Source organism: Pituophis catenifer, unplaced genomic scaffold (genome assembly GCF_029215685.1).
Source record: "Pituophis catenifer annectens isolate HBS135680 unplaced genomic scaffold, rPitCat1.0.hap2 SCAF_1, whole genome shotgun sequence".
In the NCBI taxonomy this organism is placed as follows: Eukaryota; Metazoa; Chordata; class Lepidosauria; order Squamata; family Colubridae; genus Pituophis; species Pituophis catenifer.
This window is the reverse complement of record NW_027256881.1, coordinates 226,039,312-226,100,259: the sequence shown is the minus strand read 5'-3', so window position 1 is coordinate 226,100,259 and position 60,948 is coordinate 226,039,312. Positions and strand designations below refer to the sequence as shown.

Sequence of the window (60,948 nt, the reverse complement as noted above, 5' to 3'; positions counted from 1 at the left end):
CACACATACAAAACCCAACAGGGCAAACTGATGCACAAATTGAAGCTGTACAAAGGATAAAGGCCCACCTAGGTATGACTTCTATCTGATTTTCCAGCAAAAGCCATAAATCCAGAACACTCAGATGGTGTGTCTGCTTTCTGCAGAGGAGTGCAAACCTGTCTAATGTCACAGATAAGCTTACTCTGGAATCTGGAGGCTTCTTAATCAAATCCACTCCGTTTTGCTATGATAATAAAGATAGGAAATAAATAAAATAAAATAAAATAGTCTATTTCTCCCCATTCAGATTCTAACAGCGTCTAGCACTGGTTCATAACTTTGATGAGATACCCTATTTAACCTAGATTGAAGATAAATAACTGGGTATCTTCAACACTCTCAATTCCCCATCTCTTGCAGAAATATAACACACACCACACCCATTTCATGTAGTTATTGTGTAAATGATAAGAATAACCCGGCAATGGAATTCCCAAAGTTTGGCCTTACCTGGTCCCATCCTTACCAATTAGAACTGCCCACTTAGAGAATCACTGAGATTCTCTACCATTCTCAAACCATCACTTATTGATCAGAAGGATACCAATATTATTAATGGGACTGAAGGCAGCTTAGATGTCCAGCAAGTTTAAGCAGCTCACATCCCCCCAAACCAGGTCCTACCACAAATCATCTGCAAAAGTGACCAATGTTTCCCCATGCTCAGACCTAAATCTTTACTAAAAAGAATCCATATAATCAACACTCTCCATAGCTGCTGGCCCATCACCTTCTCAACAACTTTTCTTAAAGAAGGAAAGTTGGAGACAGGCTAAGAGTTATCCAAAACAGCTAGTCAAGGAATGAATGCTTTAATCCCTTTTTGTACTCTTCAGGCAAAAGAAACCTTCTCCAAAGAGGCATTTACTACAACACATAAATGAGCTTAGTTTGCATACGTCCATGTGTTCTAGGGCAGGGCAGGGTGAGGAGAAAAGAAGGAAGGAAAGGAAGGAAGGAAGGAAGGAAGGAAGGAAGGAAGGAAGGAAGGAAGGAAGGAAGGAAGGAAGGAAGGAAAAAGAAAGAAAGAAAGAAAGAAAGAAAGATAGATAGATAGATAGATAGATAGATAGATAGATAGATAGATAGATAGATAGATGATAGATAGATAGATCGATCGATCTGGAATAGGTATTTATGCACTGGAAGTGGAGACTGGGTACAGGGGGAAGTAGTCACAAGGTAAACATCCAGTCAATGGGGTGGATATTCCATGTGGATTATTTGCCCTAGCTGAGCATCAGCCTAGAAATAAAATAATAAATAAAACAAAATTGGGATGACTTGTTCAAGGACAGGAATCTTTCCTTGTGCCCTGAAGGGATGGATGCCTGATCCCTTCAAGCCCTGTGGTCGGGCTTTCTGATATAAATGGTACAGGTTGCCTTTCTGGAAGTCATAACTCTGCAGATGCTTTGCTTCCCACCTACCTTTCAACATGCTAGAAGTACCAGTTTATATCCCAGCTGCATTCACCCTAGAAACTTTCCTATAAGTGGTTTGCTTTTGCCTCAGTGGGTCAAGTGATTCCAGCCTTCATGTTCATCTCCATCTTGAATAAAACCTCAATGGTGAATAGTGTCCAGGCTGCATCACTTCTTTCTGCTGACTGCATCTTTCTATCTTGCCTTCCCAAGAGTTAAAACTCTGCAGATGCTGAGTATACTCCTCACCCATGTTTCAATTCTTCTACCCATCCAGAAATATGTGAATCACTTTAAGTGTAATTGTGAAGCCCAGGAAATTGCAAGCCACAGTTTGAGAACTCAAGCATAATCAAATTTTCTGCTGATACAAGGATGGAGTGGATAGCATTAACTTAGTAATGGCAAAAGGTCTTTAGCCTTTGCTTTTTAGGACAAAGCTAGTGCCTCTATGGATTTAGGGTTGTTTTTTCTCCTTTTTCCTCTTCTCTGCAGTTTCCACAAAAATACCAATGTTAACACAGCAAAATCCCAGTTTTTCCATCAAATGCTTTTTTAATAAATACAAATAGGAGTCGTAGGTTCTTTCCACAATGTAATAATTCTTTTAGACATTCTAAAGCAGCTGAGGGGGAAAAGTGGATGGTTAATCTACAGTACTATAAAAGGGAAAAACTTCCCATTGCTCAAAAGCACTATCAGAGGAAGTTTGCTTAATCAATCAACCAACAGACTTTTAATGCTTCACAGAAGGGAAATGGTTGCAATTTCCTTTAAGATTTTCTAAAGGATGCCAACAGAATTATTCCCAAAGCCTGGCCAGGTTTTTTGACCTCTAAAAAAAAAATTCTAAAATGGTTACCCAAAATAAAACAACCTGTCATAAAGTATATCCCAGTATTTTGTTTTTCTTAACCAATAAACAGGAAATTCCAGAATATTCCACTGTATCTCTTTCCTGAGTCAGATTTCCCATACAGATCACTGTAACAAAATTATGTATTCTAAAACAAACACAGGATTTGCCAGTATAAATTCATCTCCACCTTGTATCAATAGTATATTTTCCTCCCTCAATTCTGCATTATTGGCTGGAGAAGTGTACATAGTAAGATCACCACATAAAACTGACCAATGCTATAGTCTCCTGACAGTCATAGTTCCAGCTAGTAATGGTACACATATGCCTGGGAACACCTTTTGGTCTTCATGACCATGTTGCCATGAATTGGCCTTCCTCTCGTCCTCAGTCCATGAATAAGAGAAGCTTCAATTGTCCTTGGTGTTCAAGTGGTGCCTCCCTCATTCTAACAGCAGTCAAGAATAGCCTTAATACTGCAAAATCTATTAGGTTTTATCACCTTACAGGGAAAGTGGTGTCTGGGAAAAGAGGTAGTAAAAGCAGCTAGTATAGTTTCCCATAATTCAAATCTGGGTGGAGAGCACTTTAATTCCAAGAAAGGCTCAGTGAGTCAAACAGCTGTATTTATATTTACTGAATCATTTCCAAAACTCAAGGCATGTTTGAATATATATTTGGGGGGGGAGGGGTGTTTCAGTATAATACAGGATTTTTTTCTTAGCACATCACAAAACCTGATTATTGCACCACAGATTGAAAGAGGACGTAATATATAAGTTTCCCTTTGCCAATCCTATCTAATAAAAATATCCATGTGGCAAGAGAACTAGAAGAGGTAGTTCTTCAGACCGAAAAGTCTCTCATCTCCTTTGTTTCTTCTTTCAGAGCTGTTCCCTTTTCCCTTGTCACGATTATTTTATTAATAATTATATTATTTCCCTACTCCATCTAGTAACCACTCTGTATTTGCAAATTACCAAAAAAGCAGATATAGTGTTTGGGAGGGGATAGCTCAAGTATGTTTTTTTGCTTCCTAATTGGTCAACTTCTGCTTGACTTCTGAAGGGTTCTCAGTGTTTCAAGGTCAGTGATGATGATGATGATGATGGACTGGATGTGTCAAAGCCTAAGTAATAACAAGGGAGTGGAGAACAGAGTTGGCTTTTGTTTAAGGTTCACTCATCTGACCTGAAAGTGCTCTCTGTGGTGCATGGGAGAACTCTGAAGAATTCACAAAAAGGCAGCAGCAAGGAGGCCAAAGATAAAAGCTGCTGAGTCAGAGTTTTGGGTAGTTATTGAAATCCAACACAAACAAAACATGAGTAGAGCAATTAGCATCTGCCTACAGGGCTCACACACAAAAAAAACCAATCAGGAGTTACTGAAAGGCAGGTGAAGGTCCTAGCAAAGTGGATGGGGGAAGGAATGAGAGATTTACAGGTATTTCTACTCTTATAATCAAGGTTGTAGGCTTTTTAAATGTAAGAAATCATTTAGAATGTAGGGAAAAGGGATATGAGGATGCCTATAGTAGATGCATTTCCCACTCTTTTCAGGCTTCTTTCTCTTGTTCTGGTTTTTTTTTTTTTAATTCGATCCAATTCAGAAAACCCTGTTTCTTTCTTCTTTAAACTTGTTTAATGCTCACTCCCCCCCTTTTTTTTTAAAGATACAACAGGATAGCCTCAAAAGCTTTGCTTTTATTAACTACAGTTTAAGAAGCCAGGTCTGAAGCCAGGATTTGATCTTGGCTAGTTCTTGCTATTTATAATTAAAGATGCCATGGTTGGAGTTGCAATGCCTTATAATTCATATAGTGTTATGGTTAACATAGAATCAAATAGTTAAGATTCTTTCCCCTTTTGAAATATGTATTGGGAACAGGTGAGCCTGGGGCATATTCTGGTTGTTTAGGATAGCATTGGAGCTGTTATTTCTGAAATCAGACCGATTGTAAAGGAAATAAGCTTCCACAGCATTTCAAAAGATGGACAGCATTCTAAATGATTTTGAGAGGTTTCCAAAGAGTACTTTTATTAACTCACTGCCTCATCTCAGGCTGGGTTCATACAACATGCCAAATCAAAGCCAAAAAACATGGTGTATCAACATGATGTGGGAACCCATTCATTGTGGTTTCTAAATGGTGGTTGAATAGTCAATTGTGATTTATATAATAAACCATGATTGAGGAACATGTATTTTAGCCCACACATAATTTCAGTCACTTAAATATCTAGAAAAGAATTTTTCCTTCTCTTCATTAGAAATCTGATATAAAATTTAATGAATTTCTCTCACATCTTTCTCCATTCTGGCAAGTTTTATCCTATCTAATTGCTGACAACTAAATATAATAAAAATAGAACTTTTAAAAAGTATGGGTAGTGTCCTTATCCTCATTCTTCTGCATTAATCATAATGTCCAATGATCTTTTGGACAAATAAATACTGCCAAGCCCACAAGCTCTCACACTTCAAATTTCAGTTAACAACTTGGTCAAGTCAAAACTGTCAGTCTAAATCTCTGACCCATCCATTTTCAAAGTGATTCATTTCATTTTTGGATACACGTGACCTTTTTTCTTTTTCAGCCAGAAAATGAATGCTGATGTGCTTGTCAAAAGGCATTAGCACATTAGAATGAAGCATAAGTAAAAGAGGTGAGGAAAAAAACGAATGAAAAATCTTGCTTGCTCAAATGAAGTGTGTTTGCTCAAATTATTCCAGTTTTTGAGCTGGCAATAATACATGGAATCATTAATGAATCAATTTGTGTTTGCACATGTTATGGCTATTTTTGCATGAAGACTATTTTAGCCTAAGAAAAATATTAACCACTTCTCAATAGTGAATAATCTCCAAGGATTGCTAGCATCCCAGAATTCCCTGCCCAAATACACAAAAGACAACCTGGCAAACAAGTGCATAGAACTGATCTGGCTTTGGAGGAGAGAAAATCTATTTAGTGCAATTTTAGTAACAAGTTACAGTTTTAAAAGAGAGCTGTATGTTTTCAATATTTTGTGGGCTGGGAATTTTGACAACATATGGGCATTCTCACAGAATAGCTGTCCCAAAGAGCACACTGAATCACTCATTTACCAGGATTCTTCTCTCACCAAAACAGCAGTTGTTTTACAACATGCTATTGCTCTGTTCATTTTAACCAAAGGGCTTTACAAGAAGAAATGAAAATCAAGTCGGTATGGAGCAAGCCAATCTGGTGTAGTGGTTAAGGCACCAGGATAGAAACTGGGACATTGTGAGTTCTAGTCCTTCTTTAGGCACAAAGTCATCTGGGCGACCTTGAGCCAGCCACTCCTGCTCAGCCCAAGGAAGTAGGCAAGAGCAAACCACTTCCAAACCATCTTCCAAGAAAACTGCAAGGACTATTCCAGGCAGTTGCCAGAAGTCCACACTGACTTGAAAGCACAATAATGAAAATGGAGATTGCCAGATGCCAAGAGAATTATTGGACATATTGATGCCCAGGACTGCTATAATGCAGACTTCAGGTTTAACAATAAGACATAAAAAGGAATCTATTCTACTATGGAGTTATCTTACTATTGCTGACATCTCAGCCAATGCACACTGATCTTGACTTTTACAAACTGATACAACTCATACTATTAATGTAATAATAATTTATTCAGTTATTTTGGTTCATAATGACACAATGAACTCAGAGGTGGGTTTCAGCAGGTTCTGACCAGTTCTGGAGAACGGTAGCTGAAATTTTGAGTAGTTTGGAGAACGGGTAGTAAAAATTCTGACTGGCCCCGCCCCCATCTATTCTCTGCCTCCAGAGTCCCAGCTGATCAGGAGCAAATGGGGATTTTGCAGTAACCTTCCCCTGGAGTGGGGAGGGAATGGAGATTTTACAGTATCCTTCCCCTGCCACGCCCACAAGGCACACCCACAGAACTGGTAGTAAAAAAAATTGAAATCCACCACTGAATGAACTACACACTAACTGCACAACATGCTGGATTAAAATATGGTTGGTTATTTAGTTTGGAATATCATCAAATGCTTTTATTTATGCAGAAATCTGAAAGCTTTCAATGGAATTTTTAATCTGATTAGTTAATTACAGCATTGCATTCTAATAAACTGTGGTTAATTTAACCATGTTTTACTAAGTAAACCATGTTTGGTTTCACATATACTAAATCACAAGCCACTGATCACAAGCCATAATGGCTGGTTTCACAGAGTATGCTATGCTACATCATTGTTTAATGCAATGTTTGCATTAAAGCAGTCAGCAGCACAACAAAGTTGCATTTCAGAATAGCAATAGCACTTATATACCGCTTCACAGTGTTTTTATAGCCTCTCTCTAAGCAGTTTAGGAGTCAGCCTATTGCCCCCAACAATCTGGGTCCTCATTTTACCAACCTGGGAAGGATGGAAGGCTGAGTCAACCTGGAATCATAGCTTTCAAGGCCTATTTTTATTAATTTCAAACCAAAATCCTGCAAATTGAGCAACATCACTGATTTGAAACTGGCCCTATATAGTAGAAACATCCACAAGGGAAGCATTATAGCCAGTGGTGGGATTCAAGTAATTTAACAACCGGTTCTCTGCCCTAATGATTTCTTCCAACAACCAGTTTGCCAAACTGCTCAGAAAGTTAACAACCGGTTCTCCCAAAGTGGTGCGAACTGGCTGAATCCCACCATTGATTGTAGCCCTAGAGCCTCTAAAAAAAATGCCCCATTAAGAAATCCTGTTAATTGAAAACTTGAATAAGACCATTACACACAGTATTTGCTAGTGCTTTACTATTGACATAATTAGCTGCTTAGCACTTCAGCTTCTAATGAAACCATAATTTCAAAACCACTGACAAGTTTCTACCAGCTACAACTGACTAAGACAGAAGAGCTGATGTGTTAATAGGTGTGACTGTGAATATGAATCACCAACTCACTCCTCAATATTAAAAAACAGCCTGGCTATGAAAGTTGAATAAATAAGGAAAACCCGTGTAATGAAAGTTTCCTATCAGCAGCAGCAGCAACGTTCCCCTTCGGCAGGCCAATCCAGTGGAAGAGAAATATAAAACGAGATAAAAGCACAGCTAAAGCAGCAGAAAAGGAAAACGTGCACAACTGAAACACAAGCAAAATAATCCATACTAACATTACCCTAAACCCAATTCAAAAGGCTATGACCAAAAAAAGCCTCTTGTCTCTTTGTAGAAACATGAAGGGAGCACGAACAATGCCGTTAAGCGTGTCACTAAGTTTAGCCACTGACTAGCCAAACCTTCCCAGCACTGACTGCCCTGAGTACATACACACCACCCTTATCTTCTTCCTAGACCTTGAAGACCATCCGTTCTATGTAATCCATTCTCTAGTACCGATAGGTCAACCAATCCTCTTTCTTCTACCTCCAATTGGACAAGAGTGGGTCACGTGCTTGCGACCAACCCCCCCTCCCCCCTTATCGTCGGTCGCGGCTGGCTCCTGGAAGTGTAAAAAAAAAAAAAACGCGCTCGGGAGTCGGGCGGGACTGAGCGTGAAGCCCAGAGAAAAGGGGCGGAGCGAATGCAAACAAACAAAGACGCTGCGTTTTGCTTTGACCCGCGCGACATCATTGAACGCGCCACGTCGGTAATTTAAAAAACTTGATGGAATTGTATGCTCGCAGAGGGGGAGCACGGGCGGGCGGGCGCGCGCGCACGGGCGGGCGGGCTTTCCTCCATCGGGGCGGTGACAAGCGCGTGCATGGGCGGGCGCGCGCGCGGCGGTGGCGCTGCTGCTGCTGCTACTACTAATATCCGCCTCCCTAAAAGCGAGGGTAGCGGCGCTAAGGGCGACCGGCCTCGGGCAGGGGAGAACCTCGGTTTGTTTTTTGCTCGGCAGCTTTTGAAGTCAACAAACACCCAGACCCCTACCGCGCCCACGGCAACGGGAAGGTAAATGCCGTGCTTCTCTTTCTTCGGGGAAGCCGAGAGCGAGGGAGACGGGCGAGAAAGAAGAGCGTCCCTTAGTTTCAAGCCTTTTTTTTTTTTTTTTTTTTTGTATTAAGGCGAGCGAGGCTGCAGCGGCCGCGGGAGCCAGCGTTGTTCGTGCCGCCGTGGAGAGGAGAGGAGAGCAGAGGAAGGAAAGGGGAAGCGAGTGCTTCGGGGTTGGGCATTTGTTTTCCATTTTGTGGCATTGCAGTTGGGAACGAACCCGGGGCTGGCGGGGTGGGGGTGAAAAAAATGCCCCCCCTCCCTTCCTCCGGCGGTGGACCTAATAAAAAAGCCCGCAGGCAACGAAAGTACTTTGTTGGTGTAACTAATCCCTTAAAGGAGGTGGGAAGGGGTGGGTGGGTGTATCGTTTCCCTTTCCATTCTTACTCCGTAATGGCGGCGGAACTTTAGGTGGTTCGGGTGCCTTTTCTTTTTATGGATACATTACAGAGGGTTTTTGGGTTGGGTCCTTTTTTGGGGGGTGGGGAAGGAGAAGGTGGGGGGGAAGCCTTTTGTTGTGTGAGGGGGGGACGGAGGTGTCTTTCATGGCAAGCCGCTTGTTCAGAGGGTTGGGTGGGGGGCTCCGAAGGTATCCGTAGGGCTACGCCACTGGCCATCCCTTTGCTTAATTAAAGGGATTTTTGGGAGGGGGGCAAAGACTGCGAGACACGGGTGTTGCATTGATCTGAGGGTAAGTGGAAATAGTGGGAGTAAAGTGTATTTACCCAAAATAAGAGTTTCAGTGGGAGGAGAAATGTCCTTTTAAATACCTGGGGTTTTTTGGGGGGAGGGTGGTAGTGGGGCAAGCAAAAAGCTTGATTATAGGGAACTAGTCCAGCATAAAAGTGGGAATTGGATTTTTAGCAGACCTCCCACGTCAAATCTCGTTTCCACTTTTAGTGAATTAGGACGTTGTAGCAAATCTGCCTCAGATTTCTTTTCTTTTTTCTTCCTTAAGTATGGACAATAATGCCATGTTACTGTTTTTTACCATTAGCACAGGGGAGATAATATGAACCCATGCAAGAACCTGAGGTGATGGGTAAATTCATTATGAAGTGTCAACAGATCATATATTTGTTGCTCTCCCTATTCCTTTCTGGATTTCATTGAAAAAATTTCCATATTAAACTGGCTTGATTTAAAGGCCCTGTTAGAATTTAAAAAAAACATGGTTATTTATGCTGGAATTGTCCAAATTATTTTTTATTAATATGTCATAGCTGCCTAGGTTCAAACACCTCTGATCTGGTAGAAAATATTTCTGATTTGTTAATTTGGTAGTGTCTAATTCTTGGAGATCAGATTTGGATAAATACAGTGCTTGAATTGGAAATCCTTGGTTGTGTTACTCTTATTTAAACAAAAAGTAGATCTCTTATCAATCTCAATACAGATTCCTAGGGAACTCCGTTGTTTGCATTCTTTCCTTTTTTGTTCTCTAATAGATAACAAATCTATATAATGCCATCTCTTATTTTATGACTAGTAAATTATACACTAAAGAATGTTGTCAAGGGATGCTGGACTTTTTTTTGGAAGTCAAATACAACATTGTATCAGATTATACCTATATATTTCAAGCATGGATATCTGCCATTTATCCTCGGCAGTGAAGACAGATACAAATTATTCCTGCATTTTCTCTGCAGTCTTATCCTTCTTTTGTAGTATTTGAATTCCCTGGTTTTCCAGAGGTTCAGCTGTCTTTCTGGCCAATTTCCTAATTCTGACATGTTTAAAGAATTTGCTTTTGCTGGTTTTAGGGCTATTAATATAGGCCTCAATATTTTTTAGTTCTTACTTTTTTTCCTGACATTCTTTTATGCCATGAGGTAACATTTTCTTTTATTTTGTGCAATTTCTGGTTGGGTCCTCCTCATTATAGACACCACAAAATACAGACTTTATCATTACTGCTTGTCTTTTGTATGTGTTGAGGCATGTTAGCTAGTGTTACACAGATGCTTAATGCTTCAGTAAGTTGAGAACACAAAACTGCTAGATAAACGAAAGACTAGGGACTCTGTCATTCAGAAAGAAAGAAGGGATCTACTAGATGAGGTTCTAATGTTTCACTGAAGAAAAATATGGAAATAGCCAGTAAATCTGAGATTTGGTATATTGACTTCAATCTTGTTTTGTCAAATGTTGTCTGTTTGGGAAAGCCAGGATATAACAAATTTGATTGAGCATGTAGAAGACTAATTAATATCTTGGTATATATACATTTTTGCAGTTATATATAACTATAGAATATATAATAATGTGATTTTTCCTTCAGAAATTATTGTTCGGAACTTCAGAGAATGACAGAATTTATATATATATATATATTTCATGTACTAGAGATTTGTAGTTGAGTGGATTGTTAGCTCAGCCAGTGAATGACAGACATTGCAACCATCATAAATAAGAGTCAGTTGCCAAATATCTAAATTTTGATCATGTGGCCATGAGGATGATGTTGCAACAGTCACAAGTGTGAAAAACAGTCATAAGTCACTTTTTTTCAGTACCGTTGTACATTTTGAATAGTCACTAAATGAACTGTCGTAAATTGAAGACTAACTGGATGTAACATTTTCTTTCATTTATTTTGAAAGAAAATACCACCCCTATCACCCCTATCTTATTCTAGTTGTTCATTCCAAGTGGGTTTATAAACCCATTAATATTGATCTGGTTCAGTGATAAGGTTAAACCAAAATATGGGTGGTTGTGGAATGGGATAATACATAAATACATCTGTAGAAATAAACTATTTTTTTCAGATCACTGAGAATGGGTTTGTACAGCATGCACAAACACAAATCACAGGAACATGGCAAGTTTCTACTTCTGGAACACTTCCCCAGATTTCCAAGTGTTTACCTGGCTAAGTGGCTCAGTGGCTAAGATGCTGAGCTTGTTGATCAGAAACGTTGGCAGTTTGGTGGTTCGAATCCCTAGTATAGTATATCCTGCGTGAGCAGGGGGTTGGACTAGATGACCTCCTTTCCAACTCTGTTACTGTTATTAGCATTATGGAAAACTATTTTTACTTACAATCTTTTTGCGTTTAGCTATAGTTCAGTTATAAGATGTAACAATAACTCATATTGTACTTCAAAATTATTATACTTATAGGGTAGATTAGTTTAAATGTAATATCCTATTTGAAATTCATGTTTCCTAAAGAATCCTGCATATTAGTTATTAGAAAATTTTATCATTATAAAATTAGATTGTTATAAAACAGTCCATATATAGACATTTTAAATTAGAACTTTCAGTTGCAATTATTTAGTTGCAATTATTGAAAATGATCCTCTTAGAAACAAGAAACAGACTGTTATTCATGTTCTCCTGCTCTAACTCCCCCAGCTGGGATATATTTCAGGCTTTTCTTGAGGCTCTCCTCAAGTGTTTTGAGGTTTTTGTTTGCTTAAAGTAATGAGAACAGCAAATCTCATTGCTGTTATCCTGTGAATCCAGGGTGATGAGATACTTTATTCAACATTTAGATTCATTATGTACAAAGTGCCAAGGTAGCCTCTCCCAACATGGTCACTTTCAGATGTTTTGGGACTATGATTCAATTCAGTTTGGGAATTTGGGGAGTTATTTTCCCAATGCATTTTGAGAACACCCAATTGAGGAAGGCAGACCCTTCCTTTCAAGGGACATCCTAAAGAAGTTAAGTCGATATACCTTAGCTTACAGTGTTTGTTGTTGGTGCCCTCAGTTTTATTTTTACTTGAATTAGCAATCCTTTTATATGATGCATAGTTCACTGTTAACACCATGTAGAAATAGACAAAATGCTTCAAGGTGAAAATATCTTGACCCCCCCCCCAAAAAAAAAATCTCAATGCAAGTTTCTAAGATAAAACTACTTCCATTGTGATTGGACCAAGTGATTCCAATTTTAGGACATTTCCAGTGAAGACAAAATATGACTTCTGGGATTCAGTACTAAGCTTCCTTAATCTTCCGAAGTTTTTCTGTAGATAAAAAGAACTTCAGGGAAATTGTCTAAAATATACAATAAAGTGCCTTTAGATACAAATCAATATATTATTTTAGATGGAATAGTAAGAAAATATTCACTAGGAACATGTTAAGAGTTTTTGCAATTTTCTTCCCAAAACTTGTTTTCTGTAAAACCTTTTCTTTATAAATTAAAAACGTCTTACTGTATAGAAGTTCATTTTTATGGTAGGACTAAGAGATTAATCTGCTTTTTCTATCATTGTGTTATCCTCTGAGTGACTTACTGGCATCTTCCTGTTTCTTCCCCATGTTTTAAAACTAGTAGACTCCACAGGAAATTTATTTTCTGTTATTTTAGTAGAGATAATGTTTGCCACCTCAGCATTCTTGTACAATTTTGTATTATAGTCTGGTGTTAAGGGAAAAGTGCTGAAATCTTACAGGATTACAATGAGAATTTAGTAATTTTAAATGTTATATGAGGATGGAAGGACAAGAGCATTTCGTTATCCAAGATTGCCAATCGCTAACAACCTATGATCTAAAATTCTGAGGAAGTCTCTAGATTTATATTACACCATTTCTAGATTGTATCCCAAACATGAAGATGTCAAGACTGAGTGATTGTTGGATGGAAACCTGAAAAAAAAATAGGAATAGAATTCTTTATTGGCCAAGTGTGATTGGACACGCAAAGAATTGTCTCCAGTGCATAAGCTCATAGTGTAAATATAAAGAACTAGTGAATAGGACATAATCATAGTTACAATCATTAATCATAAGTTCCAAACAACAACTGATAAATCATAAACCAATAGGAGAAAATAGTAGGAAAGATGAGAAATGAGACAGTGCTGTGGGAATTAAGTGTTCAGCAGAGTAATGGCACGGGCAAAAAATCCTACCTTTATATGTCTAGTTGTTTTGACACGCAATGCACTGTAGCGGTGTCCTGAAGGGAGAAGTTGAAACAGTTTATGTCCAGGATGTGAGGGGTCTGTAGATATTTTCTCAGCCCTTGTTCTGGTTAGTGCAGTATACAGATCCTCAATGGAAGGCTGATTGAGATTGGTTTTTTGTTTTGTTTTGTTTTGTTTGGCAGTCCTAACTATCCGTTGAAGTCTGTACCTGTCCTATTTGGTTGCTATGCCAAACCAGACAGTTATTGAGATACAAATGACAGATTCAGTAATTACTCTGTAGAACTGTATCCGCAGATCCTTGGGCAATCTGAGCTTTCTGAGTTGATGCAGGAAAAACATTCTTTGTTGTGCCTTTTTAATGATGATTCTAATGTTAGGTGTCCATTTCAAGTCCTTGGAGATAAAAGAACCTAGAAACCTGAAGGTTACATTAATCCAAAATATTGCATGACTATTTGAGCCTCGTTTTGTGGATGTCGTTTTTTAAGCTTTTGTAATGTTGATGGCGCTTAGCATATAAGCTTGTTTTTCCTCTTCAGTGTGCCAATTCTGATTACATCATTAATGAGTTGTGAGCGTGTATCTCGTTAAACTTTTAGGTTTGGACACTGAACAAGCTTGGCTGTTCATCCCATACACAAAAAGGCAGTACGTGTCTTCAGTTTTGCTGAATAGCATTATGGTTGTAAACACAGGGCAAAATGTAGCCATGGCAACATTTTTGAGTGGGTTTTTAAATGTGGAAGAATGCAGGTACTCTTGCTTATTGCTCATCATTTTTATCTCTCAAATGGAGAAATTTGCATTTAAAGCAACAAACTTTTGAGCAAGATGAAATATGTTCTTGTTTAAAAGATGCAGCAAAGTCAGGCAGAATTAGGATTTGGATTGTATAAAAAGGATTTATATTGAACAAAGTATTAAAGGAAGATATTTCTATAGTGTGATATACAAGAATAGAGTTGCCTTGATGTGTTTAATTTATTTCATGAATGCATTTCTGGTACATAAAATATTACTGTTATGTTGTTAATGTTCTGAGCTATTCAAGGTTAAGTGATATGGGAGAGAAGCAAAAATAGCTCTGCATATCTTATTTAGATATATTGAAGAGCACAAAATAAAAATTGAAAAATTGAAGTACCTCTTCCACAAAATTAAGTAACTAATCATTATATAAATAGCAATCACATGATTTAAATGTAATGGTTTGGGACTAACAGCATGACCTAAATTTTATACTCTTCTTCAGTTGGTTGACTTTAATAAATGCAACTATATATATGTTTGACTGTGAACTCTTGCTAAAGCAAATTATATTGCTTTGGAGATAATGGTCACAATAAACTGTTACCTGCATGCATAAATTTATATGTATTCTCTAATAAAGTAAGAATTAGTGTGTTGTGACCTACAGGTAGGAAAATTGTTAATTCATGCTTATGCAGGTAATCCTCGCTTATCCAACCACTTGTTCAATGACCACTCAAAGTTACAGTGGTGTTAAAAAAGGAGACTTATGGGTGGTCCTCAAAGTTGCAGCTGTGATAGCTTCCCCACAATCATGTAATTGCAATTTGAGCACTTGGAAACTGACACACATTTACAACAATTATAATGTCCCACAGTTACATTATCACCATTTGCAACCTTAGCAATCTGCTTCCAAAAAACAAAATCAATGGAAACTAGCATCAAGTCACAAATTGCAGTCAGTTGATGTGACACTTAACTTGGGGTGATTCGCTGAACAACCATAGCCAGAACTGATGATGTAAGTTGTGTACAGTCACATGACTTTTCACTCTACATTTGCATCATTTAGCAATGGAGTTTCCTGTCCCAGCTGTGCTATGTAAATGGGCAGAACCTGTAATATGCTTGGTCACTGATAAAACTAGAGCAATGTTAAGCTAGCTAGTTACCAAAATCTCTAGTACCTTCTTTGGATTGATTAACCAGCTGTTTTTGCTCATTTGCTGATTCTTACCCCTCCTCAGAACTCATGGTAGCCTGTTGTTCATATCTCCTCTTTGTTTTCAAATAATCTGCATAAACCAGAGAGTGCAAAAGTTGGTTTGAAACACTTCTTTTTTTAAAAAAACAAACAAACCTAAGATCATGGCATCCAGCCACTTCCTGGCAAATAGAAGGAAAAGAAATGGAAACAGTGACAGATTTAATTTTCTTGGGCTCCAAGATCACTGTAGATGGTGACTGCAGCCATGAAATTACAGGTAGTCCTCAATTTACAACAGCGCTGTTAGTGACCATTCAAAGTTACAGTGGCACTGAAAAAAAGTCTTATGACTGTTTTTCACATTTATGGCTGTTGCAGTATTGGTTACATGATCAAAATTCAGATGATTGGCAACTGACTCATATTTATGACGTTTGCAGTATCCTGGGGTCATGTGATCATCTTTTGTGGCCTTCTGACATAGTCAATAGAAAAGCCGGATTCACTTAACAACCAAGCTACTCACTTAAGTAGCGATTCACTTAACAACTGTGGCAAGAAAAGTCGCAAAATGGGGCAACATTCGCTTAACTCTCTTGCTTAGCAACAGAAATGTTGGGCTTGATTGTGTTAGTAAAGTTGAGAACTACCTGTAAAAGATCATTGCCCCTTGGGAGGAAAAATTTGGCAAACCTAGCCAATGTATTAAAAAGCAGAGACATCACTTTGCTGACAAAGCTCCATATAATCAGAGCTATGATTTCCTCAGTAGTAGTCTATGGCTGTGGGAATTGGACCATAAGGAAGATTGAGCACTGAAGGATTGACACTTTTGAATTGTGGTGCTGGAGAAGACTCTTGAGAGTCCTTTGGACTGTAAGAAGATCAAATCAGTCAATCCTAAAGTTAATCCTCCCTGACTGTTCTTTGGAAGAACACATGTCAAAGCTGACTCTCAAAATACTTTGGCCACTAAATGAAAAGAGAGGACTTATTGGAAAAGACCCTGATGTTGGGAAAGATTGAAAGCAAAAGGAGAAGGGGACAGCAGAGTGATGAGATGGTTAGTTAGTGTCATCAACGCAATGAACATGAAATTGAGCCAACTCTAGGAGGCAATGGAGGAGACTGGTGTGCTATGTAGTCCACGGGTCATGAAGAGTTGGACATGACGAGTTGGACATGACGTAGGGACTGAACAATGTTGAATATGAACTGAAACATCCCTGCTCTTTTCTGACTGCAATGAAAATTGAAAGGGAAGGAGCAAGGAGAGATTTATTATTCTTGTGCTAATAGGAAAGATTTTGATTTCCATAATCATGTCTTAAAATTTAATGTCTCGGTAGAATTGCTGAATATAAGATAAACTCTGAATCATTATGGTGCATATAATTGAGCCATCTAAAATATAATCCATTTGGCTTCATCCTTTTATCAGATATATAGTATGAGAAAATAGAATTCACATTTTAGTTTTGCAGTTTCTGATTTCATGTTAACAGTTAAATCCGTCTTAGAAATGGAGTACTAGAAGGCTTTTACAAAAGCATTCTGTCTCTATATAGATCAGTGGCCCAGACTCTGTTCTTAAAGAATGACCGCTTTCAATTGCAGTCTAGCTGGAGAAATTGTGGATTGCCAGCTGCATGGCAAGTGAAAGAAGAAAGATTGTATCTGCTTGCTTGATTAGAGTCAATGACAATAAAAGAAGAAATTTTAGGAAAGTTCTGAGCAAATCTGAGAAGGGAATCAAATTTGAAAGTAATTAAATATTTTATATCCATACATAAATCTTGTATGATATGAATTGAAAACTATATCGTGGCTATTTCATTATTTAATTAAACATAGAAGACACACTATTCCAGACAAGTCCATTCAATGTATACTTTTAAAAACAGGGTGGATAAAAATCAATGATTTTTTTTAAAAAAATTAAAAAAAAACAGATTTTTTTGATTTAAATCGGATTTTTTTGATTTTTATCGAATTTATTTTAATAAAAAACTTTTGGGGTAAAAATCTATCATAAGATACTTTTCTATTTAAGATACATAAATAATTTAGTTTATTCAGTATGAAATGGAGCTTAGTTATGTAGCATGAGGCTGTATATTCTGCAACACTGGGACTATCGGTGACTCAACAGTGGGTCAAAGGAGTAGCAGAGATGACAGTTGCTCTTTAAAAATTACGATTTAAATCGAGTTGATTTAAATCAAGCCTTTTTACTAGTGATTTAAATCATGATTTAAATTGTGATTTAAATCAACTCGATTTAAATCAAATCCAACCTGTTTAAAAATAAAGAAGAAAATTAAAAAGGAATTATGTTTGGGAAAAACTATCCACTACTACAAGGACTGGGAAAGCAGTTGGGTTTTAGAAGGGTTTTTGGAATATTGAGTAGGAGCTGTATAGATCCCTAGGGGAATACTCTTGTAGTGGACAGGCATCACAACTTTCTCTGTTGTGATACCTGACCATGCTCTATAAGTAGAAACTATTCATTATCCATTCTGAGCTCTACATGGCAATTCCTAAAAATCTAAGGTATCTCAGATTTCTATTAATTGAAATAGAATTAATTTCAGATTTGAAAATATTCAAATCTGAATAAATGTGGAGAAAATGATAAGAATTTCAAAAGTATGTTGTTATTCTTGAGTATCAAGTAGGCTTAAGAAGACTCGATAGTCTTGCAGTCTGTTATATAGTACTGTATGGCCAACTTTGGTGTTAACATTTTTTCCAATTTATGAGCCTCACAGAAAATAAATACATTACACAAGTAGTTGAGTTTAGAATTATACGCTTAAATCATGCCAGTCATTAAGTGTGTCACCATGCAACCATACCTGAGTTTACAATTTTTGTTGTGACTGTTGTTAAGTCTTAAGCAAATGCATTGTCCTCAGTGGGCATTTTGTTTTTGCCAGGAACTGGAAGTAAAGGCTAATTTCTGGCAAAATACATAATAAATTGCAGTCACATGACCAACAGCCATAAATACAGGCTGGTTGCCAAGCATCCAAAATGTGCCACTGGGGGTCATTAGAACTTCAAATCTGGGTCATATGTAGCCCTGCGGAATCTGTCATAACTTTAGCTTAATGACTGGTCATAAGTTGAGGACTATCCTTACACAGACAAGAACATCAAATTTCTAGTATAACCCCTCTTCTCTTCCTCTTATAATATATATTATGTTAAAGATTTGGTTGACAGGAACTTTCCAGCCTTTGGGGCACAATTCAGTGATAAATTTCCATGATAGATAATGTAGTTAGTTCTTCTCATGCATTGCCAGAAAATATTTTCACATCTTCCCAGCAATTCCTCCTATGCCTTCAAAAACTATTTTAGGAGAGTTCTCCAAACTTTAAAGTAGGTACCAAATGTTTAATGCAATATGAGCAAATTTAAAGATTTTATTTTTTCTTTTCTATTTCATCATATTTGTTTCTAATGTCAACTAAATTACAAAGTTGACATTTTAACAGAAATTAAAATTGCATGTACTTAATATTGACTTGTTTACACACTATAGTTGAAGCCAAACTCAATGCCTTTTCAAGTGAAATTATAAGTTTGCTATTTGAAAAGGGAAACAGGATTTTGCAAATACTTACTCAAAATTATACTAGAATTATAGGAAAGCCTAATAATTATTCATCATATTATATTCTTAAATTGATTCAATGGTTTATCCAGATGAAATTGCAATTAAAGCATCAATGCTTATTTAGTCCTTCTCAAAGATTATGACATATTTGAAATTTTGTCTAATTGCATCCGAGAATTCTGTCATTCTGGTGATTAAATACTTGATCTGAATAACAAAACATCTATTTTTTTGGCTTCTAGCTCATCAGTCTACTCAACTCATACCTGACAACTATATTAAAAATGGCTGCTAGTAAGGCAAAAAGTCAAAGCTCTCTTGCCCTTCACAAAGTAATCATGGTTGGTAGTGGAGGCGTGGGCAAATCAGCTCTTACACTTCAGTTTATGTATGATGAGGTAAGATATTTGTTCCTTTTCTATTTATAGGTATTAAAATGATGTGCTATAGGGTCTGCACAAAACTGCTTTTAATGTGCATTGTGGGACATCAATACAAGACCATAAATTTGTAGAACATTTTTCAGAAAGAGAAATAATTTTATTCTTTTTTTTTCCTGTTGGTAGTGTATATTAGATCTCATAGTTTTAAATATAAGAAGCATTCTAGAATAGTCAGCAAAATAACATCTCTTTATAACTTTTTATCCTTGAAACAATTTTTTTTTCTTTTCAAAACCAATATACCATTTCATACATTTATTTTTTTCTTTAAATTTCACAGTTCTGTAAGAATGTAATCATATATAAGAAAGTGGCAGAAATTCTTAAAGGAGCCATATTGCTACATTTTCGATGTATACCAGTAATTTCCTGAAGCATTACTATTTTCAACATTTTAACGGCCTGTTTTCACCAACATATACAGCATTCATTTCAATTCTAGCCTTAGACATGTAATTATTTATATAGAAAATTGTTCTGCATGGCCTTTGTCATTTTTTTCTTAAGCATTCCTTGCTCTCTTTGACTACATTCTTTCAAACTTTTGTTCTTGTCAACATACATTCTTTTTCTCTTTTACAGCAGTAATTCTTTGCTGTGTATGTTTCTTATCCATGTCTTCTTTCATTTAATGATTCTGCTGCAAATTTTTATACTTCAGGTTCTCACTACTATTTCATAATTGCATACACCTGGAGTAATTCCGTATATTCGCTCCAAGGGGTTTTTTCATTCTCTTTTCTTACATTCATTCATTTTATTAGGAAATTAATTTATCTTCTACATTTTTTCCACATAAAGCTCTTATTTCTCCCCTTCTACTTTCTCTCTAATAATTTTTATTTTTCTGGGTTTTTTTATGTCCATTTTCTGAAGATCTATTGTTGACACTGCCAGAAACAGTGGCTTTTTTTAAACTGAGAACTTCTAATCCTCTTTATTCCCTTTCCTGATGCCAGTAATCTTTAATCTACTAACAAATTATGAAAGTGGTCATACTTAATTATTCATTGTTTTTCTATGTATACATATGTATTGACTTAAACTATATACAGGTAATCCCCAGGTTATGAGCGTTCCCATAGCGAACATTCAAAGTTACACAATCAGCGCCCCCTAGTGTTTACGAATAAGTCCCGAAACTACGAATCTTGCAGCACCATGGCAGTTGTTCACCCTTACAGAGGCTCTGTAAGAGGCTCTGCAACATTTGTCCTGCACTTCACGGGCCAAAATGCTAGAATCTTATTTCTATTGTTTTATGCTTTCTAGTTTGTTGAAGACTATGAACCAACCAAGGCTGATAGTTACAGAAAAAAAGTTGTTCTAGATGGTGAAGAAGTCCAAATAGATATTCTGGATACAGCTGGGCAAGAAGATTATGCAGCTATTCGAGACAACTATTTCCGGAGTGGAGAAGGTTTTCTCTTAGTTTTCTCCATAACTGAGCATGAATCCTTTACAGCCACAGCAGAATTTAGGTAAATATGATCTCTAGATGCTTTCATTGGAGTTTGATTTTTGATTGAATCTACAATGTGTCCAAAAGAAAGATGTCAACTTTCCTTTTATTTCCAGAACACATTAAGCTTTGAATGGCTGCTAAACTGAACAGGAAAATACTTAATATTGGAAGACGCAAAGGCTACTGACTAAATGTGGCTGTGGGGGTTGAATTTCTGTAGAGGTTTTACTATTTAATTCTTTTTTAGAATAACAGAGTTGGAAGGGACCTTGGAGGTCATCTAGTCCAACCCCCTGCTTAGGCAGGAAACCCTACACCACTTCTCCTTCCGTTGATATGAATCTTTGCAATAGCTGTAACTCTACAAAACACAAATGCATTTTATATCGGTATATTAGTTTATGGAGCCAGTGTGGAATAATGGTTAAGTTGCTGGACTGAGAGACGTGAGTTTTGACCTTCCTTATGAATGGGCCACTTTGTCTCTCAGCCCTACACTGAGAAGTTAAAAGTCTCTACAGTGGGCTCACATAATAAATTTAAGGTTTGTAATTTGGCCTGCTGTTTATTGTTTTGGCATAACGGTAATAGTAATAGCTAATAATTTTTTGATCTGATTGTGCTAATACGGTGTTGTGCTTTGTTGATGGGGCGTGTGGTGCTTTCTGTATAATGTGTACACTTCGTACTTAATCTGTTTTCAATGGATGGATGGATGGATATAGATAAAATAATAGGTAAAATAGATTTCATCAGTTGCGGTAAAATATTATATTTTGAATGGAAACCGGAAGAAAGGCACATTATTTGGGTCTTGCCAGATGGAACTCTTTGGTAGTTGGGACCTGTAGCCTTCTATTCTGCTTGACCAGTAAGTGTAATATGCAATAGCATTGCAATTCCTTGGCATACCACACTTCTGACATGTATGCATTTTGCACCCTAGCAAGAAATAATGATTAAGGCCATATCTACCATTTTGCTTTTAATATGCTATACTAGAGAACAGATTCTCCGTGTAAAAGCTGAAGAGGATAAAATACCGTTACTAGTAGTGGGAAACAAATCAGACTTGGAGGACCGTCGACAAGTGCCTGTAGAAGCTGCTCGAAGTAAAGCAGACGAGTGGGGAGTGCAGTATGTAGAGACATCAGCAAAAACAAGAGCAAATGTAGATAAGGTAAAGTAAGAGTTTGTTTTCATTCAGTATTTCATAAATGAGATTGTCAGATCGCAGCTGACAGTTTTTTAAAATTGTACTTGTATTTTAAATGTAAGGCAAAAGAATTTGGCACTTTGTGAGATCACCACATCTTATGGAAGATCTGAGAGTAATCACTAAGAATTATTAACCACTTTGATTTAATGAAAGAACTTGAGCAAATGGTGACATAATAAACTGTAGCTACCTTTTGTAAGGGGACTTTTTGTAGGGGACGCGGTGGCTCAGTGGCTAAGACGCGAGCTTGTCGATCGAAAGGTCAGCAGTTCAGCGGCTTGAATCCCTAGTGCTGCATAACGGGGTGAGCTCTCAGCTTCTGCCAACCTAGCAGTTCGAAAGCACGTAAAAAATGCAAGTATAAAAATAGGGACCACCTTTGGTGGGAAGGTAACAGCGTTCCGTGCGCCTTTGCTGTTTAGTCATGCTGGCCACATGACCACAGAGACGTCTTTGGACAGCGCTGGCTCTTCGGCTTTGAAATTGAGATGAGCACCGTCCCCTAGAGTCGGGAACGACTAACACATGTGTGTGAGGGGAACCTTTACCTTTTGTAAATAGAAGGATATCTTGATAGCCAACTTTTCAACTATTCCCCAAACTGCAAATCATACATATTAGCACAATACAGGTAATCCTCAATTTACGACTGTAATTCAAGACATCATGTGACCAGATTCAAAGTTACAACCACTTTTTAAGTCAACGTGGCAGTCATAAGCAGCTCCATTTTCTTCCAATGGGCTCTTTTTTTGCTTGAAAGTGGAAATAAATGCTAGGAACCGCACAAAAAAATGTAACAAATCATGGTCACCTGATTGTGGGTTGCTGCAAGTGGCCATAAAGGAGAATTGGTTGACAAGCTCCAAAAATAGGGTCATATGACGAGGAGATATGTGTGCAGCATCGTAACTCTGAAAATGGGTTGTAAGTAGCTTTGGGAAAATATGTCACAACCTCAAATGGTCCCTAAACAACAGGTCATAAGTCAAGGACTACCTATATAGCAGAAACTACTATAGACTTCCTGAAATACACTTACAATATATTAATGCGATAATTGCCACAAATCTTACTGAAGCACACTTGGTTCCTTGCAGTTTTGTAAGAATAGATAAAAAGTGTTTACATACAGATAGTCCTCAAATTCCGAGCAAAAAATAACACTGGCAAAGTTGTCAATTTTCTTTTCCTCACTAAACTAGCCTTAGCTCCGCCAGTGTTAGCGGAGCTATGGCTTTCAATAATGAGAAAAACAAATCGTCATGATTTTCTTTCATTCGCTAAAGCTAGCTTCACCAGTCTAATGCTTGTGGAGCTAAGTCTAGCTATAGTGAGGAAAAGAAAACCTGAGAACCTTCACCAGCATTATTTTTTAACTCAGAAAAAGATGTCCTCTTTTGGGATTGTGTCATATGGCTCATCTTTATATACATCTTTACATTGAACATTAGCATGCGTATGTGCAGATTAGATTCCAGTGGAATTTTTTTCTGAAGCTCTGTTAAATTTTGTTTTAATTCCCTGAGAGTTCCTGTACTTTCTGCACTAAACCATTTGTTTTGTGACAGTTTGAAGTTACAATGCATTGAAAAAAAGTGACTTATGACCGTTTTTCACCGTTATGACTGTTACAGCATCCCCACGGTCCCGTGATCAAAATTTGGACACTTGGCAACTGACTCATATTTATGATGGGTACTGTGTGTTAAGATCATGTGATCACTTTTTGCGACCTTCTGACAAAGGCCTGACAAAAGTCAAAGTCAGATTCATTTAACAACCGTGTTACTAACTTAACAACTGTAGTAATTCACTTAACAACTGTGGTAAGAAAGGTAGTAAAATGGGGCAAAACTCACCTAAAAACTGTCTCGCTTAGCAACATAAATTTTGGGGCCAATTGTGGTTATAAGTTGAGGACTACCTGTGTAACAAACTTGATGGTTAAAAATTAGCCATTTAAAATCATTATTTTGAATAAACAATATGTTTAGGGATTTGTTACCTTTTTTCATAGTATGTTGCATTAATTTAAAACATGCACTACTCCTTTATACAAGCCAGTTTCAAATGCTGATAATACTGTCTAGTTTTCTCTCTTTTTAGGTATTTTTTGATTTGATGCGAGAAATTAGATCCAAGAAAATGTCAGACAATAAAGATAAGAATGGCAAAAAAAGCAGCAAGAACAAGAAGAGTTTTAAAGAACGATGTTGCTTATTGTGATCTTTAAGAGCTACACTTATAGGTGACAGTACTAACAAGACATTTTACTACTAACAATAGAGGACTGAATTAATAAGAAGAAATCTGAATTCAATACATTTTTCAACTCACATTGATATAAGAATAGAAGTTCAACAGATCCGTGTATATCAAGAAGGATGATTCTTGAAAGCAGCTGTCACTGGTAAACAGTAATGCAAGCATTTTTTCCTTTTATCATAAGCAATTTACCTGTTAGTCATATGGTGCACTCTGAATTTACCTCCGAATGCTGTTCCAAGGGCACTCCTCAACAACTCTTCACCATCCTTTTTTGTTTAAATGGCAAGTTTTCACTGATGTTCCACCAAAGTTACCTGTCTTTTCTTTGTGTCTTCATTTTGTGTGCTCTTAAAGGCTTAAGCCTTTGGTGATTTTTTCTTTTTTAAAACACAAGTTGACAAAATTGTATAGTGCTGCTTAAAATAAGTTACGGTGGTGTCAGTTTTGCTGTTTTGCCAACATATTAGATGGACAGTGTAAGGCTTTATCTTAAAAAAAAAAAACCTGAGCAGTGAGTTAGATTTCCATAATGACTGTAGTAAATTTCAGAACATTACTAATTATACTATCTTAAATTGCGAGTAAATTAACTAGGCATCTTGAGGCAGAGGAGTTTCTAAGCTTAACCTAATTTTTCAGTACATTTGTTGAGGTACTGAAAAATTACAGTTCAGTACATTTGTTGAGGATTGTGGTATTTGAAATCCAAGATGTATGAATGACATCAAGCTAGAATTTTTTGGTTTATTCCATTGAGTAATTCTATCCTTCCTCCCAAAGGCTTGGTTTCCTCCCAAAACGTGGACATTTTTACTCATGGTGTTGTGATGGTTCGTGATCATGTATTGAAGCCATAGTGTTTGCTACATTTGCTCTCAATGTTTAACAGAAGAAGGGTATTTTTTTTAATGTGAAAGTTCACATTCTGTAGTTTCATGAATTGGATACAGTCCTTGTTTTAAAAGTGGATGGTTAAAAAAAAAAAGTTCACCAGTCCCTATCCTGCACTTACTCCATTTGAATGATAAAAAAAAATAATTAAGAAACTTGTACAGAAAATATTTCTAGCAGTTTGTTTGAACCAGAGAAACTTAATGATGCATTACAGTTGGCTTTATTTTCTTTCTCCCATGAAAGTTGTTGGTATCTGTCTAGGTGATACCGTGTTTCCCCCAAAATAAGACCCTGTCTTATATTATTTTGAACCCTGAAATAAGTGGTTGGCCTTATTGCTATGCACTCAAAAGCCTGATTGGGCTTATTATCAGGGGATGTCTTATTTGGGGGGAAACAGGGTACCAAGACATGGAATTCCACTCCTGAGCGAGCACTTCCTCCATACTGTTTTCCACATTATGGAGCAGTGGTGACTAAGTTAAAAAGACGGAGATGGACAATCTTTTCATATATCTATATCCAAATTAATAATGAGTCACCAAAAAGTCCGACCCTTGCTTTCCTTATACAAGAACTTTTTATAGTTATTCACTGGATAATGGGATAAAGTTTGTAAAGACAGTTAATTTTATTCAGTTAACATTTTTTTTCTTTTGTCACTATTTGATCATTAATGGGGTAAATAAAAATGGCATGAAGAAGTATATCATTACACGTTTAAAAATAGCTATGGCCAATTCATTAAACCATTCTTTCTGAATTTGGTGCTGTTTTAAACTGTAATTTTCTTCATTTCCAAACAGGATGTGAGAGGAACCCTCAAAAAGCACCAACCTGGAGAAAATTCTGTTGAGCAGATATACTTTATATAAATACTCTTATCTGGTCAGTCGTAAAAAATACTTTTTCAGATTATAGAGTACTTTCAATATTCCAAGAATCAGCATGCATTAGGATGCTTTGGAAGATTTAGAATATCTAGCTTAGATCTGGGCATGCTTTAAGAGAGAGGGAGTTTTAAGAGTTGGGGTTATGATACCACATAAAACCAAGTCACATAAATCAATGAGCCAGCATTCTGTCCCTTCACCTCAGTTTTTTTTTTAAAAAAAACTTTTTAGAATTGTTATGTCTATGTTGGAGTATATACACTGTTTTCATTTAGTATGTGGCATGAAACTGCTTGAATCATTTTCAGCAAAGGTTCCGGAAGGCTCCAGAAAAGAGGCCTGTGCCACATTTCATATGGTCCTATATCCATGACTTGAAAAAGTGATAAAACAGAAAGTGTTTCAGAAATAAGCAACATTGGAAAATAGGGAAATAAACAGGCAGTAGTATGAAGAAGAAAAAGAAAAATACAACTATGTCTGGATATTTAAAAAGTTGAAGGTTATGTCTGAATATAAAGATTAGATTTATCAATTAAGATTATTTGGGGAAAAAAATCTGATAATGCTAAAATAGGAAACCTATAAAAAAGTTTTATTTACTTTATATTGGCATATTTACTTTATATTGGCATAATAAAACAGTGCTAAATGATGTATGAATGTATAGGCTGAAGCAGATAATCCAATTCACATATTGTTACTGTGGGTTAGAGAAAGCAGGATGTGACTAAATATGTTTATGGGATCTGGCAAGACAAATAAAATACCACAGATTGCTCTTCTAACAAAGTATGAACGCTGTTCAGTGTCATCTATCCTAAATACAGATGGAGATGTCATCATTTTCAGATATGGAGCTTTCAATAACAAAACATTCTTTGGGGATATAGTTTTGACAGTTACAACAATCTGAAACCTGTGGATTTCATCTTGAACAGGGATGGGCAGCACGGAACCTTCCAGATGCTGCTGAATGTCAGCCCCAGTAATCATAGCATATGCTAGCTAACAGAAAGGGACACAGGTGTTGCAGAACCCTCTTTGGAGGACCAAAAGTTGCCCAAACCCAAGGTAGATGTTTTATGTTGATGATACATAAAAGCTTTCAGAAATCATGAAGGAAGGTAGAGCTTCACAACAATCTCTGAAATAGGTAAACATAACTACAATGAGAAACCTGAACAAAAAGAACCTTGGTAATTTTTTAAAAAAAAAGAAGCTGGGGATTTATGCAATAAGAAAGCAAGCAAAAAAGATATACATGTCTCTCCGGTTTCTATATGTAGAACATAATTTAATATTGCAATTAAATTACTGTAGAAGGAGCTACAGAAGTTTACTGGGGAAAATAACTTGCAAAGATTAAAAAGAAAATGCTGTAGTAATGCCTAAACTGTGCAAGTGGCTCAGAATCACTTGTGTGAGATGCATGGCCATATAAATTTAGGCATACACAGAGATTCAGGATTTAGAATGGAATTTGAGGAAGGCTTTAGTTTTTGAAACATCCATATGAGCTTCGCAGTTACAGAACTGTTGTAAATCTTTGAGATACTTCTTAATATACCTTGCAAACCGCTTCTTTTTCATGCTTTGTATAGCCTTAATACTCTGATGTCAAACTTGCCTTGTCACATCACCATCACATGACATTTTGCGATGGTTTTTTTCCCTTTGCGGAGCTGGGGTGGGCGTGGCCTCTGTGTGACACACCTGGGCCATCAGCTTGACACCCCTGCTCTAATCCTTTATTCAGTGGAAATTTATTCCGGTGTCGGAACTGCTTGCTGCCTAAATTCATTAAATTAAACTTATTCCCCTGTAATGTCTGAAAAATGAAGCAATTGATTTAGAAGTTGTTTACTTTAAAAGACAGTCTGTGAAATCAGTATTATTTAACATTGTTTAAGAATTAAACCATGATTTTGCTTGGGTTCTTCAGTTGTTGAATTATAATTCCCAGCATCCCTCATCCTTGCCTATGCTGCTTTGGTTTGTTGCAAATTCAGATTCTGCATTTTCTGGCATAATTGCTTGGCTGCTTATACTGAAGTGTTTAAATGAACTTCTAATAGCAAATGGTGCACATTTTTCAGAGGATTTGAAATGTGATCGCATCAGTGACTGCATATTCACAACAATTGGGTACAGTAAACATATAGGAAGATGTCTCACAGTGACTCACATCATTGGATCTAACTCAGTATTAGTCCTACTCTGATCAGTAGCAGTTGTCCAAAATTCCTAATTTTGACTTTTTTCAATCTCGCTTGAAATAAGTTAAGTTATGAAATTTGATATATGTAATTTGGTTTTTATTAAGTATACAAATGAATGTATTTTTCTCCTCCTGAATGCATTTTTCTCCTGCCTATAAACCAGCTGTTGGGAATCTGAATCTTTAGGATCTTGAGAAGCATAGGACCTATTTCTAAACTTTATCCATTCTAGGAATTATAGGAGATGCAGTTTACTCATACTTGGAAAATCACAATCATACATGTTTGAGTTGTATTTATAAAAGCATCTGTAGAAATTGGATTCTACATGCGTGGCAATTAATAAACCATATATGGTCCCACACACTCATTTTTGCATTTAACTATTATGTAGCTGGAGTTGAATTTCTGTGCTTATTTTATAAATATCTTATGGACCAACACTGGTCAGGCAAAATAACAAAAAACAGGTTGTGAGCATGATACTCATTCCATAAAGTAGTTGATCAAAACATTTGGAATATTAAAATTTAGTTATAATTAGGAAATAATTTTTAAAGACCCCAAATTATTTGTTCAGAATTTTTGTAGGAGAGAGAACTCAAAAGTATATTTTCTTGTAATAAAACAAACCGTGAGCTATATTAGAGGGAGAAAAACTAATGGATAGCTTACAAACTAACATTAATAACAGTAATTTCTAGTGAAAACTCTGCTTCATTTTAGATCCACAAAATAGGCTTGGAGACTATATAGCTGGTTGTGCAAAATGGGAAATGAACAGAAATGAAATTTGAACAAAATAATCTTTTTTAATCGTTAGATGTAAAATATTAAACCAAACCTTTTGAAATTTAATCCTCTATATCTTTTCAAAAATCGAAATTACAATTGTTTTCATTCTCAAGCTGATTCCTATCATTAAAAATGAAAACAGCTATTGTGAACAAAATGTAACTTCTATCAAAGCTCACAGAAATAATATAAAAACATTCTATTAGAATATTGGAACATTCAGACTCTTAAATTCTATATATACACCTTATAATGACATTTATTAACTGAGCTATATAGAATATAAACTATTTTTATTACAATCTTGCTCCTCCAAAATACTTTCAAGTCTCTCCCTGCAACTCTTCTGGTTCACAGATATTATTCTTTTCCATGTTATGTGATGTAGCGCCACCAATCATGATTACATTATGTATAAATGAAGTTACTCTGGTTTGTCTGCAAATGATGGTAAAAAAACCCTATTGATATGAAGGTTACTTCAGTATTATTTATGAAATATGATGTTTTAAGTGTTTGAATTATCTTTTTTTCAACTTTTAAATCAAACAGCATTTAAAAAATAAATCCCTGATGCACAGCTGGAAAATGTACATGTATGGTTCCGTACGAGAATGGAATTGAAATGAAAAGTGACATAACAGCATAATAAAATTCTAATTTCTCCTCTGAGAAGGCTTTGTGAGATATCAAAGATGGTTTCTTGAAAGGCCCAATTACCATAATCCCTTGTCATACAGAAATCAGGTGATTTGGTACTCCAGGTTCTATGCTAAGAAAATGGGGTAGTCATTGGACCTCGCAGCAAAGGCTTTTCAAGAACTTGCTAGTGATTGCACCATTGGTAAATCAGGCAATTGGTGGTGGGGTAGTGGAGGTCATGAGCAAACATGGAGAATTGTGCTGGGCTTCAGATTCAAAGGCAGTAAGATGCAGAGGCATGCATGTGGCTCCTGTCCGCAGTTCTTTAAATTCAACACATTTTGTTTTAGAAAAGTGGTGCGGCTTCAGAGGACAACTGCACAATTAGACAATTTAGAACTTTGCCATCTTCGGTTAGACCTAAGCGTAGCACATAGAATTATCTGCTACAGTGTCCTACCTGTCAATGACTACTTCAGTTTCAACCACAATACACGAGCACACAATAGATACAAACTTGTGGTAAACCACGCTAAACTTGATTGCAGAAAATACAACTTCAGTAACAGAGTCATTAATGCCTGGAATGCACTACCTGACTCTGTGGTTTCTTCTCCTAACCCCCAAAATTTTAACCTTAGACTGTCTACTGTCGACCTCACCCCATTCCTAAGCGGTCTGTAAGGGGCATGCATAAGCGCACCAGCGTGCCTACCATCCCTGTCCTAATGTTCCCTTTTATATGTATCCATTTCATGTATCCATAATTATGTTTATACTTATATCTGTTACCTATTACATCCTTGACGAAGTAAATAAAAAATAAATAAAAATAAAACAATCTTAGGAAAACTGGAAAAAACACATTAAGCAGTTGGATTCAGGTACTGTGATGTGCCCCCAAACACCTTTTTATCCTTGGATCCAAAATGCAGCTGAGTCTTAGTCTTGAGAGTTTGTCCGCCTTTTTAAGGCATACAGTAGTCCTCAATGGCAATTGGGACCTGAATTGCTGTCAGTAAGCAACTAGGTCATAAATTGTGGTATCACATGACTGTCTTACTTAGTAATGGAAATTCAGGCATTTCAGGTTGCCATCAAGCAAATCACTGCAGGTTAAGTGAGGATGTCACAAGCCCACCATTTGGGATCTCTGCTAGCTTCCCCATTGACTTCTCAGAAACTGGCAAATGATCATCCTGTGATTGTGGGATGCTGTGGTGGCCAGAACTCAGGACCAGTTGTAAGTACCACTCATTCAGTGCTATTTGCATGGTAGCTGAATGAATGGTTGCTAAAGTAAGAATCACTGTACCGAGACAGCAAAAAACATGTGTAACATATTAAAAGTAAATCTCACATGAATAGTAGTCGCTAATGGTAGAAGACTGATTTACTAAATAGTCTATATAATGGATTATTCATTCTTATCCTGAATTTTACTGTGCCAGTTTTAGGGAAATAAAAGCTTGCCTTTGTTGTGATCTATGAATCTGCTATATACCATTATGTACCTCTTAAAAACAAATGGAAAAATTTAAATTTCTTAAAGATTGTAACTAAAATTTAATATATGTAGGTAGTTCTCTTGCCAAGAGTAGAAAAGTGGCTTGCCACTGCCTCATTTTAATTTCCTTATAGCCCTGGGATTCCTGGAAGATCTAAGTGTTAATGAGGACACTTCCTGCTTATTTTCAAACCTCTGCCAAGATAGCCAGGTGCTGCCACCTGCTGAAATATGCCAGCTTGTCTACTGAGGAGGCAATAGAACCTGATAAATTCAGATAGTCATAAGGGAGTTTCACTTAATTCTTAACTGCTTGGAGTTTCCTTAAAATCTTTCATCTGGGCTAGGATTTAATAGCCAGTAATTGTGTTTTTCAACCATTTCAAGTGAAAATGTTCTTGGAACACAGGAAATGAATGTCATCAGGACATATACAGTTACTTCAAGAAATTCAATCTTGAATTTCTAGTTAAAGATTCTATCATCAGAAGCCATCACTGAAAAGTTAATAGAAGCGTAATATAACAGGTCCTGACCACAGTGTTTGATAAGATAAATTGCTGATACAATTACACGTGTATGGAAGAACCTTTAGAGATATGCAATTTACTTATAAAGTTGAATGGAAGCAGAGGAGAAGGCAGGGAATGGCTTGCTCAAGTCAAAGTCTACAGTATTCTTCAAAATCTTGAATATGCAGCCATGTTTTACCACAACTTGATGAACGAGATAATCGGTAAATGCTAAAAATGTATAGCGGACCATTGACATTTGAACATATCAGCTCTCAAGTAGTCAAATCCATTTCTTTGTCCCCTCAGTTTAATCAGACAGAGCACTGTTTTTATCAGGGCTAAAGTCAAATAGTTATCCCTTATTTGCATTATAATTCAGTTGGGTGTCCAGAGATTTTTCTCTGCATTTGAATTCTCATCTTACCCACAGAAATTGTCCTATATTTTTCTGAGTCCAATTTAACTGGCCACTCTTCGTGTTAAAATAGTTAACAGTGAATTAATATAGCAAAACATCTAATATTTTATGTGTTATTAAATATAAGGAATTTTTTTTCTTTTTCATGACATCTTTTTCATGACACTGTTAGGAAAGCCTAACAGTGCTTTCCATTAGGTGCAAGTGAATAGCTTGATCCAAAGAAAAGCAGGATTTTGACAATGGCTTATCAACCCATAACCATATTTCTATTACAAAATCAAGCATAAAAACAGACCATTATAGTATACATACGATAAAAAAAAATCTACATTGGTAGCTTTTAACTTCAGAAGTGGGTTGGGGAATGCAGCATTCCTTTCCCGCCCTTTATACCAGGAACAAGACTACTCTTAAGTGGTATGGCAAGTTTTCCACTTCTCTTAGGTCTGTCATATAAATACTAACTACTCTCAACTGTTAACTTCTAAGGCCGTTCACTTAGCTAACTACTGCCACCTGCTGAATCACAGACAAAACAGGCTGGTTCACAAATACTGCCCTGCACATCTCCAAAAATTGCTACCTGAACTAGAACTTGAAATTCATATGAAATCGAATCAGTTTTAGCTTTTGTTAGGGACCACTATGCTTACAGTTGAAGAAGAAACTGAGCTTCAAGTATGGCTTTTATCTGAAAAAAATCACCTGTACACCATGTGCTGCTTCAAAAGAAAAAGATGGCAGAGGGTCAGGATCACACCGCCTGCCCTCCCTAAAATTACAGGCTGTGTCACCTGCTATTCATATGCAGTGTGGTGTGTAAATGAGTATATAAATCTCAGAAGGACAAATAAAAGGTTCTCCACTTGGAGGAAAGTCCCACAGGATCCAGGTTCTCCAAAGTTTATGCACACACAAGACTGGACACATAGACTTTGCTTTTAAATTTAGATGCATTGAGAGGCAGGGCAAGTAAGGTAAGCAACAATAAAGAGACATCTGCTGTGGGTAATCTGGCTTGATTTGGAGATTTCTTAAAAAAAAAAACGGGGGGGGGGTGAAATCAAACTACCATATAAATTCATAAAAAATGGATTATGTCCCCAAACCAAACACTCTGATCACATATGTTCTTATGCAATTCCAAGCTTGGATGAAATGTAAATGTAAATCAGAATGCATTAATTTATAGAAAGTATATTTTGCTTCCCACCACTGCTTTTCATTGATTTTCTAGTTCATAAAATACATGGTAAATCAATTAATGTAAAATTTGAGTAAAATAATTACATTGTCAAGGGACGTGGTGGCTGAGTGGCTAAGACGCTGAGCTTGTCGATTGAAAGGTTGGCAGTTCAGTGATTCGAATCTCTAGTGCCATGTAACAGAGTGAGCTTCTGCTACTTGTCCCAACTTCTGCCAACCTAGCATGTAAAAAATGTAAGTAGAAAAATAGGGACCACCTTTGGTGGGAAGGTAACAGCGTTCCGTGCACCTTTGGCGTTTAGTCATGCCGGCCACATGACCACGGATACGTCTTCGGACAGCGCTGGCTCTTCGGCTTTGAAATGGAAATGAGCACCGCCCCCTAGAGTCGGGAATGACTAGCACATATGTGCGAGGGGAATCTTTACAGCACCTTAATTACCTAGCCAAATAGGCTTTCTTCAAAAAAGCAACATCTGCATACGTAACAGTCAATATTCTAAACACACTGAGCTAACAAACATTTCAAATACATTTATGAACATTTTTTACAAAATGCTTTTATACTTTTTGTTCATCATGTTGGAAGCTAGATGGCAGAACAGTCACATAGATAAAATTTTAAGAATCTTAGAGAAACTACTACAGTGTTTTGGTAATTAAATAGTTATATGTGGACTGTAATAAACAAGCTGCTACAATAAATAAATAACTGATTAGTAATATGGGACTAAAGAGATTTCCTAATGGGTCCTAAGAATGAACTTATAGGGTACATTTTGTGTATCTAGTTAATTTTGAGGTACTTTGAAATAGGAATGTTTGCCTGTATCCATGATTAATCTGTATCATAAAGGTTTATAAGACAAGCAGCTCTTTTTGTAAGCAACTCTATGCCTGAAACCCATATGCACGATTACTTGAGAACTACTAAAAAAATATGTCCTAAATTCCCAACAGGTAAACAAATAATAGTAACTATCTTAGATAAGAATAAGGAGCCAACAGCCCTTTAGATCATGTTGACTCAAATTTCCATCACTCCTAGCTAGAATTGCCATGATCAATCACATTTAGAGTTGTAGTCCAATGAATATACAGAAATTTATGGAATACATTAGCTATTTCTCTGGAACTAATTTGTATTTGTTATGGAACAGTCCTCCTTTCACTCAGCACTGTGTATCCATCATGATGTTACTGCATCTTTTTTTTCTTCACAATTTACATTATTCCCATGTGGTTCTACAGTTTCTTTTCAGGGGGCAAAGTAAGCCTCCTCTTTAAAAACGTTTTTTTTAAAGTTAATATAATTTCTAAATCTGCATCTATAGTATTAAATGTAGATCTTTTTTTTTCTTTTCTGCTTTTCTATGGATAAATAGAAATTGCCCCCAAAGGGACAATCAAGATTAAATATTTGATTTTGGATTCCAAACTGGGATTGAAATAGGAAAGATGGAAAATGCCCATTGCATCAAGAAACATCTAAAAAAGGAACAAAACAGTCATGCAGAACACTCTCAATATTATGCTGATTAGGCCTTAGTTTAGATGAAAGTTTGGTCACAGTAGTGGTGACTAGGAGTGTGTTACTGTTTGCTAGATATAAAGAATTTGTTCGTGTGTTACATTTGTGCAATATGAGTACATACTACATATATGTCAATGTATGCATGGTTAGTATTAAATCATTTGGCATCATGTGCAATTCAAATCATGCATTGTTTATTTACTGTATTGATTCCATTTTAAAGATATTTTTAATCCTTCCATGCTCTTTTTTCTTATGTTTTCTGAAAAATACTTGGCAAATGCTATCGGTACAATCTGTATTTAAATATACTTAGAAGGAGCCCATTAAAATTAAATAAATTAAAGTAGGTCTCTTCTAAACATGACAAAGCCTGCATCTAGCCATAGAATTAGTACTGATGCAATACTCTATCCCAGGGGTCAGCAACCTGCGGCTCTGGAGCCACATGTGGCTCTTTGGGCCCTCTGCTGTGGCCCCCACTGGCTGGCTCCACCCCTCGCCCTCCCCTCCCAGTCACTCCTCGCCTGGTCTGAGAAGGTAAGGGCGACGGCAAGGGATGGAGAAGCGGTTTTGTGGTGCCCAGTGTTTTCTGTGGGAAATGGATCCAAATGGCTCTTTGAGTGCTTAAGGTTGCAGACCCATGCTCTACCCTATTCACAATAGACAACAACCATCCTTGCTTTGAAAGCCAGTGCAAGAAGGAAAAAGAAATTGTTAATGTTCAGTCTTTCATATGATACACTGAAATGACTCTTACATAGATATAAATTCATCCATAATGATGAATGAACTTCCATGTATGGGTGAACTTGGAAGTATACCCATACTTCCTCCAGAAGCTTCCTCCAGAAGCTTTGGGTTAAAATACTTGTGATCTCCTGTCTTTGGCCCTGTTGAGCTGGGGCTGAAACTTCTGCAGGATGTCATGTCTCTCCTCACCTTTCTGCCAGTTCAGAAGCAGAGTGTAAAAGTAAGGTACAAAATGCATGTGAAAAGTCAATAGTTTGGGATTAGCAACCAGGAGCAGAGATTTTATTTCCACTAGTGCCCCCCTGTGGAAAATTGAAATAGATCACTAATTTTGTATTTGGTTTTTTTTTGCTAGAATTCTAAGATTATGAACAGGACTCTAGAGAAAATGGCATATATTATCAAGCCTGATTTGGCGATGATGGCAATGTCACCAACTTGGAAATCTACCTTTCCAAACCCTTTTAAGAGCTCTTCTCTGGATATGGTCATATTTAAAAATTAAATATGTAGTTTTTACATAAATATGTAAACTAAATATGTATTCTTTCACGTAAAAGAAAACCTTCTCACGAGTTCAATCAAACTTCTCCAACTCACGAATTTTCTTTTACAACATGTTTCCCTGGACACAATGGTGAGGAATGCCACGGAGTTTGAAAGGTAAGACATGCGTCTTATTCAGCACCATCGGAAGCTTTAAAAATTGCTGAACAAGTGGTTGTAAACTGAGGACCAGAAATGTTGATAGTCCCTCATTTCAGCAAAGTTGGGGGAAGGGGGAGGGGGCTAAGGCCAAGAACAGGAGTTCCCTGCTTTGTCCCCTATGCTATAAAATGGCTTGAAAGGACAGATTTGCTCTAATGTGTCCAACTTATGGAGAAGTTTAAGATAGAGCTCTTCTGGAGTTGTTTTTAACTGTTTAAAAGCTGCTATCATGTGAATGTATTGTTATTATATGTTGCTCCGGCTTTTTGGAATGGATGCTGATTTTATTGTACTGCTGTGACTCTTTGAATTGCAATGGAATAGACATTTGATAAATAAATATATATTTTCTCATGAAGGGAATACGTTTTTGCTTCTCTTGTTAACAAGTGAGGAAGCATAAATCCTTGGTGATTTGTACTTAACCTTAACCTATCCTCTAGAGATCTGACAGTAAATCCAAACTGCCTTCTATACATCCAAATGTGAAATGTGGAGGCAGGGGTAAAAACAAAATGGAGTCCACATATGGCCCATCAGCCATTCAGTGGCCTCCTGATTTTAGTCTTTTTTTCAGTTGGGGGTGTGGTTCAAGACAGTTTAAAATTGATGTCTTAACATTTGCAAATATATAAGACAGCCCTTCACTTCTAAAACTTTTGAAAGCTTTTCCAAAAATACATTCTAGAAGGGACCCCTGATGATGCCATGAAAAATCTGGACACACTTCCAAGACTATGGAAGTTGGGTGCCTCTGCTTTAGGGGATTGAAATAGAGGGTCACTGGGAAAATAATTTTTAAAAAGTAATGTAATGAATTGTTTTTGAAATGCGACAATTAAAATGTAGACATCATTTGCTGAGTCTGTAATCAATCCAGTCCAAGATTGGCTACTTAAGCAATTTCAATTTATTGAGTTGTTAAGAGTGATGTAGGTGTCAAAAGTTACTATGTATATTTCACTCAGAATCATCTTTGGCTTTAATTTCTTGTTTGGTAATGTTTTAGTCCTTGGATTTCTTTGGTCCAAAACACTTCTTATCATGTCCTTGAACTCTTTAGCCCAAGAGCGGATAACTTGCTGCCTTCCAGATGTTGCTGAATTATAACTTCCAGTCTATCTCACCATTGGTAAAGCTTACTGGAATCACTTTATTGCTTAGAACAAGTGCAACTATAAGAGCAAAGGAAAACAGAGCAGATGTAGTATATAGCCTACAAGAAATTACCAGCTAAAGAATAGAATAGAATAGAATAGAATAGAATAGAATAGAATAGAATAGAATAGAATAGAATAGAATAGAATAGAATAGAATAGAATAGAATAGAACAGAACAGAACAGAACAGAACAGAACAGAACAGAACAGAACAGAATAGGAATGGAATAGAATTCTTTATTGGCCAAGTGTGATTGGACACACATACTGTAAATATATGTTCCATTATTTATCCCAAGGGTGGGCAATCTGTGGGTCTAGAATTTTGATGCTGGCCTAATTTCAAAAATCTTCTATAAGCAAGCAATGAACGTATCTCAAAAGAACAATCTGCTTCCTCTTTGGCAGGAATTCAGATTTTTAGTCTCAATACATCTGGAGGTTAAGGGCGCCTGGGTTAGCGTGCTTTGCTTTTAATTCTTTCTAATATTTTGCTTAGACACAGTGTTAATCATGACTTCTTTAATATGAAATTGTTGAGCTCATACATCATTAAGTCATAAAACATAATCTACATAGCACTGCCACTAGGCTTACATCTTATTCTACTCTAGGCTTACATCTCATTCTAATCAAACCCAGATATTAAGAAGTTGCTCACAATTGTTGCAGTATAGGATACAAAAGATGAGATTTTGCCCATGTCTGAGGAAACTCCAAAATGGTCAATCTGATTAGCAATATTTGAGGAGGTGACTGTTACAAGCTACATGGATGATCCAAGCAATATCTATGGGGAAGCATTATTCTGTACCTAATTTAAGGCAGCCCAAAATGATAATTAAGGCTCTGAACAGGTGCCACGAGATAAATTAATTATAATGATGATATGCTATTTATCAGAAATTTTAACCACATGATGACAGTGAATTGGATAACTGCAGACCAGTACTGATCAACTACATTACTAATATATTCTCCTGATCAGTGGTGGGTTTCAAAATTTTTTACTACGGGTTCTGTGGGTGTGGCTTGGTGGGCATGGCATTGCTTGGTGGGCGTGGCTTGGTAGGCGTGGCAGGGGAATGATACTGCAAAATCCTCATTTCTTCGCGATCAGCTGGGACTTGGGAGGCAGAGAATAGATGGGGGCGGGACCAGTCAGAATATTTACTACCGGTTCTCCGAACTACTCAAAATTTCCACTACCAAAATTTCTCCAGAACTGGTCAGAACCTGCTGAAACCCACCTCTGCTCCTGATATACATGACTTAATTTTCCTATCAATATGGATGAGACAGAACTGAGAATGCAACTGTTTGTTATACATGCTATAAATGATATCTTATTTGCTGGTAAATCTGTTTGTAGAACATTTAAATTTGGTTTCTTTGGTTGTCATTTAGCCAAGATAAACAAGAGTCTCCTAGTATTTCAGCTTAATTAATTGTTGATATTTTGCTGCAATCTCTGCAGGCTGCAACATCATTGCTAACTAAAGAGCTACATTTATTTAGGTTTCACTCTAAGTATTTTAGCAAGTTTATTTTAGCAAAGCATATCTGATCTTGCTTTGAGCAGCTGCCTTCCAAAAGTCAGTCCCATGATTTTCACCACAAGGGAAAATAAAAATCAACTTTTGCAGGGCGGAAGAAGGGACTATGTCCATAGTCATATCAAGTTGTAATAGGATTTTAAATTTGGATGGATGGATAGATGGACAGACAGAAGCTATATACACTGTGTTAGCTCAGAAGAATTACTAGCACCAATGCAAACTTAAGTAGAATTCTTCTTTGTCTCTCTTTGTTGCATGTGGAGAGTCTTGACCAGGATCAATATTGACAAGGGTACTACAGTTAGTTCAAATAAGTATGATCTTATTCCTCTAAATCCTCTGAGATTTCTGGGAGAAAATGGAATTGAGTTTTAAATCATACAAGACAATAGATAACTAATCTGCTCAGTTACTTGCTTGTTTATTTATTTTAAGTCACTGTTTAAAATAAGGAATATTTTACAACCCTCCGAATGACATTCATACATATTATAGATATAATAAAATTAATATAAATATAACATAGGATCAAAACGTGTCAAGCTAATAATGAAGATAAAGCAACGTAACCTAACCGCATTACATAAAGCAATAAAAGAACTACGTACAATAACAACAGACATGATAATGTTAAGAGCTCATTAAATTCAGCTGTCCATAAAATGCCTATGAAAAGACATTCTTTGCTTCTTGTTAAAAATACCATAATGTAAGCACCGGACTAACCTCTATAGGTTTTAATTGACTCAATAATTATTGAGAAGTCTGAGAAGATGATAGGAAAGAGGAAACAATCCAATTAACTAGTTGATCATAACAGTATCATACATATCTATGATTCTGTGATGCGCCTAGTTGTAAAAATAAGGTGCAAACTATAATTAATAATGGGATAGCAAAAAAAAAGTAGAAGAAATAATGAACTACATAAGAATTAGGGAAAGATTATGAGATATAACTTTAAAAGAATTGTACTTGTAAAATCTTTACAGTAGTCAAGAAACTTCTTCTTCTTCTTCTTCTTCTTCTTCTTCTTCTTCATCCTCTTCTTCCACTTCCTCTTCTTCCACTTCCTCTTCTTCCACTTCTTCTTCCTCTTCATCCTTCTTTTTCTTCTTTCTTATTCTTTAAAACCAAAAATCATAATCTTGGTAGAACTCTTAGCAAATCAAACATCTACATCAGAATTGGAGAACCTGAGGTCTCTAGAACTACAATTCCCAGCATCCCTCATCTCTGGATGTGATGATTGGGAAAGTTCCCCAAACTAATATAGGATAGGATACTATAGAAACTACAGTTTGTAACACTTGGGGAATCGTAGGTTCTCCTCCTTTAAAAATGAATGCCATAGTCAAGATGGTGGGTATCGGCAGCTGCCAAGTGAGTGGAAGGAAATTAGAGTAGTGTCATTATTATACAAATACCATAAGGATATAAGTACATAATAGTGGAATTTGCATGATCGTGTGGTTGTGCTTGTGTCATCAAGATGTTCTCAAGATGCCACTGATAGTTCCATTTCCTGAGGCAGGAGCAATGAAAGTATTACTAACAAAGAATCCTAGAATCAGAACTTGAATGAAAATGGGATAACCAATTTAAATTTCTCTGGCTTCCTCAGCCAATGTTTGGTCATGCATGTAATATTTAATTAGGACATCCAGTATTGATTAGAAAAGGTGTATGATAAATGATAAATGGGAGAAGATCTACCGGCTTCTATTTTAAAACTTCTCTTTGAACCAAAAAAAGGCAGCTAAAAGGGTGTGGCCGTATGGTACTTTAAGTGCTGAGGAATACATGACAAGTTGAATAATACGCCATATGCAATTAAAGTTTGAATTTATTCTGCATACCAATTAATCTCTCATCAGTGGAATATTGGATGAATAAATCATGTTTGAAACACTGAGGAAAAGATGTTTCAAGATATTTCATTAATAAACATTCTTCCATGACTTAGTAAGGATGGAATGTCAGTAATGGGTGGTGTTTGAGAAACTTGCTCCTAGCTAATCTGGATATAGGAAATGCAAAAAGGGAACTGAGCTAAGATTATGAACTTTAAACTAAGAATGATAGATGAAAGTCATATACCAAAATCAAACCAGTGACATTCTCACTGTAGTTGCCTTAATTTTGAGTAGAGTAATACAACAGTTATAGCTTCTGGCAAAACAAAAGTTTTGTTACTTCACAATAAAACAGATTAACTATAACATGGTTCAGATGTTATCTTTAATTAGATGAACAAGCACTGTGACCTGAAAGTTTACTTTCTTTTCCAACATAGTTCAACTTAGTTTCAGAAGGAAAAATCAAAATATTTCATGATGGTTTTCACCAAGTGCCTTTTCAAGAAGGAAGCAAGCAACCTCTGAAAATGAAAAATGATGAGATTTTATGTATAAGAGAAAATATATTTTCATTTATATCTCATCTTGGCATCAAGGAAGGATTTCTGCTTCCTTTGTTATTACAACATTGAAGGTAGGCTAACATGAGAAAAGTGAATGGCCCAGAATATTTTCAAGGTATTTGTTAATATTCCCAGAAACCAGTTAAAGAGTTTTTTTTACACAAATCTGATACGTCTAATGGAGCAATTTCATTATGGAACAGTAACAGATCCTGAAAGCATACACATTGCACTAAAGCATAAATTGATTTGTTCAATTTTAACTTAGCATTTTGTATGGTACCAGCTATGATAGTTTATAACCATATGTTATGGTACTAGCTACTGAGGTTTATGGTTCAGTGCAGTGGTGAAATTGAGCCTGTTCTATCTGGCTCTGGCGAATTGGTAGCGCCGGTGGTGGGAGGCTCCACCCACCTGCCCAGACATCATCATGTCCTGTTTTTGACCCTCTGCGCAGAAGGCTCTGTGCATGTGTGGAGGAGGCGCGCATGAGCGCACACATTTGCAAACCAGTAGTGAAGATAAGTAAATTTCACTCCTGGTTCAGTGTAGTGCTGAACCTAGTAAGTAGTAATGGTAATTTATTAGATAAGCAACTGTTAAACAAAACATGCTCAGTGTTTACTTCCCATGTTGTCTACTTTGACTCTAATGCAGAAGCCTCTTCACCACACCTTATCACCAATACTTCAGTGCTAATGATCCAGCTTGCTCCTTGGTTGGTCCATAGAAAGTTGGTGGCAAGGAAGAACTGGTGGTTCAGGTTGATAAATGCAAACAGTGTTTGCTGAAACTTTGTAACTTTGTTCCAACCTGCCTACCTTGCAAGGTAAAAGATTTCAGCAGCAGCAGCAACAATGGAAAGTTGCGCCCATACTTGGACTGAGATGCCCTACACACAGTCGCACTAGTCACCTCCCGGATTGACTGTTGCAATGCTCTCTACCTGGGGCTGCCCGTGAAGACCACCCGGAGGCTTCAGCTGGTACAGAATGCGGCCGCGCGGGTTGTTGCGGGAGGGACCCGATACTCCCATATTACACCACTCCTGCGCGGCTTGCATTGGTTGCCGGTTGCCCTCCGGGTGAGATGCAAGGTGCTGGTGTTAACCTATAAAGCCCTTCATGGCTTAGGCCCAGGCTATTTGTCGGACCACCTGCAACCAGAGTCAACTTCCCATTGCCCGGTGTGCTCTCACAGAGAGGGCCTACTCAGGGTGCCATCAGCTAGACAATGGCAGCTGGCGACCCCCAGGGGTAGAGCCTTCTCTGTGAGTGCCCCCACCCTTTGGAATCAACTTCCCTTGGGGCTCCGGTTGGCCCCTAACCTTCGCACCTTCCGCCGTGAATTGAAAACCTGGCTTTATGTCCCCCGGCCTGGACTGATGGGGTAATATATTTTAAATTTTTAAAAAACTTTTTTTTATTTTTTGTGTATATTTGTTGTTTTTAACAGTCGCTTGGTTGATTGTCGTTGTGAGCTGCCCTGAGTCCTTGGAGATAGGGTGGCATACAAATTTTATAAAATAAATAAATAATAAATAAAATAAATGGAAAGGATTAAGAAAAGGAAAGACTTCACCCAACCTGGACAGGAAGCCAAAGGTTGACCATTGGGAGATATAAAGGTGGAATGGAGATGGACTGGAAGAAAAATGGGGAAATCTAGTGGCTAGGACATTTTAGTAGACTTTATGGTCCTTGTTTCAAGTTTACGGTTTTATATTAGCTGATAATATAAAATACAAAAATATATGGTAGGAAACATAAGGGAGGGAAAGGGGAAGGGAGAAGGGTAGAAAAGAAGGGGGGGAAAAGGCATTGCCTTCCGACTCCCTTGGGTGCAGTAGAATAAGACAATAATATCACACCTCAACTTTTTACTTTTCCATGATAGTATAAACTAGCCATTTCTGTAACAACAAATCTATCTAATCAGTAAAACCCAAATCAAAGTTTCATTTTTTTTCTACCTCAAGCACAAAGTCCAGAAGCAGTTTCCAAGTAGTAACAAAAGTAACTATGTTTTTTTCTTTGATCAAAGCAGTCAATTTAGCCATCTCTGCTACCTCCATCAACTTTTGCAGTCATTTATCCATTGTGGGAATCAAAATATCCTTCATTTTTAATTTTAAATGATTTAAACAAAAATAGACAAAACCCGCACCAGTTCAAACAAGCATTTCTCAATCATTATGTTTTATTACAGATCGCCTCTAAAATGTGTGGATGTTTTTATTTTGTTTGGGTTCCTGAGCTCAGATTAATAGTGATCACTGTTATCTTCCTGCTTTTGGGGAATGTATAGCGCATCTCTAATCTACTTCTTTATGGGTTTCACCCATTACGCTAAGCCACACATTATTTGGCTTGAGTTTAGGATGTTGTGAACCTAGTCATTGCAGTTGGAGACCACGGATTATAGTTCACAATGAAATTTGAACCCTCCAGACCATGGTTTAAATCAAAGACAGCTTATTGTGACAAGAAAATGTGATCCATTTGTCAACCATCCAAAGGAATGAAACGAAAAAAGATTTTAAAGGGAGAGAGGGCAAATTTCATCTTCTAAAATAACATTCTTGCTGAGGGAAGATGATGTCTTCTAGCAGTTGTATTCCAGTGAAAGAATAAAATAATATTTCCTGTTGAAATATTAACCACCTTTGCTAAAGGAGAGAAAATCTTTCCGGTCACTGATTGTTTACTGCCCCCAGTCAGATTCTTCTGATTATCATTCTTTGCAGCAATACACTTGTACTTTCTTTTTTAGCCTGCTTCCCAAATTAAATACAAATACATCTACCCATCTGTCACAAATCTGATCTTTCCCTATTTCCATTTAATATCTTTTTTGTCTCCCTAGAATGCATTTAATGAATCAGGCAAGCATGACCCTGAATAAACTAAACATTAAGCAGCTTGAGACTGTATGTGTGAAAAGAGAGAGAGGGAGGGAGGAAGGGAGAGAGAGAGAGAGAGAGAGGGGGGGGGGGAGAGAGAGAGAAAACATCCATCCTTTCTCAGATTAGTATAGCACAATGAGCAACCTAGGAAAGTGAAAGGGTGTTGGGGAGAGAGGAAACACCAAGAGTGTGAAGCATTCGTCCTGCTAATAGTTCAGTTTTTGTGCATATGCAAGAGGTAGAGTTGTCCCTAAGGGAAAAGGGTTGTGAATAAGAAAGGGCCAGAAAGCAGCTTTTTAAAGGGCATTTTCACAGTTTAATATATCAAAGTGGGTCAATCTGGGCTGGAAATATCTCAGGTTGCTACGCTATAAAATTAGAAAATATTGATGTAAAAGCAGTTCCTTGGTAATCTAGCCTTTAAATCTAGGATTTAGAATAGTTTTTTTTTTTTGCAAGCTGGAAATATCTTTACTCTTGAGAAAGGCTAATTTGCATTTCTCTATCTTGTTTCCATATTGGATTTTAAAATTAAATGAAAGCTCCATATCAGACATTCTTTCTCTCCTCTCCCCCTTGTTTGCCATTTTGCCTGATAATAGAGGTCCGGTTAACTCAGAAACTTGCATTCTTTTTTACCCTCTTAACCCTAAAATTGTTTGATCATTTAGAATTGTTGTGTGTGAGAGACTTCCATATTGATGAAGGACATCATTAAACATCTATAATCAGTGAAGCTAAACTGCAGATAAATTAATCCGTTAAACGCTATTTTCCAATCATGAATATCTTAACTGCATTCCACGTTGATACGCATTAAATGTTATTATTTTGATAACCTTTTTCTTTGTAAGATATTTATCTCTGAAGTTTCAATTATATGCAATTCTAATCACCATTTTATTCTAAGTGTATTCTAGATGTATAAGATTATGTTAATAAACTCTGTTAATCAAATCCATAAAACTAAAATAAACAGATTCTATTAAAACTTTATTATAAAAACAATTATAAATTAGTATAATATGTATACAATTAATACATATTAATTGTGTTATATAACTTTGTCTTGTTGATCAATTTTTACACTCAAATGTGATGTTTTACAAAAGGTAATGAAAAGTCATATTCATTTTTTAAAGTTGTTCTTAAGAGGAAAAATAAGGCAATATCTGTTCTCATATATATAGTTAGCCACTTTACTCCAAAACTCTAGCAAATTTGGGACAAGAATTGCACTCATTTTGATTCCAATTCATTTATTTTATTTGGAGCACTTCAACTAGAAAATATATAAAGTCAAAAATATATGATGGCCTCGACTCGACTGCCAATGGCATAGGGTCTCCTGCTTCTGCAGGTTAGACTAGAAGACCTCCAAGATCCCTTCCAACCCTATTATTACATGTTCTATTTCTGTATAGAGGAAGATTATAAACAGCATGCCCTTAGGCAATATGATTTTATCAATATGTAAATAATATTTATTTATTTATTTATTTAGTTCATAAAGGGGCCCATTTCAACAAGTGGTTCTCACAGGAATATTATGTGCATAATTATCAACTGTAGATTGTCTAATTTATATAATTGCTTATGTAAATTAGCTATTTTTTCATTCCCCACCTTTTATTTATTTATGCCCTAAATAAATCTTTTATTTCTTCTCAACTTTTCCCTGGCCAATTAATTGGAACATAAGTGTTCTAGCAATACAGATTCAAGAATTAACTGAAGTCCCTGGGAATACTGTTTCAGCCCATAGGCTGGGAACAAAATAATTGCCACTTCAGTGTAGACATTCCTGTAACACTACTATAAAGTATATTTTTTCACTAATGATCATATGTAATATTGGAGGTGAAGGCTACTAAACGTGGGCAACAAAAATCCGGACAACTATGAGATGACAGCAGAGAGATATGGAAAAATCTTACTTTTAGGTTATCTAGTGGTCATCCTGTCTTTTGCAATCCACATATGATTCTCTCACAGTATGGTTATAAGTAATTTTCAGGCCTTTCTCCCAAATTAGTAAAGCAGAATAGAGTTACAACTAAGAAACAGAGCAAAGCTGAATAGTTTCATGAGACAGGAAGAATTCATGTTTCACTCTGTTTGAAAATTGTTGCCTTAACTTTACCTCAGGAACCTTGAGACTGATGTAATAAAGTTTTTCAGAAAACCTTACTTCACCATATCAAAGGCACTTGTCCTTAATAAATGCAAAAAAACTCATTGATAAATAATAAATTTGCCATTTTATCCCCCCATATTCTCTTTGAAAGACAGATTAATAAATATGATTATGTATATGAGCCCCAGGTATTAATAAAAGTAAATACAGGGCTGCATACAGAAGTGAAAAATTATTTGAATTTCCTAATGGACAACCCTTTTCAGTGATGTATTTTAAAAACCGTGGGTTGGAAAAGTTCTAAGCAGGGTGTTTAAGACTACAATTCTTTACTCATTTCTTAGAAAGATGACTTATATATTTGCTATTGAGTATAATTAAAGGTGCTTCAGTTCTAACTGATTTAGAATCCAATTAACTGAAGGAATACTTTCTTCTATAAACCATTAATCTCTTTGTGTTTTATGATTATCAGAGGACATCCCTTCCACAAGAAAAAAAACCCACAGATTTGATCTACAAAAGAATGTTATTCTGTGGTGATATCCCACCTTAGATATACTCTGGGGTGGGCTACCACCATATCAGTCAGGCATGAAAGACCAGGACCACATGTTAAGTTCCAATTAAATTGATTTATTGCTCATGCCTATGCACAGGAATCTAGACAACTAATAGCATTATTTTGACAATAAATAAGTATTAAGGAATTCAAGAGGGATTGGATTTAGTCTGCTTGTGGCAACATACAGACTCTAGGCTGATTCCTCTTTTGACTCTGCCCCCAAGTTCTACCACTCCTTCTCCTGCAATGTCCTTTTGAAGACTTAGATAAAGTATTTTAGTACAAATTATGTGACTATTTCAATCTGATTCAGTTTTCAAGCTCTAGATTACACTCAAAATTTAAGCTATTTTGTTTTATACAATTTTACCTTTCTGGGTATATTGCTAGGACTTCTTGAGTAATTTCTAAAACAATTAATAAAACCTTGAAAAGATACACAAATGATTCTGCGAAGTTTTCAGCACTAAAATTCAGAGCTTGAATCTTCTTAAATCAGCCTGGTTTTTTTATACATGTTATTCAGAATTAAATCCATGGAGTTCAAATGATTCCCTAAATGCACTTGTGAAGGTTTAAATCTATGCTTTCAATATTTTTAATACTCTAGATAGATTTAAATAATGCACCAGAATTAAAAATAATAAAAATAGTTCCTAGTAATAATTAAATTATTGACATTAGAGCAGTGTCTATAACTTTATGGGTTCATTTCATTACATGTCCATTTTTTAAATCAATGTGTAGAAAGTTTCTGACATTGATTTATTTGGATATTCATGTTGGTATAAACTGCCAACTTTTGTACTTGCTATGAGCTGCAAATGAGATTATAAATGTGGAGCTGCAGAGGCTGTTAATACTTGTAAATGGGGTGTCAGGAAAAAATATGAAAAAAGATCACAAGTCCTCAACTAGACTGGAAAATGAAATCATATTGAATGATATTAGAACCTGCAGCATAAGTGTTAATGTTTTAGATATACCAATATATAATAGAGTTACAAGACTCACCTTCCCCCGTATGTTCCTGACAAATCAGGTGCATTTGATGCTGCAATTATAGGAAAAGAAGTTGCCAGATTTAAATAAAGAAATCTTATTTTACTTTCTGCATGAGATATCGGCACCTTTGAGTTTTTGGTGATAAGCTTAATTGCTCTTATGTAGTATGAATTAATTAACACCTGATACTAAACATATGTATTTAGAACTAATAAATGCATGTTGAAACGTATGTGATGAACAACACAAGCCAAATAATATTTTATTAGAATTAAGCTGCAACAAATATAGGCTGCTCTAGCCAACTCTGGGCAGTGTACAATATATTGAGAAAGGTAAATAGATTAAGAATTTGGATTAAAAGTTTGTTACTTGGAATCACAGCCTTGGAGGTATACCAATTCTAATTCCTATGTAAAAATATTTAAAATACAAGCATTAATCACGTTCAAAGTGAAAATGTTTCATGATGCTCAGAAATTTCTTTTCATATGCTATCACAATGCCCCAGGATTTGCTATATCAAACATGCCTCTTCTCATTTTGAAAGTTCAATGGATTGCTGTGGATATATGTATGTACATGTGTGTGCATATAGCTATATACTACTAAAAATATAGATATCATTTATTTTATTTTATTTGGAGAATTTATATGACTGCCCATTCACTTTCATATTCACTCTAGTCTAGGCAGTTCACAACGTCATGATCTTTAACTAGGTGAAATAGTGCATCATAGGGGAGCAATTTTTGAATCAAGATCTATCAAATGGACTAATTTATCTAGACTCATGACTCCTGAAGAAATGAAATTTGGGGAAGTTGTGGCTGTTTTAGTCCTACTGGCTGCTGCTGCAGTTGTGTGTTTTCCCTGACATTTTCGCAGCTGGTCTCACAATCATGAATCTTGTCAGAGAGAGGCCTGGATTAAGAGACTGCGCAGTCTTGAGCTGGAGAGGAAAAGGGGGAAGAGGTTTAGGGTAACCACATCACAGAAACTTGCAGGATATATCTAGCAGGTTAGAAGATCATAGCTTTATAACCAGGAGTCATGGTGGTGCAGTGGTTAGAATGCAGTATTGCAGACTAATTCTGCTGACTGCCAGGGGTTCAATTCTCACTGGCTCAAGGTTGACTCAGTCTTCCATCCTTCTGAGGACCCAGATTGTTGGGGGTAATATGCTGACTGTAAACCGCTTAGAGAGGGCTGTAAAGCACTGTGAACCAGTAGATAAGTCTAAGTGCTATTGCTATTTAGTTTGGCAAGACTCTGGCTATTAGGTGCAACCAAATAAAGTCTAGGTCTCAATTGTATTGTCTGTATTGTCTTTGGGTTTGGACCTGACACCCACCCAGTAACACCCAGAAGCAGCAGAAGGGAAGGGAAGGGAAGATTTCCAATGCTCCTTGCCAGACTCCCACAATGAAACTCAATGAGGAATCCAGTTTCTGCTTCCACTGCTTTTTTATCCATCTTCGGTAATTTTGTTTCTCTATTTAGATAAGGAAGTATCTCTGAAACAATGACCCAATGGAAAATGGATAGGCTAGTATATGTATAGGAGGCACTCATACAATGCAATGAATTTCAGGAAAAGTTGAAATGAAGCCAGACTACATCAAATCCATTACACTACGGTTCTCCCATTCTTATTTATGCAAAAGTAATTCCCATTGTATTTGGTGGGGTTATTTTCTATTATAAGTACATAGATTGCAATCTTAATAGAGGTAGGAAAAATGATCATATTCTGCATTTGCTTTTATTTATTCTTGGCCTCTGCTTTTATAAAATAATGCAAAATTGTGGTTTGATAATGTGTGAACAATTGTATAATATAAAACTAAATTTTGGTTTAATGATGTGTGAACAGGTTTGTGGGGTGATATGACAGCCACTTGTCTAAAAGCTGCAGAAAGTAGATCACCTTAAGCAATTGCTGATATTTGTCATAATAATAGAAATCTCAGTTGGAGATGGGCAATTCATTCGGATTTACACTTGGTAGTCTCTGCACTTGACCTAATTACTTCATGCAAGTAGCATTTCTTAACAAAGTGCCCACAAAGCTCTTTAGCAAAGGGAGAGGAAGACAAACTATTCGATTTGTCTGTGCTGCCAACTGGAAACTGGCAGTGGTTCTGCAGAAAACAGCTCAAGACACATAAAAAAGTGGGGAAGCACCCCGTTTAAACTTCAAACTGGGTTTTTGATCTTGAAAACATTCCAACCTCCACCTTTCAACACACCTGCAGGATCCCCCTACAGTTGCAAAATTATTCCGATTTTAAGGCAGGGGAGGTAAAAGAGGCAGGCTAAGCTAAGCGCTTCCAAATCGTTGATCATCAATGGATTAATTATTAGCACCTCATTTTTCGGGGCTCAAAGAAAATTCGGCAAGAATCTGCACCAAGGCCTTACCAAGGCCAAGGAAGTATAAAAACAACGGAAGCGATCCATTTTGTCTGCCATAACACCTCCTCCGAAGACCGCGCTAGTAGAGAAGGAAAGGGAGCGAACCTTTTCAGTGGGCAGCTGGCCCTTTTCCAGCAATAAGCGACAGGCGGCGCCATTTGCCTAAAGTTCCCTGGATCGTCTCCGGCCTGCCAGAGAGAGAGAGAGAGAGAGAGAGAGAGAGGACCAGGGAGGTGCCTGACGGCGACGGCTCTTCTTTCGCCTACTTCGCAACAGACTCGCCCCCTTCGCATGGCCTTGACCCCAAGGGGAGGGAAGGGGGAAAGACTGGTTCTGGAACGGGTGGCCAGGCGGCTGTTCTGCCAAGGCAATAAGGCCTTCAATGAACCTGCCGCCGGCATCCTCGGCAGCGCCGAAGCAAAGCCTCCGTTCTGTCGGCGGTGCTTTTCCCGCGCCCCCTTTGAATCCCGCTGTGTTACGCGGTAGCCATTGAAAGGAAGCGCCGAAGGCGTAGGGGAGGGGAAGGGGGTTGAAGAGTGGCGCGCGTGGGCCCCACAGATTCTGTTAATCCGAATCAACGGGATCCCCACGCGGGACGCCCAAAGCACTCTCAAACACTTCGACTCATAGACTTCAATTGCCCCACACTTCGACTGCCCCATAGAAGGCAATCGCCCATCGGGTGAAAACGCAGCTATCTGTTAGCAAATCTGGCACTCGGTGCTCAACTTCTTGGAAGGGAGCCACTTCGCACTGCCAAGTTCCGGCTGAGATCCGGGACCTAGAGGAAAAGCCCTTGAGGTCCGACTTCCTATCAGATTGACCCCAGAGATACTGGCGGACACAAATCCCAAGAAGCCCAGACCCGAGAACAGCAAAGCCACCCGGCTCATTGGAGAAAACGCGTGTTTGATTAGAACGTTATGAAACGGAGAGCCGTGCGCGCGTTTGCAAAGGCGTTGACAGATTTGCCCCTCACTCTGTTGGGCGCCCCGGAGGCCGCTGGTCTCCGGTCTCAAGGACCCCAAAGCCGAGGCCTAACTTTGGATGTGGGGGGGGCGGCGGTTTGGGGGGTGCTGGAAGAGGTTTGGAGCCGCGATTCTCTACGAAGAGCATTTTAGGGCCGTGTGTTCTCGGGAGGGGGGTGGGATCGGGGGTGGGGGGGGTTCAGAGTGTAAGGATGCGACGGTGCCCCGACCTTCCCTCGCGCTCTGTTCCCATTGTTGCAAAGCGCTCGCTTGGTGTGTGTTTGTTCCGCCTCCGGCGAGCGTTTGGCTCTTAACGGCGTGATTGCGTGTGCGTTTTTCTCTTGTGTGCTGTCTTCGTGCGCTGGGTGGCTTTTATTTGGTTTCTTTGCTCTCTGTTGCCCGGGATAAGGGCAAGATTCCCACTGGCAGTGCCAGGTGCAAGCTCTATTCTCTCTCTCGCGCCCCCCCCCCCACCTCCCCTTCTTCGCCGCCTTCGGAGCCTGCGGCTGCCTATTAAAAAAGCCGCGCCGCGAGCCAGAGCGGCTGAATCAAGGCCACCACCGGTCCCCACGCACCCCCCACGTCAGGGGGGGTGGGGGAAACACAAGCGGCCTCACCCCTCCTTTCCCCCTTCCACCCTCGGCGAGAGCGGATGAAAAAGGACGGGCGCTGGATGGCGGGGAGGTGGTCGAAGCCAGGCCTCAAGGAAAGCCAGGGATTTCCCCGATGAGAAGCCCGCCAGAGGCGGCCGCGACCAAGCCGAGCATGCCCCCGGAATATCAACAAGCGGGGAGGCGCGCAGGGCACCAGCCAGCCCCTTGCCTTTTGTCTTTCTCTCCCTTCCTCTGCCCATCTCTTTAGCGGTAACTGCCCGGTCCCGCCTTTCCTCCCTGTAGGACCCCCGTGTTTGATGTGGTCGCAGAGGAGCAATGATCCCCTGGCAAGCTGCCCGCCTTTGATTCTCCTTGCCTGCTTTGCATACACCCTGTCCTAAATGTTTGTGGGCATGAGTGGCAGGTGCACACCTCTGTTTCAAAGCCCTTTGACCCCTTAAGACGCAAAAATACAGGGCCTCGGTAGCTCCAGACCCTTCTTTAGAGAAGCTGATCATGAGAAGCACCACCTGTGTAGAGATGCCTACCAACACTTTGGCACCTTTCCTTGGCACCTTTCACCGCACACCAGCCTGTCTCATGAACTGTATGCATGCATGCATGCACTCCGCAGGTCTATGTGCTATTTTCAAGAGCAAGGCCTTCAGGTAAAACTCATCCAAATCTTTGGCTTGCTCAATTTGGTCCAGCTTTCTGTACTTCTTTTATAGGGCAAGCAGTTCCCAAAACTGTTGCCTGCCATTCCTACTTGGGGTTAAATCTGCTCTAGATTTGAGTCTTGACTCCAACCTAAGGGAAATAGCCATTTTTACTGAAGGATAAATGAATTGGGCTAGTTAGGAGGCCTGACTAGCCTCCAAGAAAGCTCTGAGCTAAGTCAAGATAGTGCCAGCCAACATTGACTGATTTTAAGAAAAATTAAGCAAGCTGGACCTTGTTTATTCTCAGATGGGAGATGACAAACCACTGTAGTCTGGGTTGAAAAGTTTAAAACAATGTATGTTATAAAGGGTGAGAGCAAACCTTCTATACCAAGGTAAACTATATGGCACTTTGTAGTGTGTACATTCCTAAGCGGCCTCCAGGAGCCCAACTGGACTCTTGCCTTACAGCCCATTTGCTGTATCTTGTCATGTTCGAATTTCTTTTAGTATGCAGTTTCTCTCAAACAAGGAATGTTATGCTTGTGGAACATACTGGGGATATAGTTGTTCCCCATCTTGTCACTCCAACTCACACTTTGCCAGGGGCGGCTTATTTATTTCCCACAACAATCCAGCATTTTCTACTGCTGTTATCTCTACATGGTAGGCAAGACCTGGAGGAGAAAGCTGTGCATTTTGTCTAACCCAAAAGTGCTTTTCAAAAGGCAAATGGAATTGGGTTCCCCCCCCCCTTAAAAAGGTTTTGCTTCTCATCCAAGAAGCTTCTTCAGTTCTGGCTGAAGAAGCTTCTTGGATGAGAAGCCAAGAAAGAAAGAAAAAACCAAGAAAGCCCAATTGCCTTTTGAAAAGCACTTTTGGGACAACCATGACCTGGATGATTGAGAATCCCTATAGGCATTTTGTCTTAAGGCAAGTCCCTTGCACAAACTCTCATCTGCAACGGTCCTCCCAACAGGCTGGCAGTTATTGGCAGTTAATGCATTGCAACTGACGTTGTTGCTGGTAGACCGGCAAGGGATACCCTTTAATCGCCAACTTTGGCTACGCTGAACGTGTGCGAGCGCGCGCGCGCGCGCGCGTGTCAGGGAGGAAATTAGGGATAAGAGTTTCGTTCAAGAAGCGAGCAGATATTATTTCCGCATCAGGAACTTGCTGCAATCCGTAACAAACGTTTTCGAAAGAAAAGTGGCTCAACGTTGCGATTTGGCAGGTGAAGGAAGGAAGGGGAGGGGGAAAGAAGAAGCGGGAGGGGGGGGGGGAAGAGAAGAGCTTTTCCAACCGAGACCTTTTGCTTGGAGAGCGGGGGCGGAACGTCAGGTTCAGGAGCGGAAGCGAGCGAGCTAGAGAGAGAGGGAGAGAGAGAGAGAAATTAAAATACGAAGCACAAGCAAAGATCAACTGGCAGAGGGAGGCAGCGCTCGCAGCGCTTACTCATGAGAAGTCCTGGTGCCAAATACTAACCGGGACAGGATTGCTTGAGGCGAAGGAGAGCCTCGAGTGAGCGAGAGCAGCTTCAAGCAGGACCCACTGGCTAGATTTCTTCAACTTAACTTCGGGAGCTTTTCCCTTCTTCCTCCCGCGGCTTTCTTTGATATCGTTTGTTTCCAACCGCGGTTTTTTTTTTAAAAAAAAAAAAACTTGGAAAGCTGAATTATTCGCGGGACTCCCAGGAAAGGGACCCATCGGCTGGACTGTAGCCCCGATTTGATCCAGAAGAGAAATCCGTCCGGGAGAAAGGAGCGGCTGCTAAAGAAGGGGATTTTTTTTTGTTTGTTTGTTTGCTTGCAACTGACCGGATCTTTTGAAGATCCTCTCTCCCTACTTGCCTCCACTTCTCTGCTTTCAGGGTAACCGGCTTTGTCAGAGAGGAGCGACCCAAGGCGCAGAACGGAGAGCGCGCCCACCGCGCAAAAAGAGGACAGCTGCAGAGCGTATCAAGGGACCGGCTTGGTGGATTGGATTTGGCGAGCTTCCCCCACAGCCGACCGCCTCCTCGTGTGGCGAAAGATAGGAAGGCATCGTTGATTGGAGTGTCCCCAGCCCGTCGCTAGAAATTGGATTGACTCTCAAATCTGCCTCGTGGATCCTCCACGCCACCCCGTCTTCCCCCTCCCCTTTGGCCCCCCGATGACTCTTGGCTAAAAAAGAGCGCTCTCTCTCCACCTCCTGCCTGCTTTTGGCTGGACGCTGCCTGCCTGAAGGCAAACCACTGACATCATGACAGAGGAGTTGGCTGCTTTGGAGCTACCCGCTGGCAAGTGACCGAGTGAGGCCGCGGGGGACTCCGACTGCCCTGGGGGAAAGCGGCTTTCCCGATCGATCCTTCTTCTGCTTCTTCTTCTCCGCCTCGCAACCTCGCAACGCCGGAGCTCCTTCGACTGGCCTTGTGTGCCCTCGCCGATTCGGACGCCGTTCTCGCCCAGATCGCGCCTTCGCCCCGCTTGGCACTCTTCTCGTGGGGCTTGTCCGTCGCTCTACCGACCGCCCTGAGCTCCGGGCGTCCGATCCGGCCGGCTCCCCGGCTCACATCTCAACCTCCCAGCGGAACTGCCCGGTGATCGGCATGGACGGGGCGGATCGGAAGGGGCCCCTGACCGCCTCGCTTCTGCTTCTGCTGGCGGAAGCGTGCTGGCTGATGCTGAGCGCCGGAGCTTCGCCGACGCCTCCCGGGGCAGCGCCCCTGGACACTTGCACCTCGTGCGGCTTCCGACGACCACCCGAAGAGCCCGGCGAAGTGGACGGCGATTTCCTGGAGGCCATCAAGAGGCACATTCTCAACCGGCTCCAGATGCGCGACCGGCCCAACATCACCCACGCCGTGCCCAAGGCGGCTCTGGTCACGGCCCTGCGCAAACTGCACGCCGGCAAGTTGCGCGAAGACGGGCGCGTCGAGATCCCCAACCTGGACGGGCAGGCGAATGGGGGGCCCGCGGCTCACCAGCAGGTCTCCGAGATCATCAGCTTCGCCGAGACAGGTGGGTGGCCCGCCAGTGTATCCCCCCAGTCCACCTTCCCGCTTCGCCCTCTTGGCACCGAGCATCCCTCGCCTCCGCCACGGAACGTCGGTCCGAGCATCCCGTCTCGCCTCCCCCCACGCCCCCGGCAATCCTGCAATCCCACCGCTTCCCTCTGGGGGCCGCCGGTCTTTCCTCCGTCTGCTTTCTGCTGCTGCTTCTCCCTTGCGGGGACCCCGTCTTCCCTTCCACTGCCCATCCTGTGCGTTTCCCCCACACCGGTGCCGTCCTGGCTCGACCCATCCATGCAACCCCAGCCTTCTGCTTTGCGCTCCCTTACTTCCCCGTTTCCGATTACTGCCACACCCGTCTTTATTTCTTCACCATGTGGGCTAAATTCCTGTCACATCTTTGTAACTCCTGCTCTGCTCTGATTTACCCTCTGCAACCGACGTGTCCCGCGCCCCTCCATTTCCCTCTCCGTCCTTGGTTTCTGTCCCACTGACCCTCTGTTTATTTGCAGTACTTGCTCCATTTAAATGGGTATGTAGGGGGCTAATGGGTGTGTACCTTAACCTTCTGTTAGCATGCCTGCTGCAAAAATCCCATCTATTTACCACCCATCCTCCAGGCTCTGCTGATCAGATCACTTTGTCATATTTTCCTCCCACAGGCTATAGGTTTATATGTGCTACTCTCAGAAACCGGTGCTCTCCTCATGGCATAGAGTAAATCTTTACCATGCAGATTTCTTTACCAATCACAATTTCTTCTGCTATGCATTGGTTCCTTTCTATACATCACTGAATGTTCCATATCCTGGTTTGTTTGTTTTTTTAAATCATGTGTCATACAGAATATCTGTCCTGAATCCATTCTCATCCTTCAAACCCCCGTCCTCCTGCCCCACCTACCTCCCTATAGATTCTTCTCCTTTTGTGCCTGCTATCAACTAATAAAATGAACTTGCCCTATTTTATTGACTTATTTTGCTCAGTCATCTTTCTATCTAACCCCATCCTGCCTAGCACTTGAGTTTCTTCTGCTCCCTCTTCTTCTTCAGCCTCAGACAGGGTCTTCTGGGTATCCGTCCACTCACTGACCTCTAACTTCTGTTCCTCACATACATACCCCATAAAACTTTGGTGATCTCATCCGTATAATTTTTGCATGCATCCTTTATTCTGCGAGACTTTCTACTTCCTATACGCATCCACTTGTGTATTCCTTAAACCAGAGTTTAAAGTTATGAATGAGTAAAAATTATCAGTTATTACCCTGTGATCTCACTTATTAATATTAACTCACCCATAAGAATTGCATTTGTGATAGCGTTTAATCCATTTCCTCCTCTCGTTTCCCCAGTCACAACAATATCGGTTCATCTTGTGTTTCTTTCTCTGGTGTAATGTCCACCTTTTTTGCCTATTTCTACACTTCTCTGATTCTATTGCTCCTTCTATTTTAACAGCACCATGTCTATCCCACATCTCCAGTTTAGCTGCTCTACTTTGCTGAAGTTACCTTTTTGCAAATCCAAGTGAGGTTTTCTTACTGTTCTTCATAAACCATATGTCTGTCTGTCCATCCCACCTTTCTCTGATACTTTATATTAACATTTCTATGTTCTACAGCTGCCAACTAGCAAAACCACCAGTGTAAATACTATTGTCAAATATGCTCTTCCTTAGAAGTTGTTAAGGTACTTGTCAATGAAAAGATGACAAACAAGCTTTCCTTTCCAGAAAAATATACACAAATATTAAGTGTGTCCTAAGTCACATGCAGTAAGCACTGACTAACAGTGTCCTGTGTATGAGCTGAGTGTGAATATGATATGTGCTTCTAAATTAATTGCAGCAGTGTTGTATTCATACCAAAAGTTCAGGGGTTCCTCAAAGCAGCAGGCATTATTAAAAAGGATTGTTTTAAGGTAAAAAGTTTGAAAGCCATTATAATATATACAGGGCAGGAAGAGATAGAGGGATAAGTGAATATATTCATTATCTGGGTGAGTAAAATAAGAGAAGGACTAAACTATTAGAATTTAGTTTTCTTCCTCTAGTAGAATTATAATTTTTTACCTGTTTATCATGCATGTTATTGTTACCTTTAAATGTTTGGTGCCATTTGGATGTGCTGGGACTACAGCTTTATGATAAATGCACATTATGATAAATACACATTATGATAAATACACATTCAACTTACTGTATGATATTTTCTTCATCATGTTCCTAGACTAAGAAAATATATCCATCCCATACTACTACTAATAAAGCATTATTCTGTCGCATTGCAAAAGCTAGGTCTAAAGTATAAAGATTTGCAATTCGGCTTGACAATGCCAGCACTTTTTCTTTTCAACATACTGAACAATGTGGAATTGGATTGGAATGAATTGAAGCAGAATGAAGAATATTGAATAAACTCTGGAGCTGTGTGATCCTGTGCATATTTGCTCAAAGGTAGACCTGCTGAGTTTCACATAAATGTGCCCAGGATAGTAATTTCTAGGTCAGAGGTGTTTGGGTAAGAGATTCGGTGCCAGCTTGTTCCATTTAGTGTTCATATTATAAATATGAACCAGAAGGCAGCAACCAGTTGCTCATGGCATCTGCTTTCCTGCTTTAATCTCAAAGAAAAGAAAACAGCAATTGCATTATGTTGGATACAGAGTTAATTCCACCGACATCAGTGGGACTTGAATTAGTCTTGACTAAGTTAATTCAGATTGATTTCAAGAGCCACTCTAAGTATGACTAAGTGCAGCTCTGTCACCCATTGGCTGCAATGAAAACTAGCTTAATATCCAGAAAAATTGTGTGGGACTTATAAATGATTAATGTCTAAAGTTCATCCTTTAGGTAAATGAAACAGCTGCAAGGTGTACAAGAGGACTTGTTCTCTTTAGGTGTCCAGATGCCAAGTAAATAAATAAGACAGGCATCCTGTACCTTTAAGAATGGTGCAAAAGAGAATTTAAGGTGGCAGGACAAGGTATATCTTTGGGCACAATTATGACAAATGCAACTGTCCTGTCATTTCAGTTATTACTAAGGTAATAAACCTTTGCCTGGATAGTACCCTTTGAGCTACTGGTGGCTAAGGCTCATATTACTCATACTCATACTCATAATAATAACTCACCTCACCCCAGCCCTCTGAAAGCTAAAATATCAAGGAGATAGTTGTGCTGGAAGGTTTTCTCTGACACTTTTATGTTCTGGATATTATTATACAAAAGAACATGCTTCTATTTGCAATCTGGAGCCATCAGAATCAGATACTTTTACAATCCCGGTAAGTATTTGCTATGGTCAAGTGGACAAATCCAGCAAGTCCTCACATTTCTCAAGAATTATAGAGCCAGTGGGTGAGTTTACAGTGCATCTAAATTGTAACCAAATCCTTTCTCTGAAGAAAAAAAAAATCCCGTTCCCTGATTGTTAACAATTTGTGCTTTCTGGGAAGATTATACAGGAGGGGTGCCTGTGCCAGGCCAACACTTTAAAAAAAACTAATTAGCACTTATCCAGGTGCTCTGAGTTCCTTTCATGACTTTCCATCTATCTGAACTTAATTGCTTATACACTGATTTCTAAGGATCTGGCTCCCCCACCCCCTCTCCTTATATACCCTTATTAGTTTCTCTCTGGGAACTTACTTTATAATGGCTTTCTGGTGCTGATTCAGCCACTGAACAACTTTGCAATCTGTAGCTGATGGTGTACATTCCCCCCTCCCTCTTCAGTTTAGCCATTTATGTATATTATTTGTGGCACTTACTAATATTATGCATTTATTTTGATCCACGATTCATTTTCATTTTCTTTTCCTTGAGAAAACCTAACACAAACATGAAACATTAAAAAAAAATTAATTTTTTTCCTCCCCCTTCCATTATATTCCAGATGACCTGTCATCTTCTAGAATGCGCCTCTATTTCTTCATTTCTAACGAAGGCAATCAGAATCTGTTTGTGGTTCAAGCCAGTTTGTGGCTTTACTTGAAGCTGCTTCCCTACGTCTTGGAGAAAGGCAGCCGGCGAAAAGTAAGAGTCAAAGTGTATTTCCAAGACTCGGACACCAGCAACAAGTGGAATGTGGTTGAAAAGAAAGTTGATCTCAAAAGAAGTGGTTGGCACACATTTCCTATGACAGAAGCAATCCAAGCTCTGTTTGAGAAAGGAGAGAGAAGATTGAGTTTGGACATTCAGTGTGAAGGCTGTGAAGAGTATTCAGTGCTGCCAATTTATGTGGATTCTGGGGATGAATCCCACCGGCCTTTTTTAGTGGTGCAAGCCCGATTGGCTGACAACAAGCACAGGATTCGGAAAAGAGGTCTGGAATGCGATGGCCGGACCAATTTATGCTGCAGGCAAGAGTTTTACATTGACTTTAAGATCATCGGATGGACTGACTGGATCATAGCACCAGCGGGTTACTATGGGAATTACTGTGAAGGGAGCTGCCCAGCCTATTTGGCTGGAGTCCCGGGCTCAGCTTCCTCTTTTCACACAGCAGTCGTGAATCAGTACCGCATGCGAGGGCTGAACCCAGGCACCGTGAACTCCTGCTGCATTCCAACCAAACTTAGCACAATATCCATGCTGTACTTTGATGATGAATACAACATCGTGAAGAGGGACGTTCCCAATATGATTGTGGAAGAATGTGGCTGTGCCTGATCTGGAGAAGGATGCTAGAAAGGAGCAGAGGGGGGGGGCAGGGAAGATGAGGGGGGGGAGGTGAGGATGAAGATTCCCCTACTGAATGGATTTGGACACGCTACTGCTCTTTTTCTTCCTTCTGGGCATGGATGTTTAAACCCTACTGCAGAGGCAACAGTGGCAAAGGCAGCAATAGCACTGAAAATACATATAAATATATATCAATTGCACTCTGTTGTCAGGACAGTGGCAGTCAATGCATCCTGGACACTAAAAGTATGCTACCACATATAAACTAATGCTTTCAAGTTACTTAATCCTACCTATATACCCAAAGACACAAGTGTGTGTGTTTGTGTGTATACACGTACATACACGTACATACACACATATATACACATACTCATATATACACATACACACAACAACATGAACGCACACATGTGTGATCCAGTTTGGAGGAAGGCATTATGTAAAGGAGTTAAATGTCTGCTGGTGATATATGCATACAGACCAGTAGATTTTTTCCCCCTCTCAGCCAGCCCTATGAAATGAAATGGTTTTTTTAAAAAAAAAAAAAAACAAAAACAAGAAGAAAACAATCCTATATGTTCAATAGACAA

At 38.6% G+C, this 60,948-nt stretch overlaps 2 protein-coding genes across 3 annotated transcripts; both read left to right on the top strand.

The window, feature by feature from the left end:
• Positions 1-7,868: 7,868 nt before the first annotated feature.
• Positions 7,869-29,668, top strand: RALB (RAS like proto-oncogene B). 2 transcript variants are annotated; one of them, XM_070950940.1, is made up of 5 exons: positions 7,869-7,961; positions 19,034-19,189; positions 20,507-20,715; positions 21,702-21,879; positions 24,028-29,668. In XM_070950940.1, exons 1-5 carry the CDS (start codon positions 7,896-7,898, stop codon positions 24,145-24,147), a joined length of 729 nt encoding a protein of 242 aa, XP_070807041.1. In that variant the 5' UTR covers positions 7,869-7,895; the 3' UTR covers positions 24,148-29,668. The 2 variants fall into 2 exon arrangements, with proteins under 2 accessions (XP_070807041.1, XP_070807118.1); XM_070951017.1 differs by lacking the exon at positions 7,869-7,961 and adding an exon at positions 8,112-8,266.
• Positions 29,669-55,262: 25,594 nt separating this feature from the next.
• On the top strand, positions 55,263-60,343 carry INHBB (inhibin subunit beta B). Its single transcript, XM_070957098.1, has 2 exons — positions 55,263-55,674; positions 59,568-60,343. Exons 1-2 carry the CDS (start codon positions 55,263-55,265, stop codon positions 60,341-60,343), a joined length of 1,188 nt encoding a protein of 395 aa, XP_070813199.1.
• The last annotated feature ends 605 nt before the right edge of the window (positions 60,344-60,948 follow it).

What these genes read in the sequence shown, in the direction of transcription:
- RALB (XM_070950940.1), top strand. Translation starts at nt 7,896, where the DNA reads ATGCAAACAAACAAAGACGCTGCGTTTTGCTTTGACCCGCGCGACATC. An exon ending in TCATTGAACGCGCCACGTCG is followed by an intron (nt 7,962 to 19,033) that starts GTAATTTAAAAA and finishes TTTGGCTTCTAG; the next exon opens with CTCATCAGTCTACTCAACTC. An exon ending in CAAGAGCAAATGTAGATAAG is followed by an intron (nt 21,880 to 24,027) that starts GTAAAGTAAGAG and finishes CTCTCTTTTTAG; the next exon opens with GTATTTTTTGATTTGATGCG.
- INHBB (XM_070957098.1), top strand. Translation starts at nt 55,263, where the DNA reads ATGGACGGGGCGGATCGGAAGGGGCCCCTGACCGCCTCGCTTCTGCTT. An exon ending in CATCAGCTTCGCCGAGACAG is followed by an intron (nt 55,675 to 59,567) that starts GTGGGTGGCCCG and finishes ATTATATTCCAG; the next exon opens with ATGACCTGTCATCTTCTAGA.